The following is a 72089-nucleotide window of genomic DNA, read 5'->3' on the forward strand; positions in this document are numbered from 1 at the left end:
AGATGATGAATTTTAAATTGGATCACAGCTATAGGTACAGAATTTCTAATTCAAAGAGACAAAATTAATTGGTACCTTAATTTTCTTATATATAATTTCAATACAGATTGCAATGATGAGTTTACCGAAATAAGTACACAACATGAATATAAATATACTCGTGTGCACAGATATTTCTTCATCAGTGTACACATAATTTCATTACCCATATAGAGAATTTGGGTGGAAATTCACTGCATTTTTCTTTGCATTAATCTATATAGGCTGCTTAGACACCCAAGAATCCATCTACATAATCACAGGGCTTAAAAGTTTCTTGACCATCATGTAATCTTGATTACATGATGGCTCACACATGTAATCCCAGCACTTTGGGAGGCCGAGGTGGGCAGATCACCAGAAGTCAGGAGTTTGAGACCAGCCTGGCCATTATGGTGAAACCCTGTCTCTACTAAAAATACAAAAATTAGCCTGGTGTAGTGGCGGGCACCTGTAATTCCAGTCACTTGGGAGGCTGAGGATGGAGAATTGCTTGAACCTGGGAGGCAGAGGTTGAAGTGAGCTGAGATTGTGCCACTCCACTCCAGCCTAGGCAACAGAGTAAGACTCCACAGCACAAAAACAAAAAAAAAGTTTATTGATGCAAATGATTTAAAACCATATTGAGAGTAAGAGAGAGAAATATTTTTGTGCCAGGCCTCTGAAGACAGCATGAAATCCCCAGATTCATGCTGACTGTGCTCAACACGATACTGCAGGGCTTTCAGGATTCTCTTTGACTTCTTATTTGAGGTATTTTGAAAAGTTACCACATAATATCTTCAATAAGGTATTCATTTTAGGTAATGCTCCTTAAATCATTCCTTAACTCTAATTAGCATTCTTATCTTAGAAGAGAACAGAGTTGAAAAAAAAATTAACAGCCGACTACATAAAAAGGCTTTTTTTTTAAGTTTATGAAAAGCATAATCATTCTAAAGCACTAAGTAGGAAGGACCACTTACATAGGCCCATGCTATAGTCTTGTTTTGTGTGTGGGTGGGTGAGGTGAGTAGGGGGTGGAGAGCAGAGAATCAAGGGCCCCAGAATTTGAGTGACAACATTGTGTCCAGAAGGCAAACACCAGGAATTTTTGATTCTGCCTTGAGATCGCAAGATCACAAGTCAGGGGCCAACTTCAAGTATCATAGGTTCTACTTTTGGTGTTCTCACATTCCTAAGAGAGTAAGCCCCGACAACAGAAAGAGACAAGGATTGAAAAGGGCTCCTTTTCCCATTGGTTCTCAGATTTCAAATAAATTTCGGAGAGCAGGGTAAAATTACTGGTTTGCATTAGGGCTTTGGAATATGCTTAATTGTAATTGCTCATCATCTCTTCTGGAAAATCACAGATTAGTTGAAACCACAGAGTATAGCGCAAAGAGCCTTCTTTGCCCTGGGATCTAGAAGGCTGGGCCCTCCATACAAGTCATAACACCTCCACATCTCCTATTTTAACTTGGAAAATTCAAGCGTATGTTGAATTCTGTGATGATTCTTTTATAGCTTCCTCGATTCATATGTCAAAAACTTACTCTTATCCAAAAAGAGTAATTCAGCTTAAGGAGAATTTGCACTAAAATACTGTGTGCGCCTGTAATCCCAGTACTTTGGGAGGCCAAGGCAGGCGGATTACGAGGTCAGGAGATCGAGACCATCCTGGCTAACACAGTGAAACATTGTCTCTACAAAAAATTAGCCGGTTATGGTAGTAGGCACCTGCAGTCCCAGCTACTTGGGAAGCTGAGGCAGGAGAATGGTGTGAACTCGGGAGGTGGAGCTTACAGTGAGCAGAGATCGAGATGGTGCCATTGCACTCCAGCCTGGGCAACAGAGCAAGACTCCACCTAAAAAAAAAAAAAAAAAAAAAAAAAAAAAAGTGTACTAATATTTGGAAGAACAAAAAGTTAAAAGTTATTAACTTTTGGGCGAGGAACCGTGGCTCAGCACATTGGCAGTGTGAGGCAGGAGGAGATCGCTTGAGCCCAGCAGTTTGAGACCAGCCTGGGCAATACAGGGAGACCTGGTCTGTACAAAAAATTAAAAGAAAAGTAAATTAGCCAGACATGGTGCCATGTACCTGCGTCCCAGCTATTCAGGAGACTGAGATGAGAGAGCTGCTTGAGCCTGGCCTGGGAGGTTGAGGCTGCAGTGAGGCATGACTAGACCACTGCACTCCAGCCTGGGTGACAGAGCAAGACCCTGTCTCTTAAAAAAAAAAAAAAAAAGAAAAGTCATTGCCTTATCTATGTAAGTATATAACGTATGAATATCAGAAAGAGAAATAGAAAACTGACCTCCCTCTTCCCCAGATTTCTTTTTAACTATGGCTGCCTAGTTGCTTCTGAACTGGATTTCTCAGTAGCCCCAAATAAAATGATAAATATAAGATACAGAATAACGATGTCTGACAAATAGTAGGCATTTAATAAACGGTAAATTTTCATTGCCATTATTAATATTTATTTTAAAAGTAATAACTAAAATAGTCATGTATATTAATTACCATGTCAATAAGAGATACACACAAAAATTCAACCCGTAGCAAAGCTTCAAGAAGTAGAAGAGTAGATACCTTTGCACTAAACTTTACTTACTATATGCTACTCAGAATCATAAAATCCTAAAGGTTGAATTAGCCGATAATATTTAACCCACCTTTCTTATGCCTAAAAGGCAGCTGCCTAACATATAATTGAATATCTACTGTGACAGGGAAATTACTTTGTTGCAAGTCATCCAAACAGATAACTTGGACGGTTTGCAAAACCTTCTTTACATTGTTCCAATTTCTGATCCCCTGTAACGTTCACCCACTGATGCAAATTCCAGGGAGTCATATAAATCCCACTTCCCTTTTCCCCAGAACGGACTTTCAGAGAAATGAAGGTGGTATAGTGTGGATATTTGTCCCTCCAAATCTCATGATAGGAGGTGTTTGGGTCACGGGGGTGGAACTCTCATGAGTAACCTGGCACTGTCCATGCCATAGTGAGTGAGTTCTCATGAGATCTGGTTGTTTAAAAGTGTGTGGCATCTCCTGCCTCACTCTCTTACTCAAGAATTCTCATGCAATATGTTGGCTCCCCGTTGCTTTCCACCATGATTGTAAGCTTCCTGAAACCTCAGCAGAAGCAGATGCTAGCACAAATGCTGCTTATACAGCCTGCAGAACCGTTAACCAATTAAACCATTTTTTTTCATAAATTGCCTAGCCTCGGATATTCCTTCAGAGTAACGCAAATGGACTAAAACAGAAGGCCATGCCCAAATCCAAGCAGCTCATAACAGTAATGACCATCGTTGAGTTTACTACCTACCAGGTAGTCTTCTAAGCATGTTACCTGCAATAAATCCATGATTTCTCATAAAAAACATACATGCAGGTATTATTTTATCACCATTTTTTTGTGGAAGTTTGGGCATAATAAAACCAGGCATTTTTTTAATATCAAACCCATGACTTTTCTACTTCATACTTTAATAGACAAAACAGCAAACATATGTAACTATATCTGTTCACCGTTGGAATGAACCTTCTACCTGTTGAGCGGAACCTGTCTCAAGTAGTCCCCATTCTCCAGTTTTTCATTTATGTCAAAATTAACTGATTTGGGGAAAGTGTTACTTTAAAACTCATTGCTATATAGACGGCAGGAACTTAAAACTCAACAATGAGTTATCCTAGGTTACCTTCTAGGTTTCACTAATCTGTGCCTGGATATATAACACTATTTTGTGGTATCTTCTTTACAAAATAAAATATATTAAAATTCTGATTGGTGCATGAGCTATTTCATGTCTCTATTTTTCCATTTCTCAGATTCTTAAGTAGGCAATGACCTAACAAATAAGTTTTTCTTCTAGTAGTTACTCACCTATAACACATAACCAGTTTCATAGGGAACAACAACATGTATCTGCCTATTGCCTTTGATCAACACTTAGTTATTCAGCGAGAGCAACTAAGGAAGTATTTAGGTTGGATTAAAGTGATTAAGCATCAAGTGAAATTATTTCTATGCATCAGCAATTAGACAGGCTTGGACAGTTCTCATAAAGAATGCCTTGAATGTCACATGTTAGAAATTTGGACAAATTTGTATGGCACTTTCACATCCCATACGCTGTCATCTGTTACTATCATAGTTTGAGATTAAATTTCCTCTGCTGGGCATTATTGATCATGAAGCTTAATAATCACCATGTTCCTGGGAAAGCAGTTGACCATGTCCACCCACTGAGTTCATTCCCTTGGCATATTCAAATAAACATTACCATTAGAAGCAAATCGTGTGTCCATGACATTTGGAGAGCTAATGCTGATCTCCATTCTTTATCAACCACCCATTAAATATGCCATAAATGATTCTAAAGTAACACTTTCTCATTGGCAATTAGCAAACTGCTTTGCCAATTCTTCGTAAGGAATTTGCTTACAGGATTTGCTCAAGAAAACATATGAATTTCAAAATCCCCATCAAGACATATGAAAAAGTAAGGCCAAGGAAGGACAAGTGAATTAAGTCACCCAAAGTACATGCTTCCTCCTCAAATTTGGTGGACAGAAGTGTTAGGGGAAAAGGAGCACAGGAGACCCAGGGTGCCATCATTTTAAAAGTAACTCCATCTTAAAACTAGCAAGGGACATTCCTCACCTGTTGTAGCCCATGGTCATAAGATCTTTATGGCTAAGGAAGCAGTTTAGTCATGCCTGCAAGGACAAACTCCTGTGACAGCAGAATGTCCAGATGTAGCAATATGGATGGCAGCAGTGAACCATCTGCCATCACGCTGGCCACTGCAGGGAGGGCACGGGAGGAGGCAGACGGCACCCTCTCCCTAGCAGTCTCTGCCCTGGGGCCACTGAGATGGGGCCAAGTCAGGTCATGTGCCTGGTGACGGGGAGCTTTCCAGGTGCAACTGCAGCCACCCAAGTCAGAGCTGCAACCCCAGCACCCCTATGCTCTTGGGAGCCAGGAGTACACAGGAACCTTATCCCCCACCCTGCATAGGTGCAGCCACCCAAACCAAGGCTGCAGACCCAGGCATCCCTGCACTCTTACCCCTGCAGGCTTGGAGGTGCCTGCTCCTGCTGCCTACCCTCTCCTTGGCACCCACTTCAATTTCAGAGCAGAGCTGGGGCCAAACCTGGGTGCTGCCACAGCCTGGCTGGGTATGCACATGCTTGGGGAAGTATTGACACACCAGCCTCCTGCCATCTTGACCCCTCCAGACTTTGGGTGCTGATCAGTTGAGGACATGAGAGGGGAAGCTGAGGGGAACTGAGGGCAGCTAGGTGCTGCCCCACACATGCCCCTTGGTGCAATGGATGGCTGTGGGAGGCAGACAGGCTCCTGGGTGGAGGTGGGTAGGTCCCCAGAGAAGCCCCACCTTCAGGCTGGGGCAGGCCTGAAGCCTGGGGACTGGGCTGCCAATGCTGCCGAAGGGAGGGGGAACTCATGGTGCTTTTTCCTAGGCCCACCCATGTCGGCCCATGGACCAATCAGCATGCACTTCCCCCCTCTGGTGCCCATAAAAGCCCCAGGCTCAGCCAGAGCAGAGCAGAGGACAAGAGGACCAGCTGCAGCGATGAGTTACCCTCTCCAGGGCCTCCTCTCTTCTGATAGCTGCAGAGCAAACAGGACAACCTACCTGCAGAGAGGAGCCGCCCACTCCAGGGCCTCCTTCCTGCTGAGAGCTGAACACTGAACAAGATGACCTGCCTACAGACAGGAGCTGTCCCCTGCATGTATCCTCTGAGCTGTTCTAGCACTCAATAAAGCTTCTCTTGGTCTTGCTCACCCTCCACTTGTAGGCATACCTCATTCCTCCTGTACACAAGATAACAATTCAGGCAAAGGTGCCATCAGCCACAGAGGTTTCTGGCCAGAAAAGTGATACACTAAAGATCCTATAACTTTAAAGATAAAGTTATGTGATACACTATCACACAACAGTGTGTGCTTTTATGATAGCTATCGTCATGGTTTGATCTACTTACTCACTAAAATGCAGAGGAAAACTTTAAGTCAGCAAAGTATTAATGTTGTCATGCTCTCAGTCCACCTGCACATAGACATAATTTACGGTTACATAGATAAGACCCCTATATAAGGAAAGTTTAAAACAAAGATGGCATATCCCTCCTCTTGCTTTCTGAGGATGCCCTACTCTGTTACTGAGCAGCTTACAATAAACTCTGTCTTCTCGCTGCACTCAAGGACTTGCCTTTAATTCCTTCCTGCATGAGATCCAAGGACCCCCTCTTGGGGTCTGGATCGGAACCCCTTTTTCTGGCAACAAATGTAAACAAGATCTTTCTGGGGAGAAATGAAATATTTGTCAAAGAATGAGAATAGTTAATAACATTAAAGACATGTACCTTGCCCACATTAACAGCCTATAACTCCATGTGTTATCAGAAAATTAAAACATATATATTCACTGCCAAGCTAATATATATTTCAGTGCTTGGCATGCCATATCATGATATCATTCAAGATGCTGTCAAGGAACAACAATGTCCACATTCCATCAGTACAATATCCCTACCCCTCTTGCTGTCCATGACAGCAGAGCCACTAACTGGAATGCTCTCTCTCCACACAGACCCCCAAACTCCAGCCTGTTGTTACAAAGGATGGGTCTAAAATGTCACATTTAGAACCACTGAAAACTTTAAACTTTTCCCCATTTCCATCCCTCTTAGTGCCATTAATCAAACAGAGCCTCTTTCATATTATTTACTTGGTTGTTCCTCAAATCTCTGCAGACAACCAAAACAATCTAGAAAGTACAGTGTAGCTTTTAAGAACACAGATTTTGATGTCCAATTAGATGTTGGTTCAAGTTCCAGTTTTAAACTTCCTAGTGGACTTAGCATGTTAGGGGCCAGTCAAGAGGAGGAGGAGAAGGAGGAGGAGGAGGAGAAAGAACATTCTAAGAGTTCCAAAGAGAATGGAATGTAATACAAGGAGATATACCACAAGTTAAGGGAAAGGGGAGAAACAAATTCAACTCTAGTCAGTGTGGGCTGACATAACAAAATATAGACACAGTGACTTAAATGACAGAAAGGTCTGGGTGATAGCAGTCAGGTTCTGGTGAGGGCTGTCTCCCTGGCTTGCAGAGGGCCACCTTTTCATCATGTCCTCATATGGCAGAGCAAGAGTGAGCTCTCCAATGTCTCTTTTTATAAAGACACTAATCCAATCAGATCAGGGTCCTACTGTTAAAGCTCATTTAGGCTTAATTACTTCCTTAAAGGCCCTGTATCCAAATACAGTCACGTTGGGATCTTAGGGCTTCAACATACGTATTCGGGATGGGGGAGAGGGAACAGTTCCGTTTATCGCAGGGGACAATGGGGCAACCCAGAAATTAGCAATGGAAAAAAACCATTATCACCCCTGGGGTTGCAACACACAAGAAGTAGATGTTGCTACCAGAGCCCAGAACACAGGACCACCCAAAGGGAGCTAGAATATGGCAGCAGGGGCAGCCTGGTGAGAACTGAGATCATGGAGGGGAGAGGTGTCCAAGGGAAGCCATACTCAAGAATGCAAGTGGGAAAAGGAGACACAACCTCTGCTGGACGTGGGGAGGCAATGGTGGCAGGTATTCTCTAATTTGTCCCTCCTCCCTTTTCTATCCTTTCTCTGGTTCCTGCCATGAGCCAGTAGCATCTGAAATTTAGTCAAGAAGGGAGCCTGAACTATGCAGTTGCTGTGATAAAGAGTAGAGCAGGGTCAGTGTGAGAAACTGAGCTGAGAACGAGCATTGACAGATGACTGGCACACTCACCATGTGACCTTAGGCAACTCATCCTAAGAGAAAAGGGATTCTTCACATCCCTTTTCTCATCTGAAACATGGGGCAAATAAAAGATAATCTGATCACTGTTAAATCAAGTTTAGCCTAAAGCTGCCTCTTGGCATATTTTAAGTTTGGTCTGTGGAAAGAAAATAAATCTTGGAGCCCCAAAAATCACTAAGCTAAAGGGAAAAGTCAAGCTGGGAACTGCTTAGGGCAAACCTGCCTCCCATTCTATTCTGCTTACTGAGACAAAAGCATATCTGATTGCCTCCTTTGGAGAGGCTAATCAGAAACTCAAAAGAGGCTGGGTGCAGTGGCTCACGCCTGTAATCCCAACACTTTGGGAGGCTGAGGCTGGTGGATCATTTGAGGTCAGGAGTCCAAGACAAGCCTGGCCAGTGTGGTGAAACCCCATCTCTACTAAAAATACCAAAATTAGCCTGATGTGGTGGCACGTGCCTGTAATCCCAGCTACTTGGGAGGCTGAGACATGAGAATCACTTGAACCTTGGAGGCGGAGGTTGCAGTGAGCCAAGATTGCACCACTGCACTCCAGTCTGGGCAACACAGTGAGACTCCATCTCAAGAAAAGGAAGAAGAAGAAAGAAGAAAGAAGAAGGAAGAAGGAAGAAAAAGGAAGAAGAAGGAGGAAGAAGGAGGAAGAAGGAGGAAGAAGGAGGAAGAAGAGGAAGAAGAAGAAGAAGAAGAAGAAGAAGAAGAAGAAGAAGAAGAAGAAGAAGAAGAAGAAGAAGAAGAGGAGGAGGAGGAGGAGGAGGAGGAGGAGGAGGAGGAGGAGGAGGAGGAGGAAGAAGAAGAAAAGGAGGAGGAGGAAGAGGAAGAAGAAGAAGAAAGAAGAAGAGAAGAAGAAGGAGGAGGGGGGAGGGGAAGGAGGAGGTGGAGGAGGAAGGGGGAGGAGGAAGGAGGAGGGGAAGGAGAAGAAAAAGAAACTCAAAAGAATGCAACCATTTGTTCTTTTCTACCTGCGACCTGTAAGCCCCCTCCCTGCTTTGAGTTGTCCTGCCTTTCCAGACCAAACCAGTGTTCATCTTACATATGCTGATTGATCTCTCATGTTTCCCTAAAGTGTATAAAACCAACCTGTGCTCTGACCACCTTAGGAACATGTTGTCAGGACTTCCTGAGGCTGCGTCACAGGTATGCATCCTCAACCTTGGCAAAACAAACTTTCTAAATTAACCCAGACCTGTTTCAGATATTCAGGGTTCACAGGCCTAAAGGTCTATGTCTGTTTATACCTCCACTTGTTAGAGTTCTGTACATGATGAACTATAACAAGTGGAGGTATAAGCAGACTGTAGCCTACACTTGTGCCAACCACCAAGTTAGGCCAGTGAAATGTAACCCACTGTTCAAACCATGTTCAAATAAGGCAAATGTTGAGCTGTAACCAGTCCGGCTGTTTCTGCACCACACTTCTGTATTCTGTACATCACTTTCCTTTTTCTGTCCATAAATCTTCTCCTACCACCTGGGTGCACTGGAGTCTCTGGGCCTATTCTGGCTCAAGAGACTGCCCAATTCATGAATCGTTCATTGCTCAATAAACTGCTTTAAATTTAATTCAGGTCAGGTTTTTCTTTTATCAGCATTAGGAATAAAATTATTTGGAAGCTCTTAGCGCAGTGTAAGTTCTGTAGTATATGGTAGGCACTAAATAAATGCTGCTTATTATTAGTTAGGGAACTTTTATTTTAGCTAGTTTCAGGAAAATCCAAATATTGGTTTGAATCAAACTATCTAGCTGTTTATAAAGGGAAGCTTCTGGGAAGGTTAAAACAACTTCTGAGTGTCCATTCATGCTTCCTTTCTGCTCTCTACTTCTTGTCCCTTGTTACCTCCTTCCATTTGAGCCTCATTTTTTCCTCTCATCCACAAGTCCCTTCTTGTGCAAAAGTTCCAAGACTGTGTACATGTGTGCCTGTGTATGATAATCAAGATGGTTAATCAATGGATTGATAATTAATGGATTTTTAATCCATTTAGACATTTTCCCCAGCTGCATCCTTAGACCCAGGGAATGCATAGGCACTCTATGTAGATATCTTCTTTATGGAATGGCTCACCTTGCTCAGGACTGAAGGTCTTAGCAGATGTCCCTTGATGACAAAAGACAAATAATGGACACTAGAAGACCCTCAGCTTATGCCCCCTCCACATGAATTGCTCTGACAAAAGGAAGGTCGTATTATTCTACCAAGGTCATATCCTTCCCTACAAGGAAGAGACAGTGCGGCAAAGATGGCAAATGTGAATGGATCTCAACCACTCTGCTTCTCACTTTCTAGAAAAATTGCACATAGCGGACAAAAAGAGGCTAAGAGTTGTGATCTCCAGGAGGATGCTAGGGCTATTCCCTGCTTTAATCAAGGCAAGAGCATCTGCCCAGCTTGTAGAACAAGAACAGTGATGGGCATCAGATACAAGTACAGTGAGTAATCAATTAGGATACAGCTGAGTGACCACGAACAGGAAACCCAGAGTAAACTGATTCAAAATCGTTTTTAGCCACTCAAGGAAAGTCTCAGTAAGGAATTGTTTCAGGACAAATGTGCCAGGAAAGACAGAATCTTGTTGGAATTAGTAGTAGTTTTTTTATTCCAGGCCTCTCTCCTGAAGAGTTGAACATGAGCACATCAAACATGTTTGCCCAATGAGACCTGACTGTGTGCAAAAAAAAAAAAAAAAGAAGGTTAGAAGGTATGAGAGTTGTATATCCATATGGCAATATAACATCCATCTCCACAGCAATGCCAATAACTAAAACACCTAAAACTCATATATTTTTCTCCAGTTTAGAAAGTAACTTCAGATACATTGATATGGTGTGGCTGTGTACCCACCCAAATCTCATCTTGAATTGTAACTGCCAGAATTTCCACATGTTGTGGAAGGAACCCAGTGGGAGGCAATTGAATTATGGGGGCGGATCTTTCCCCATAACATGCACTGTTCTCATGATAGTGAATCTCACCAGATCTGATGGTTTTAAAAATGGGAATTTCCCTGCACAAGCTCTCTCTTTGCCTGCTGCCATCCACGTTAAGACGTGACTTGCTCCTCCTTGTCTTCTGCCATGATTGTGAGGCCTCCGCAGCCATGTGGAACTGTAAGTCCATTTAACCTCTTTCTTTTGTAAACTGCCCAGTCTCATGTATGTCTGTATCAGCAGTGTGAAAACAGACCAATACATACATCATCCTGTTTACACCTTAGAGTATGTCAAACGGATATTGTGCTCTCTCTTTTCAATCTGCAGATACAGAAGCTGAGAGAAGTGATTTACTTCTATCAGAAGAAAGTCACCAGCAGGACCTACCATATGCATTATTAGGACATTTTTTACTTTTTAATTTCTAAGCATAACAAATATTCACTGTAGAATAATGGCATTGTATTTGCCCATATTCCTGCCACCTTAGATAACTGTTATATTTCAGCATATTTCTTTCTGATATTTCCATATGCCCAAATTTGATATGGCTATGATCATTTCTGATAATTTCATTTAGTAACTCATTTGAAGACCATGTTACCAGTGCATAATTAACAGATATTTATTGAGCATCCAGTTTCTGCAGGAGAAATACCAGCTATAGGAGTGAGGGAGCTGGTATTTGACTCATCCCACTTAAATCGGAGTCAGCATGAGCAATCTGTGGTGGGAATTTTTAGGGGTTCACAAATTTCATTAGACAAAATCAATATCAGAGGCAAAGGTCAAGAAGTAAGCAAGATAATGATAGAGTTGGGATATTCATCCCCCCCAAATCTCATGTTGAAATGTAATTCCCAATGTCAGAGGTGGGGCCTGGTGGGAGGTGTTTGAGTCATGGAGGTGGATCTCTCATGGTTTGGTACTGTTCTCATGATAGTGAGTGAGTTCTCATGAGATATAGTTGTTAAAACATGTGGCATCTCCCCACCACCACCTTCTGTCTTTTGTTCCCACTCCGGCCATGTGAAACACCTGCTCCCCCTTCATCTTCCACCATGATTGAAAGCTTCCTTAGGCCTCACCAGAAACGGTTGCTGACACTATGCTTCCTCTACAGCCTGCAGAACCATGAGCCAAATAAACTTATTTTCTTACAAGTTGACCAGTCTCAAGTATTTCTTTATAGCACCACAAGAATGGCCTAATACAGATAGGTTTGAGAAAAAAGCTTCAAGATAAAGAGCAATTTTAAAGACCAAGGGAGGATCAGGAGAGTCAGGAATCTTAAAAGAATTAAAGAAGGAAGCCTAAAGGAAAAGAACTAATAATTTATTTGGCAGGAAAAACATATCCCAACAAATAACCAAAAAGTCCATTCACATCCTGGGTAGCCTTGGGCCCATCCTTTCACAGACCCTCAGAATCCAGAGGCTGGAAGAGACATGATTGCGCTTGGCCCTTTCTTGAAGACCACGCTACCAACGCATGATCAACAGTTTACTGAGCATCCAGAGTATGCAGGAGACATACCAGCTATAGGAGTGAGATAGGAGTAAGTGTACAGTTAATGTTTGCCACACTATTTATTAAGTAAGTGTCAGGAACTAGGCTAAACATTGTACATGTGTTCTCTGGTTTGTATTTTTTTTTGTATTTATTTGTTGTTTAATTTTATCATCATAACCACACTATGAAATAGAAAGCATAAAATCCCTTCCAACAAAGAAACTGAGATTAGGAGAGGTAAATAAATTATCCAACGTCACAGGAGTATCAGATAAAAAACTCAAATCACTTATCTCTGACACACGCTCTCACCTCCCCTCCCGGCCCCCGCCCCGCCACCATGCTGCTGTCCTTTTAAAGGACATCTAACTTAGTCCAACCCTTCAGATCATTAGGTTCATTTTATAACATAGAATAAATATTGGAAAACCCCAAGTGTCTACTATCATCCAAGGAGGCCCATTCCGTCTTTGGACGGCTCTGAATTCATCAACTTATTCATTTAACAAGTATTGGTAAGCACAAAAATTGTATGAGAGAGGCATAGCTCAAAGCTCTGGCAATGCAGCAGTGAAAAAATTAAGTCCCTGCCTTTGCAGAATTTCTATTCCTGTAGAAGGAAGTAGGAAAAAAGCAAAAGAAAAATATAAAGGATTCAGATGGTGACAATTGTTTTGGATAAAAAAGATAAAAAGATTAGGAAGGGTTGAACAGGGAGAAAAGGGTTGGTCTTTCATATAGGAGAGTTAAGACCTCTCTAATAAATATATAGGTTATGAGCCATATATATGCAGATGTCTATGAAAGATACATGGATATATATGAGAGAATCTATTCCAGTCAGAAAGAGTAAGTACAAAAGCCCTAAGGCAAAAATTATATTGGTGAGTTATAGAATAACATCTAGGCCACATTTGTAGGAGGGGAATGGATAAGAGGGAAGCCAGGCCAGCGATAAGAGGGGCTCAATCATGGAGAACCTGATAGGCCACAGTACATACAAGGCTTTGGAGGGTTATTATCAAAAAAGTGATACCAGTAAATTTGGGAAGAAGCACTCTAGTTACTCTGTTGAGTGTCTACTAGGGGACAGGAAGAGTTGAGGATGATAGGGTTAGTTATGAAGCTATGGCAATAATCTAGGTAAGAGATTTTGGTGTCTAGGACCAACTATTGGCGATTAAGAGAACTACTAGGCAGCATTTTGAGCATATCTTGAAAGTGACGGCCATGAGATTTGCTGGTGATGTGTAGTGAGTAAGAGAAAAGAGAGACCAAACAAAGGTGAGCCCAGAATGTGTGTTCTGGAGAAGAAAAAGGATGGAGTTCCCATGATATGAAAATGAGTGAGATGTCTTTAGAAGTGGACAGGGTTAAGGAAGAGGAAGGGAAACCCAGACAGTGGCTTTGCTGTGAGAAGTTGACTGCCCATGCGACATTAAAGTGGAGATGGCATCTCAAGAGAGACCAGTTGCCATCGGCCCTGTTCTTCTTATTCCACCTGCAAAATGTGTGGAACACGTATCCTCCCGATTCTCTGCATTGTGGGAAAGGATGAGAGTGCTTCCAAAAGCAAAATACACCATCAAACCTAAACCTGATGATGGTGATAATTTTTATTATCACTGAAATTAAAATCTCAACTGTGAAGAACAAAAGCAATGGACAGATGGGGAATTGGGCCCCATATGGATAGTAGGTTGGGACAGAGGAGAAAACAAGCTTGATCCCACAGATGTAAAACGAATGTGTTGGTTTTAACAGTGTAATGTGACTTTGGAGATGATGTATTGGGCTGCTGGCCCATGTGATTTTTGACTCTTTCAAAGTAATTTTCTTGTTTTGATGTTTCACAATCAGATTGTTCCTAGTCCGAAAAATCTGTTTTTATTCCTTAGGAATTATGACTAGCAATTTGATTGCTCAAGGAAGAAACAGTTGGCTTTATTTCATGGTGCTTTAGCCTCATTCAGTGACATGCCCCACATGTGTGTCTTGAGGGAAGGGAACTCTTACAACAGGCAGAGCTCCAAGCTTGGTGTCACTGGAGTGACAGCTCCATCCTTTCCAAGATCACCAGTGCATGGACTCCACTCATCCTCCTCACTCTCCATCCCAGAATGTCAGGATTCTTCTGCAGGGAACAGCACAAAATGAATCCCAATGTGTGAAGTCCAATGTATTTAACCAGTTGATTGAATTGAAAACCAATTAGTTAAATTCAGATCGACTATTTCCAAAGCAAGCATCCACTAAAAATAAGAAAATTTCAAGTGACTTCTTGAACTGAGCATTTTGTTGTTGTTTTTGTTGAGACGGAGTTTCACTCTTGTTGCCCAGGCTGGAGTGCCATGGCACAATCTCAGCTCACTGCAACCTCCACCTCCCAGGTTCAAGCGATTCTCCTGCCTCAGCATCCCAAGTACTGGCATTACAGGCATGTACCACCACGCCTCGCTAATTTCGTATTTTCAGCAGAGACAAGATTTCACCATGTTGGTCAGGCTGGTTTCAAACTCCTGACCTCAAGTGGTCCACCTGTTTCAGCCCCTGCAAAGTGCTACGATTACAGGTGTGACCCACTGCACCCAGCCTGAGCATTTCTTTCACATGAACAATTTATTGTTGATCTGAAGAGCAAAAATACAAAAAGATGAGTCTCACAATTGATACAGTTTGGCTGTGTTCCCCCCAAAAATCTCATCTTGAACTGTAGTTCCCATAATCCCCACATGTCATGGGTGGGACCCACTGAGAAGTAATTGAATAATGGGGGCAGTTACCCCCATGCTGCAGTTCTCATGATAGTGAGTGAGTTCTCATGAGATCTGATGGTTTTAAAAGGGGCTTTTCCCACTTTTTCTCAGCACATCTCCTGGCTGCCACCATGGGAAGAAGGGCATGTTTGCTTCGCCTTGCACCATGATTGTAAGTTTATTGAGGCCTCCCCAGCCCTGAGGAACTGTGAGTCAATTAAACCTATTTCCTTTATAAATTACCCTGTCTCAGGTATGTCTTTATTAGCAGCTTGAGAACAGACTAATACAGCAATACTCAGAATTTTTCTGATTTGTACACTTACTTCCAAGTCAATAAGTGACCCTTGATGGAATTATTTCATGGAGTAGCTACCAAATTATCAGTAATAAGCCTAAAATTCAAGAAAGAAATAAAGAACACAGAAAGATAGGATACAAAGAAAGAAAGAAAAAGAAAGAAGAAAAAGAGAGGGAGGCAGGGAAGGAGGGAAGGAAGGAAAGAAGGAAGGAAGGAAGGAAGGAAGGAAGGAAGGAAGGAAGGAAGGAAGGAAGGAAGGAAGGAAGGAAGGAAGGAAGGGAAGGAAAAAAAGAAAGAGAAAGAAAGAGAAGGAGAGATAGAGAGGGAGGGAGGGAGAGAGGGAGGAACGGAGGGAGGGAAAAGAAAAGAGAGAGAGAAAGAGATAGAGGGAAGGGGGAGAGAGAGAGAGAGAGAGAGAGAGATAGGGAAGGAAGGCAGAAGGGAGGGAGGGAAAGTTCCATGTTAAATGGTAGAGACCACCCATTGCTATACCAGTGTTGTTGTAACTGAACAGGACTATCTTTCACTCCACAGTCTACTTGATCTTGGCCACCAAAGAAAGAGCAGGAATAATAATAACATCATTTCTTGGGAGGCAGTGCTGTCTAGTGCAGGGAAAATGCACTGAGTTTTGAAATCTAATCCCAGCTCCGTTATTACCAATTACATCATATTTGGCAAGTCACTTTATGCTCCCCCTGCCCTGAATCTCAATGTCCTCATATGTAAAATAAAAAAATATTTCTTAAGTAGCTTCTATAATTTTGGAATTCTCTAATTCTATGGCACTATGCATTCATGGAGAACTTTCTTATAAGGGCTTAGAGTGCTGAGGGAGAGAACTTTAAAACACTATTGAGATTTCTATCTCCTGCCATACATCTGCCTCAAATGTAACACGGACAAAATCTGACCTTCGATGTCCCTCCCCCCACAACTCTGCAACTCCCACAACCTGTTACATCCTCTGTTTTCCCATTGTGTTACATGGAAACTTCATTCTCTCAGTTTCTCAGATCAAAAACTCTGTAGTCATCCTTGACTCTGCTCATTTTCCCATATCCAATCTTCTGGCAAATTCCAGTGGCTTTGCCTTCAAAATACATGCAGAGTCCTACAATAACCCACCTTCCCCACCACAATTACCCAAGAACAAATCACCATTATTTCTCACTTCCACTTAAGTCAGTAGCCTTGTAATTGGCCTTCCAGCCTCCACAGCCTATCCTCAACACAGCAGCTCGAGTGATCTTTTTAAAATATAAGTCACTTCTTGCCACAGCATTGCTGGAAACCCTCCCAGGGCTTCCCATGGTGTTCGGTCTCCCACATAGTAAAATCCAAAGCCCTTGCCAAGCTTGTAAGGCCCCACCTGATCTACTCACTTCCTCCCTGTCCTCATCTCCCCTCACTTCTCACTATGTCTATTTTGTTCTGGCCACACCAGCCTCTTCATTCTTATTCCAACACATTAAGCATGCTCCTACCTCAGAGTCCCTGGACTGGACTTAACCCATTGTCTGCACAGCTTTCCTCCTCCCTTCTTCCAGGTCTCTGTCCAAATGTCAACACAGAAAGCTTCCCTGACCAACCAATGCATAATTGCACCTTCCTGCCAACTCCATCCCATTTACCCAACTTCAGTTTTCATGATAGCCCATAGCCCATATCATCTACCATAGCGTGCGTGCGCATGTGTGTGTATGTGTGTATTTGAGACAGGGTCTCACTCTGCTACCTAGACTGGAGTGCAGTGGTGCAATCACAGCTCACTGCAACCTCGACCTCCCAAGGTCCAGTGATCCTCCCACCTCAACCTCTTGAGTAGTTGGAACCACACAGGCAAGCGATAGCACACCTAGCTAAATTTTTGAATTTTTTGTAGAGACAGGGTCTCATTATGTTGCCAGCATATATTTTTTAAAAAATCATCTGCCACTGTGAAAACAGAAAATTAGTAATGTAAACACTGCATCTCCAGGGCCTAAAGATGGTATCTGGCCCATAATAGTTACTCAGAAACTATCTGATGAATGAATGAATGAATGAATCAATGAATCAATGAATGAATGAATGAATTATAAAATAAAAATAAAATCCAACTCCCCCCACCTTCAGCAGATTACCTCTCAGCCAAGGAGATCCCAGAAAACCTTTAAGTTTCCCAGCCATGACAAGACAGGAAGTTGGTCATGCCTCACTATGCAATCTTTCTTACTAATCTTTACCAGATTATTTCCTAACAGTTAAACAGGAACTGGCCCTGGAGAAACAAAGAATGGAAGCTTTGCTCCATCCCTGACTTCAGCCAATTGCCAGATAGATACCATAGCCTAACTCCCCTCCCTTCTTGTGGTTTTGACACAGCAGGTAACTGGTTTCACCACACATTCCTTTCAGACAAAATTCTCCTTTCTATGGACTGCTTTACAGATGCTGTGCACAAGACACTCTGTGTCCTTTGCTTCACCTTTTGACTATAGAGCCTAATGTTAGCACATTTAAATGTTGTCTCCACTTCAAAGTGAACATGGGACATACACAACATGCATGTTTGCTTACAACATATGTTCACGATCCTCTATTCATGAATAATTATAGCTCCTCCTGTAACCTGATGAATACTATATTATATTCAGCCCATTTAGCATAAAACTCCTGTCCCACCCTTGCTCTGACAGAGAGTGATTTTAGTCTGCGCAGAAGACTCCGCTTTCCAGCCCACAAGTTGCAACTTTTTTTAAGAAATAAAACTCTGCTTTGCAAATGTATGGATTTGTGATTTTTAAGTCTACAGAAAGGATATTATAAGTTTACTGGCATCCTTACTGGCTGATATAGCCTACGGTAAGCCTCCAAACCTGGCTGAAAATTCAGCTCCAGAGAAAGCGTTCATGTTAAAGGTGATAAAAACTGACCAGCTCGTGAGCTCTCAGGCCCTGAGCTCTCTTTCACATCTTTTCTTCTTCCTAGACTTGCGCCTTCCAAGCACCAGGTCTGCTTGACCCTGGGACCAGGCTAATGCTCTCCCTGGAATAGATACAGGGTCCAGAGAAATATCTGGGGCATGTTTCCCAACTATCACCACCCCAACCTGGGGGGAAGGCAGAGTTGATACTATACAGGTGAAAGTTGCTTGAAGAGATGAGTGAGGCCTGTCTTATGGAAGTAACTGGCAAGGAGCTTTAGAGATGGCAACATGAAGCCAGATAGAATTTGCACCTGGGGAGTGGGGAAAACATTGCCCTGCCCATGAATGTATATTTTCACTTGGGTTCTGTCCTACCCCACCCCTTGCCCCCATAAGTTTACACTTCTCCCACACCGGGGCTTGGACCATCTCAGCAAGTCAGGGGGCTGAGGGTCCTGGAACATCACATAAGGAAGTGCCCAATGGCCTGACTTCAGCAGGCCTCCAAATGGAAGCCGAGTGCTGACCCTCAAGGGTCTACAAAAGCTCCTTTACCAAGCTCTGTCCAGGATAGTGAGGGGATGTTTAGGAGACTGGCAGGAATGAGCTCTTCCCTTGGCCAGGCCTTCCCCTTGCTTATTAATTATTATTATTATTAATATAGGATCCTGCTCTGTTGCCCTAGAGTACAATGGCTCTGTTACAGCTCTCTGCAGTCTCAACCTCCTGGGCTCTATGAATCCTTCTGCCTTGGCCTCCCAAGTAGCTGGAACTACAGGCGCCACTACACCCAGCTAATTTTTATTTTTTTGTAGAGACTGGGTCTGCTATGTTGCTCAGGGTGCTCTGGAGCTCCTGGGCTTAACCCACCCTCCCTCCTTCGCCTCCCAACGCTCTGGGATTATATGTGTTAACCACCACGCCAGCCCTGCCCTTAGCTTATAAGGCAAAGGGAGAAACTGCTCCTCTTCTCGCCTTTCTTCTGTTATGAAAAGCAGCCTGCTATCTCCTCTGCCTCTCCTCTCCACACCCCTGTGTAAGAGTGAGCTGCAGATAAGCGTTATATGTTTACCAGGGCATCTCACAATGTGCACAGGAATCGCCTGGGTGTCGGGTTAAAATGCAGATTCTGGTTGGGTGGGAGCCCTGGCAGGGAAAGAGGGGGGCCAAGACTGCATTTCCAACCAGCCCCTGAAGGATGCAAAGGCTGCCAGTCCACACTCCACCCAGGAATCCGTTGGAGGCCCCACCCCGGCTGCCGGCTGCCGGTGCCTGGTGCCTGGCCACCCTCCCCTCCTCCTTCCTCTCTCACCTCCTTCCTCCTCCTCCTTACCCCTCCTCCCTCCTCCTCCTCCCTCCTTTCTGCCCACCTTCCTCCCCTTCTCCTTCCCCTCTCTTCCCCACCCCCACCGCAGCCTCCCTGCACCTCTGAGTCCAGCTTCTTCACATTAAACTCAGATTCCAGAACGGCTGGGACTTGGCTTTCCTGGTCAGGCCTCGATGAGGAGGGTCACTGTCCAGAATGACTGTGGATGCCCCTTCCCAACCTCATGTTGGAGTCTGGGGTCCCAGAACAGGCCCGACTCTGGAGGAGACACCTCTGGGCTTCCCGTGTAGGGCAGGCGGCAGAAGTTCCCTACGAGGAACCCCGCCACACCACGATGCCCACACCCCGCCTCCCCGCGCTGCCCATTCAGTCCTCTGGCCAGTGGGTTTCTGGCCGCGGATCTCGCTGCCGCCTCCTCTGAGCGCGGCCATCTGGAGAAAGATCCAGCAAAACCCTGATTCCCGGCGCCTGCTCCTTCCCTCGCCCCGCTCCATCTCCAATGGAGGAGCTTTCTGCAAAGGCGCGTGGCTCTACCAGCTCTAAAGTATTTCAAAAGTCTTGGAACTTGTTCTTTTGCAGGATGGGGGTCTTAATAGTTAAGGAATTGGAAGCTGCAGCGTTTTGCACCTTAGGAGGAGGGGCGGGATCTCTTACTGCAGGGGCTGCGGGGGTTGCACCCCGCACAGGTTTTGCCCCCAGGAGGCATCCTGGGGTCGTGCCCACCCACTAAGGAGACAAGAGCCCCTTTTTTTTTTTTTTTTTTTTTTTTTGAGATGGAGTCTCGCTGTGTCGCCCAGACTACAGTGCAGTGTCATGATCTCGGCTGGCTGCAAGCTCCGCCTCTCGGGTTCACGCCGTTCTACGGCCTCCCGAGTGGCTGGGACTACAGACGCCCGCCACCATGCCCGGCCAATTTTTTGTATTTTTAGTGGAGACGGGGTTTCACTGTGTTAGCCAGGATGGTCTCGATTTCCTGACCTCATGATCTGCCCGCCTCCGCCTCCCAAAGTGCTGGGATTACAGGCGTGAGCTACCACGCCTCTTAAGCTCTGTCTCAGCTCCGGTCGTCAGTCTCCAGCCCCCCGCTCCTCCTTCCCCGACCACACGTGCATCCAGTCTGTACACGTGCATCCAGTCTGTCCTTGCAGGGCGGAAAGAAACAAAGAGAGCAGCTGTGACCAGTGGCGATGCGAGCGTGGGTGGCGTCCGGGCAGAGCTGCAGGTGCAGGAGCCCAAGGGGGCGGCTCCAGGCAACAGCAGTAAGAGCGGCAGTGAAACCAGAAAAAGTGATATCTGGCCATTTTGATTTTTCAAAGCCTTTTATCTCAGCTTATTAGATTTTCACGGGTTTAGGGAGGTGTGTTTAGGTTACTTTTAAAAAATACATTCGAATGATCCATATGTTCGGTGTAACCCTAAACACGATCTGATGTGCTCCGCCCTGTCCAGGAGCACAACCCAGCCCCTCTAGAGGGACCCCCAGAGCTGGCAGTCACGAGGCCCCAGGAAAATAGAAATAGGGGCTGGGCCGGGCGCAGTGGCTCACGCCTGTAATCCCAACACTTTGGGAGGCTGAGGCAGGAGGATTATTTGAGGTCAGGAGTTCGAAACCAGCCTGACCAACACAATGAAACCCCGTCTCTACTAAAAATACAAAAAAAAAATTAACCGAGCGTGGTGGCAGGCGCTTGTAATCCCAGCTACTTGGGAGGCTGAGGAAGGAGACTCACTTGAACCCGGGAGGCAGAGGTTGCGGGGAGCCGAGATGGAGCCATTGCACTCCAGCCTGGGCAACAGAGCAAGACTCTGTCTCAAAAAAGGAAAACGAAAAGAAGAAAAAAAGAAAAGAAAGGAAAAGAAAAAAGGAGAAAAGAAAAGAAAAAAGAAATAGGGGCTGAAGTCCTACGACCCTTCCTCTTTCTCCACACTGATTTGGGGGAGGTGGGGAGCAGTAGGCAGGGGAGGGTAGCCTGCCCTTACGGGTCTGCCCTGGGAAGGCAGGAAAGATTTCTTAATCCACAAACAGGCTTTCATCACCTCGGGAAACCTGCTGCCACTGGTGCAAGAAAGTTTTTTGGGTGTTGTTGTTGTTGTTGAGATGGAGTCTCTCTCTGTCACCCAGGATGGAGTGCAGTGGTGCCATCTCGCCTCACTGCAACCTCCGCCTCCCAGGTTCAAGTGATTCTCCTGCCTCAGCCTCCCAAGTACCGCCACCACGCCTGGCTTTTTTTTTTTTTTTTTGTATTTTTAGTAGAGACTGGGTTTCGCCATGTTAGCCAGACTGGTCTCCAACTCCTGTGATCCGCCGGCCTCAGACTCCCAAAGTGCTGGGATTACAGGCGTGAGCCACCGCGCCCGGCCTAAAAGGAAGTATTTTTCTACTCATTTTGCTTAAATTATGCATAAACTTGAACAAAGTGTTGTTTCCTAAGCCGGCTGGAGAGAGCCGCTGGGCTCTAAAAGCGCCTGGGCTTCTACTCCCTGAGCAATAAGATGCCTGTCTGGCCCTCTTATACAAAAACAAGCGAAGGGTATGGTGTCTAAACAACACACACTCACCGGCGCACACCCCCAACACGTCAGGTTGCTTGCTTTGGCTGAGGAGGGGGTCACTTGTTTCACGGCTGTATGCCACCCCAGGAAAACGGCACCCGTGCTGTAAGTGCTGAAAACAATTTCCACTCACTCCTGTCTGGAGGCTTCAGCTGACTTCTCAGAAGTCACACTTGTCTTTTCTAGTTTTCACTGCTCAGGTGGGACTAGGAGGACCTGAGGGCAGGTGTCAGTGTTCACAAGGGAAATTGAGAACACGCGCTAAGTCCCAGGTGCTCCTAATAAGTCACTAAAGTGGCCCTTTGGGAACTTGGTTCACACTCAGAAGTCACTTCCACAGACACATTCAAGGGGAAGCCACTCTCTGGTTAAGTGTCCCGTAACGGGAGTCCTGGGTTCACTCTGGGATCCTGCTGACCATAGGGGCCAATTAACAAACCCACTGGGGAAGGCATTGCATTTTACTTTCGCCCTTGGGGCGGTTGAGGTGGCTCACACCTATAATCCCAGCAGTATAGAAGGCCAAGGGAGGAGGATCACATGAGCCCAGGCATTCCAACCAGCTTGGGTAATATAGGGAGGCCCCTGTCCTCACAAAAAATACAAAAATTAGCCAGGCATTGTGGTGTGGGCTGAGGTCAAAGGATTGCTTGAGCCCGGGAGGTTGAGGCTGCAGTGAATCATGATCGCACCACTGCACTCCAGCCTGGGTAACCAGACCCTGTTTCAGATAGATAGATAGATAGATAACAATCCTTAGTTTCACATGTCTGACACCAATTTTTCTGCCTTAAACTCTGTGAATGATTTGTGGCTTCCAGGTGAGATTCTCTCACACATATTCTCCTTTGCCTGCCTCTAGGATGGGGAGGAGGAGAAAGAGAGAAAGCCAGCCTATCTCTCTGTCTCTCTGTCTCTCTGTCTCTCTCTCTCTCTCTCTCTCCGTCTCTGTATGTGTGTGTGTGTGTGTGAGTGTGTGTGTGTGTGTTAAAAAGATGGAGTTCTCCAGCGAATAAATGATTCCAAACAAACAAACAAATCAGAACAAGCAGATCATTCCTTCCTCACAGCTAAAGATGATTAGGTAAAACATAGAGTTTGTAACGTAGGGTTTCTGTCTTTGCTAGTAGGGGAGATACACAGCAAAAGGGAGCGTTAATTTTGCTGCATCAAAGCATCCTGCTAGTTGCTATTTGTCTGTTTTCTAATGATCATGTCAGGAAACAACCCATACCCCACATTAGCATGTAAGGATGTGGGGTGGTTATAAATTGAAAGGACATTTACCTAACAGTAAAAGGATTAGTGACCACCAATATACAAATGAGAGTGTCTTTAATAGCTATGAGAAGCCTGAACCTCATCTGCAGAATCTCACATTTTTTGTTTTATCATTTTATATTAAGACTACTTCTAATTAACAAAAATTATTGTTTATTAAAAATCTCCTATTTAAAATCATGTGCAAATGTAAAGTATTTTTAAAAATTAATTGTTTAAGCTTCTCGAGTAGCTAGGACTACAGACATGTGCCACCATGCCCAACTAATCATTTTTTTAAAAAATATTTTTTGTACAGACAAGGTCTTGCTGTGTTGTCCAGGCTGATCTCAAATTTTTGGCTTCAGGCAACCTTCTTGCCTCAGTCTCCCGAAGTGCTGGAGTTACAGGCATGAGCCATCATGGCAGGCCCTAAAAATAAATTTAAGATGTCAACTGGGATGCGTTTGATCTCCCAACAAAACAATAAACAGTTTTATTTTTCTGTCACAATTTACCTTGTCACATATTAGCCGCCATCATATTTATTCCAATTAACTAGAGTAATATACCTTTCATTTAAAGTGAATGAGGGGAGGGATAGCATTAGGAGATATACCTAATGTAAATGACGAGTTAACGGGTGCAACACATCAACATAGCACATGTATACATATGTAACAAACCTGCACGTTGTGCACATGTACCATAGGACTTAAAGTATAACAAAAAAAAGAAAAGAAAAAGATATTTTGAAAATGAAAATAAAATAAAATGAATGAATGCCGGAAGTAAAGCTCTTAAAATATAGTTATCACCTTTTATAGAATGGAAATATGGGATTACACATCAGGTGCTATGAAAATGTACATGATATCTCTTGAATACACAAACCCACTGAGGGAATTATTAAAGAAACACTTCACTAGAAGAGTAAATGTGAAGACATACATTGAATATTTATTGCCATGCTATCTAGAATTTTTATGAATATGTTTTTAAACTTAAATTGGGACACACAAATGGATAAGAATGAGTATACTGGTTAAATTAGAGGGGAAGAATATTTAAAACTGGAATTATTTCAGAATCTGTGAAATGTACACCTGTTGTTCATAAAAGAAATATCCACATGCCCAGCTATCTGTGGTAGCCTCTAATGATCTTCCCTTCTTGCTACTTGTCCTTGGTGTGTGCCCTCGTGTAGATCTCTCCCACACTGAATCAGGCAGACTAGTCTCTGTGACCAATAGTATACAGTGTTAGTGATGGTGTGTGACTTTCAAGCCTTGGTCATAGGAGACATTGCAACTTCTGCCTTGGTTTCTTGGAGGCCTTGCTCTTGGGAGGTCCAGCTACCATATAGTAAGGATACTCAAGCAGCTCCTTGGAGAGGCCCACATGGAGAAGAAATTGACAGCCAAGTTGATAAGCCACTTTGCAAGGGATCCTGCATTCCTAATCAAGGCCTTCAGTTAATAATACCCTCAGTCAACATCTGACTGCAAGTCCGTCAGCAGCCAAGAGTCAGAAAATCCCAACGAGGCCACTCCCAGATTCCTGACCTGCAGAAACTAAGGAAGAATAGGTAACTGAGGTGTTCAAAGTCACAGAACTTTGGAATGATTTGTTATGCAGCAACAAATAACTGATACATACTATATATTAATGTGTTGAAATATTATGTTATCAAAAGATACTGTTTACAATTTTCCTTTTTCATTCATTTATTCTGTCAGTAAGAAATACCTTAAGAATTCCTTGACTCATACCATGTAGTGCCATGTCTAATGCCACTGCCTATTCTTATCTGGACTAAAACAGTCTCTCAGTCTCTTTACTTTGATTCTTGTTTTTCTAGAGTCTATTCTCCACACAAGAGCCTGAGTGGTGTTTATAAAGCATAAATGAGATAATATCACCCTTCCCCTGAGTAACCTCTTCAAAAGTGTCTAATTGCCCAAGGAATAAAATCTAAATTCTTTGGCCTACAAGCCCATGCATAACTTGGCCTTTGCCTGCCTTTCTCAGTCCCATCTTCTACTCTCATTTATAATCTCATTTGTATCTCATTGGTAAGACTGAGCAATGAGCTTAATGCAGGTTTCTGGGTTCAAAGAAGCCAAGCTTGCTGTACTTCCAGTTCCCGCCACCTGGAGCACTCATACCCCATACCCTTATATGCCTGGCTCTGATCAAAGATTGCCTGCTTGTTAACCTGCTTACTTGTTCACTGTCTGTTTACACACACACACACATATGTAAATACACACCATTATTAAGTCCCTGAAAGCAGGGACATTTTCTGCTTTATTCCTTGTACCTTGAACAGCATCTGGCACTTAATGAATGACTAATTTTGTGGAATGAATGGATGATCGGTGTCAAAATATACATAACTAGAAGCAAGAACTAAAACAGAACAGATGAATGAAAATAACTGGGTTTAAATGGAGGAAATGTGTTTTCTTCTCAAACTTGTTTTTAATATCATTGTTATATTATTTTTTAAATCCTCATATGCAAAAAATTACCTATGTTGAAGTAGAGTTAAAAGATTGGTTAAAAATACTATTTATAGTTACTTTCTAGGGCTGCTAAGGATTTTTTTTTTCTTCTCATGCTGCCTTATCTTTTGATGCTCCAGTTATTTAAGACTCTTCACTGGGAATTTTCTAGAAGACCTTAAACTGGAAATAGTCCTCACTGCCTAGCTTGTATAACTCACTGAACATTTTGTATAACTCTACTGGACATTTTCCTAAGATATAAGTATTCTGAATTCTCCACTGGGAGCCCCTTGCAAATGAATCACGGCTGAACCAATTCTGACATCTCACACTGTTCCCAAAAGAGAAAGAAGAAATTCTCTATGCTGTTCATGTTTATGGAAACTTCTCACAAGTATTAAACCATTGCCGTTCCGGAAATGTATGCCCACTCAACCCAAGATGCTTTCTTGGGTGTTGTGAATAGAAACAAAGACATTTATTTATTCAGTCAATCTTTATTCCTCTCTCCTCCCAAAATGATTTGAAATTGCTTGCAGTAAGAAGACTTGCAAGAAGGAAGAGGAAAAGGAAGAAGAAGAGAAAAAAAAAAAAAAGAAGAAGAGCAAAGAGTGAAGGGAGGAAAAGAAGGAGAAGAAAAACTTGAGGACGACTAAAATGTCAACAGAACTAGAAAATTGTGGCCAGGTAGAAGAAGAATAACATCATGAGAACCAGCATCACCAGAATGTTGGTGATCCTTGAAGATAAATGTCAAACTCATCTCTGTTTATAAGACCTGACTCCTGCCTTCTGAAAGCTTCTATTAGCAGGGGAATTAAGATATGGACATAAATCATCAAAGGGGTGAAAGAAAACATTGATCCTAACTACAATGGAACATTGTGAGTGTATATGTGGCTCTTGAATGATACAGGACTGCCTTGTAAGGATTCTGACTATTGTGTGAACTCCCGAACCACTGTCACAAAACACACCTGTGGAAACATACGCTGATGCCACAAGTGTACTTTATAAGCTGGACCACAAAGGAGAGGCAGTGAGGTGGGTGAGTCTGAGTCTCAGCCCTGCCACCAACCAGCTACATGACCTTCGTCGAGTCACTTAACCTTAGTTTCTTATCTGTAAAATGGGGATTATAGGCTGGCAGTGGCTCACACCTGCAATCCCAGCACTTTGGGAGGCCAAGGTAGGCAGATCGCTTGAACCCAGGAGTTCAAGACCAACCTGGGCAATGTATGAGACTCTGTCACTACTTTTAAAAAATACAAATAATTTTTAAAACAATAAAATGGGGATGATAATCATACTGGACTCAGAACGTTATTGTATATAAGGAAGAAATGAGTTAATACAGAAAATGTACTTAGAACAGCATCATGGGACACAGTAACCCCTCCAACAGCACTGGAATCTCCATATGGCTAAAAAAGTGACCAAGTTAATTGCTTACCAATTTGAGCAATTAAATTGCTAGTAATGAAACTTCACGCTAAGTTTAGCAATTTCCTGTAGGGGATGGATTTTTAGTGAGGACATGAGTGTCATATGTGTGTTTTCCATTCAGCATTTAGCCTGGACTTCTAAAATAGAGCAGTGAGGGTATTTCAGAAGACTTTGAATTATGAATCTAGAATGGATCTGAGATGTCCACCACTCAACCCTTGTGTAGATAAACAAATTGAGTTTGGGCAGGGATGGCCAATGTTCCATAATAGTGCAAAGTGAGGACCCAAGATGGATGCTTGATTCTTGGTTCTTTGCTCTTTCCACAAAAAGGTATGGACTAGACTGGGACTTATTATTGAACTCCTGACTTGCCAATCATTTTGAAGGCATTTTAATCAATGGGGAAAGTCATTTATTAAATACATATCCATTGTGCTTCTACTATGGCAGGAACTATGCTGGATACTGGCAGTAAATTAATGAGCAACAGAGATCTGATTCTAATACTTATAAAGATCCAACTGTAATGGGGGAGGCAGACATTCATCAACCGATCACACAAATAGATGCCAATGGCAAGAATTAAAAAGTCTACAAAGTCTTATGCACATATTTCAAGAATTTGACTCACTAGAAGAGGTCAAGGGAGGCTTCCTTTAGGGAATGACACTTAGGCCTAAATCTGAAGGCTCAGTAGGAACTGACAGGTCAAGGCTGAGGGAAGGAGAGAAAATATGAGTGCTCCAGAAAGAGGAATCGCCAAAGATCCTGGGACAGATGGGAGAACAGAATACCGGGGTGACTGGAGTACTGGAAGTGGAGGGAAAGGGGTGTACAATAGGATGAGTTAGAGAAGCAGGCAGGGGTCAGCGCCAGGCAGGCCTTGAAGATGACATTTGAGATTTTGGTTTTCATATTAAAAGTAGGAAGCTATTACAGGTTTTATTCAGGGGGATGCCATGATCAAAATTTGCTTTTTAAAAGATTAGCCTGCTATAGGATGCTAATTGAAGGAGACCAAGAGTAGGCCCTGGGAGGAGAGTTAGAGTGGTGGCAGCATCAACTGAAAGTTGTGGAAGGATTTAAGACATGGAGGTGTTGTCACTGTAACTCGGTGATAGGTTAGTCTAGAGGGGTAGAGGAGAGGTAATGGGAGGTAGGATGTTATTCAAGGAGTCTGTTTAACGGAATCAGATGATTATAGAGAGGGGGCCATTCATTAGGAGAGAGAATACTGAAAGAGAACTGCAGGTTCGGGGGAGGAGAGAGAAAAGTGGCACTGACCACAGTACCAAATTTGGGGAAATGTTAAAAAAGACTTTAAACTCAATTTAGGTTTTTTACTATTTTATTATGGCACACAGGATAGAGTATGGTACAGTTTCCTTACTTCAACCAAGTAATTCTCAAAGTATCCAGTTATTTCCATTTGGCTAAAGTTACTTTTTGCATGTAGCTTGCATCTGTTTGAGACTTGCCATGTACACCATCCCAGGTCTAGTAAGCAGAAATGTGGAAAGCTTTGTTTCTGAGGAGACATCTCATCTTTACAGAAGCCAATACACTGAGAGCCTTCATAGTTTCAATCCATACCATCATGGAAAAGCAGCACTTTGCCTATTTGCACAGCAACCTATATTTAACTAGAAATAGGTAGTACAAAGGGATTAAGTAACTTTAATGGAGACCACTTTGGTTTCAGTTTAAATTCATAACTTATAAAGATCGTCTAAAAAACAAATATTGAATGAAATTAGCTGACAAAGCAATTGTTTTAGAACAAAGGCAGAATAGCAGATACTCAGTAATATCATCTATATTTATTCCACATCAAATGCAAGTGCAAGAGCGTTCATAACTTTACAATGGACAGAGAGGACAGATGGGGTGTGTATTTGATGCAATGTCCAACCAGTCAAGCTATCATTGAAATCCAAATATTTCCCAATAGAGACATGCAGAGCAATGTCAATGTAACAAACAAGCATATTACCTCCCCCCTTAAGTGACTCGTAATTTCATTACTTGTGTCTGTAGCTTTTACAGGTTTAAAAATGTGTGGCATCAAATGCTATTTACTTGAGGCAACAGAATTACGCTTAACAAACACTAAATCATGAGCTCAGGATTGCAGGCAACATGTTTGTAGTGGAGTGGCAAATAACCTTTGGTAGTTTTAATCCCTTCTCCTGAAATTATATGTAGATAAAAAATTATTCCTTCTTATTGTACCATGTTCTCAGGTTTTAACCTCTGCCCATGACATTTAGACTATATTTTAAAATGAAGTTATAGGGATGAATGTATGGGATTCATATTCTATCCATATTGCATTATGACATATCAGTTTGAAATGACCTATTTGTCCTGGTTCCATAGTGTAATGGTTAGCACTCTAGACTCTGAAATGACCTATTTACCATAAAGAGTATATCTGTCAAATAATTTCAGAATTGCTCCCTAGAAAGCCATTCCAAAACCTGACACAGCCCGTGTTATGAGGCAAAGTCTATTGTTATTTATAGACTTTCTCATTTACTCATGTTTATTATCAGTAACATTTTTGTGGGGAGAGATTTCACGAGTAATCACGACATAACTGTATCCCTCAGAATTTCCAAAGAAGGAATTAAAAAAAAGCATTGGTAATTGTTAAAATTTTGACTTTTTAAAAAATTGGAGGTCAATAGTCCACTGGTATATACTTTATATTGGTGCCATCTTTAAGGTATTTTAATTAATAACCACAGCAAAAAAATACATCATTCGGTATAACTTTATTTACTATTTATTGCACATAACTCAGGGTCTTTAATTGCTAACCACCAAAGGTTCAAAAGACTATTTTTCCATGAAGTTTAACATTAACATTAGCGAATTCATTTACTCATGTGGTGTTTTTTTATTGTAAACATCTGAATGATTCACATTGCCGTAGATCCTGAACTCATAAGCGTGGACCATGCACAGGCTGGCAGCAAGCCAGAAAGCCACTCTGCAAGCAAACAGATACTCTGCATAAAGAGGAAATTCATAGCACAACATTGAATGTCCAACCTAAGTCATCTCAGAATTATACATATATTGACTTTTTAATTCACATAGGATCTGGAACTCAACTGGTTGGTTGGTTGGTGATGGGGTTGACCTGATTTCGGGAGAATTATTCCTGAAATAATTAAGGAAATGGGGGTTCAATCTTTCTTCTTCGCTGCTTGTTCCTCCCCAGCACCTTCAACTTTCTTCTCCTCCTCTTCAGCTTCTTTGGTTTCCTCTCCTTCTTCACCTTCACCTCCTTCTTCTTCTTCTTTTGCTTCTTCAGACTCTTCCTTGGCAGCTTTAACATAAAAAGAAAATGTACAAAATCCAAATCCAGGGTAAGTCCAGTCAAAACATGTCTGCAAAGGTTTTATCTGCAAACACAACTGTCAGAATGCTCACCAAAACCTCCCAGCTCCAACAGCACATGTTAACAGACAATGCTTGCCATGAATAATTTGCCACTGAACACATATTTAAATTGAATGAGATCACTCCTAGGGATGGGAAACTCTGCTCCTCTCTAAGACTGAACCTCAATATTTCTTTCATTATGTGTCTGGTATCTATTTTTGTTCTTTAGGACACCAACCTGCTATGTTAAATGATTATATTAAAAAATGAAATTTTTGACCAATAACCTCATTCAGAGTAAGTGCCTTAGGAAAGGTTTGCTGAACAAACAGAAAAATTATTTATGATTCTAATGTCATATATGGCAAGGCTTCGTTTGTCTTATCTACCTCCTAACAAATCTCCACACCCAATTTGCACTTGAAGTTGCAGGGGTTTGTTTCTTATCATACCTTCTTCCTCTTCAGCTGCCTCCTCTTCCTCGGCCTCTTCCTTGTCCTTCTCCTCCTCCTCAGCTTCTCCTTCAGAGGGGGGCTCATCCTTGGCTTCCTCAGCCTTGGCAGCCTCAATGGTTTCCTCCACTTCAATCTGCTCCTCTTGGACATGGCTGGTGTAGTAGGACGGGAAGGAGCGAGTGGACATCAGATAGGAGCTGGTCTGTAAACCACCGTAGGCAGATCGGCCAAAGACCTGGGAGCTCTGGGAGTAGCCACTGGTTATGCTTCCCACGCTGGTGAAACTGAGTCGGGTCTCCTCACCTTCCAAGAGTTTCCTGGGGATGCAGACAGAAGGTGAGGTTAAAAAAACACCTGTGTTTCACGACTTGCTCTGAGCACCCTAAAAACAAAGGCAAGCAGGAGCAGGGTTGGGATTTATCAAAACTTAATGCCTGGGGATTTTTTGATGGAGACCAGAAAAAAAAATTAAATCATCCTATTAGATTTAAAATGTAATGAGAAGCTAAAAACAGGACTCCTAATTACAGGGTTAAATTCTTACATATCTAAATACCTTCTTGGAAGAAGCCAAAAACTAACACTTCATTATTTCAATAGGACTATTCTTGAAGGTTTCTGATCCAACATAACTTTAAATGGGATCTGATTTTCTTCCTAAGGTTTAATGGCTGCTATCTTTGCCCCTCTGTTTTCACCTGTAAGCTGCAATCTCAATATCCAAAGCCATCTTCACGTTGAGGAGGTCTTGATATTCTTTTAGGTATCGTGCCATTTCACTCTTTGTGGTCCTCAATTCATTTTCTAATTTGTTGATCGTGTCCTGTTTGAAGACAAAAATTAAAAAAAAAAAAATCCAAGCATAAATCCCTTCTATTTTACTGTAGTGTAGTTGCAAAGGCCTAGTTTCGATTAAAATCAAGGTGCACACAAGGTGATAAAACCTCCCCTAGAATAACTTCCTGTATCTTTTTAAAAACCTTCTTGCCTAAAATACCCAAGTTCATGAAGCCTGAGATGAAAAAAAAGATAGAAGAAAATTCTGTTCTTCTATTTCTTTACTTAATACTGTTTAATGATCATCATAAAATGCCTGCAAAGAAACTAAGTTGATAGAAAAACTGCGTTTCTCATTCACTGATTAACTATTCTTTAGCTGGGATACATGCCAGGAAACTAACGCCTTTCTTTACAGGAGAAGAAAATAGCCAGATGTTAAAAAAAAAAAAAAAAAAAAAAAAACCTAAAATATTTCCTATGTATCTAAATTATTTTTTCTACTCCCAGAAAAAGAAAAAAATTTCTACTCCCAAAAGAAGAAAAAAATGTCTACTCCCCAGAAGATGGAGATCTTTCAAAATGGACATCTTTTTAAAAATTTATTTTTTCTACTCTCCAGAAGATGGAGATGTTTAAACAGAAATGTTGTAGAAGATTTTACACATTAAAAAAAAAAGTTAAAAAGAAATGCTTTACTATGAATATCACTAGTTAACTACCTAAAACAATGTTGACTATTTTCCTGTCTACTTACTAAATAAAGGAAGGGAGTGGTTGGTAAAACTGGTCATAAAGCATGCTGGTCACAGTAATCTTTCAGAATTAATTGAGAGTTGTTCACTCTACTATTTATTAACCAGATGATCCCATAGTTGCTGCAAAGTAACCTGTAGTTAATGCAGGTCAGTAGACAGCAGATCTCACTGCAGGCCAGAGGCAACGCCCAATTCCCATGTCTTCCCCTCCCCCACCCAACAGGGGCTGGGCAGCTTTAATGCGGAACGCCGGTGTAGCAGCACCGAGCACACACCCAGACTACAGTCGCGCCCTCACTGACACCCTCCAAGTGACCCACCCCTCCCACACAGTGGCCAAGGAGCCAAGCCCTATCCCTAAGAGCTGCATGCAGCCGCACCACCCCTAGTCTCCACTTTCTGGGCGCACCAACTCTCCCCCTTGCTCGAGTCCCCCGCCCCCTTGTGTTTCGGGCGGGTGCCTCACCTGCATAGCGCTGATGTCGGCGTTCTGCTTGTCCTCCAGCTCCTGCAGCTGCTTCTCCAGCGCTTCGTTCATGCCCCGGCATGCTTCGATCTCCAGGGTCTTGGCCTTGAGCAGACGACGGCTCTCGGACACCTCGTCCTTGGCTGCGCGCACGGCGTCAGTGTTCTTGGCGGCGCTCTCGGTCAGCACGGTGAAGCGGCTCTTGAACCACTCCTCAGCATTCTGCATGTTCTTGGCGGCCAGCTTCTCGTACTGCGCGCGGATGTCCTTGAGCGCAGCGGAGAGGTCGGGCTTGGACACGTCCATCTCCACGGAGATCTGCGCGTACTGGATCTGCGCCTGCAGCTCGGCGATCTCCTCTTCGTGCACTTTCTTCAGAAAAGCGATTTCGTCCATCAAGCTGTCGATGCGCTTTTCGAGCTCGGCGCGAGCGAGTGCCGCCTCGTCGGCGCCTTTGCGCGCTTCCATCAGCCGGCCCTCGGCGTCCTCGCGGCTCAGCACCTCCTCTTCATAGCGTGCCTGCAGGTTGCGCAGGGTCTCTTCCAGCCCTTCGCGCTCGCCCTGGAGCGCCTGCTTCTCGTTGGTAGCATCTTCCGCCGCCAGGCGCAGGTCGCGGATCTCCTGCTCGTACAGCGCCCGGAAGCGGGATGGCTCGGAGTGCTTCTGGCGCAGCACCAGCAGCTCGGCTTCCAGGACCTTGTTCTGCTGCTCCAGCTCGTGTACGCGCTCGATGAAGCTGGCGAAGCGGTCATTGAGGTCCTGGAGCTGCGCCTTCTCCTGCGTGCGGATCGACTTGAGGTCGTTGCTGATGGCGGCTACCTGGCTCAGGTCGAGGTTCTCCAGGCTGGGCATCAACGATCCAGAGCTGGACGAGTAGCTGCGGCGCACGGACAGCGAGGAAGACACCGGCGCCGAGTAGCTGGAGTAAGCAGAGCGCGCGGTGCTGTAACCGCTGCGCACGCTGGAGATGTGCACCCGGGGCGTCTCCACGTAGCGCCGCTTGTAGGAGGTCGAGTAGTACGGCTCGTAGCTGAAGGAACTCATGGTGGCGGCCGGTGGCTCCCCGGCCCGCGGCGGCGGTGGGAGCCCGGAGAGAGAGGACAGGGGAGAGAGGGAAGTGGGAGGATGGATGGCTGTGTGCGGCTAGGCGCCGTCCTGCCACCCCTATTTATACGCCGGGAGGCTCCTGACGCAGCCTGCGATCGATCACGGCGCGCCGGGCAGTGGGGGCAGCGCGCTGCTGCAACCAAGGCGAGGATTCTGCGCAAAAGGGAAGGCGGGGGCGAGCTACGGCCAGGGTAGCTGCGGCGCTCGTCCTTTCCACTTTGCTCAGAGGCCCCTGATTTTCTCAGAGATCCCATGCCCCCTTACTCATTTCCCTTCTGTGCCCACCCACGCAGCCCCTCCCGTCCTACATCGCCCAGACCCGGTGACACTTGGATCCTTAAGTGTCCCCAAAACAGTTTCTTGCTCCCTTTTGACACCCGAGTTTTCGGTATCCCGGCACCTCGCACACACCCTGTCCCCCCAACTCTCCCTTTTCCCACCAGGGACCTCCTTAATTATTCCCCTTGGTGTATATGGTGATAGTGCCTCTAGGGGATTTTACATACAAATAAATAGGCTAGGTTGTGTGTATGCAGTGTGTATGGAGAAGTTTTAATTTCTTTCCAGTTTTCTGGCACTTTCTGCAATTCATTTTCTTTCTCCTGATTATTTTTCTTTTTCTTTAATGCGCTGCTTCTCAGCACATAGGGAATGTGCGCGCGAGTGCGCGCGGGCGCGCACACACACACACTCGTGAAACTGCGGCACTACTGCAGGTGTTGGTTTAGCATTTCTAAACCTTTAGAGCAGTTAATCCGCTTGTTGGTGTTTCTAGATTTTCACATTTCTTAACTGGGAATGAAGCCGCGGATGCTTTTAACGTGTTGCAGTGTGTGGGTGGCGGAGGGCAGAGAAAGAGTTGGAAGCTAACGCTGAGACTGACTTGCTGAGGCAGCCGCGCGCTCCGTGGCGGGGAGCTTCAAGGTGCCTGGATCCTCACCAAGCTAAATTCCTGCTTGCTTCCACCAACCGCAGCACGTTTAAAGTCCGCTTCCGTCTTTTTACACATGTGTAGCTCACAACCTGATGATTTCGACAAGCCTTGCAGGTGGCTGATTTTCAGGGAAGCCGCTGCGGCCAGCCCTGAGCGCCGGGCGTGGTCTCAGGGGAGGAGAGCTCCGCACCCAGGCTTCTTCAGGAACAGATAGAAAATAGCTATAGCCGCGTGATTCTTCCCCCGATACACTGTAATAACCCGAAAACAGATGCAGTCAGGATTGCATGGATTTCCTTCAGGAAGCACCCAGATACCTGAAACTGGTGCACGCTGTAGCGCACGTGGATACAGCCATGCGGTTTGCAGGGCATTTTCACATGCGTGATGTTAGGAGTCCCCCGGGTTTCATGAAGGGATTGCAGAGATTTACGGGAAACACCTAAGATTTATCTAAGCAAGCATTTAGTTTTTGTTTTATTTGTATATCGCAGCATTTGATGTGCAACTTATGTTTTTTTAAAGAGGCAAACTGAGGGGAAATATGGTAACTGTTTTCAAATAGAGAAGCCGGAATGGCTTCTCCTGTGATACTCGGAGGGTGAAGTACTTGCAGCGGTGCAGTTGCTTCTGGAGACATTTCACTCCTCTCCCGAGGAAAGGATGGGGGGGGGGAGGCCCTTTCTGACACCCCCCCAAAAAAAAACCTTTGATTGTGATAGCCCACCGTCCTCATGATAGACTGCAGCAGATAACTTTCCTTGGGTTTCTAAACAATGTCTGTTGTCGCAAATAATGCAAATTCAGAAATATTGAGATTAGTAGTTTAAATCTATCAAGACTAAGTGATCTCAGAGGACCATCCATGTCCAAATATTCTAGACTTCAAGCCTAAGGTCATGAGGCTGTCCTGAATATTGTTTGTCCCTGGCAGACTTGGTAGGTTACTTACTCTGTTGACTTTTCATAGCCTACCTATCCTTGGTCTTTTCACTCATCAAATTCAAGAGTGGAATAGGCTTCTGTGGGGCCGGGGGGTGCAGCAAGGACCTAGATAAGCCATAGAGTCTCCTCCCAATTACCCATATGTAGATGAAGCCTGGCAGAATGGATTGTTTTGTTAACCTGCTCCCTGCAAACCACCTTGTTTCACACTCAGTGTGTGTGAGTCTGCATAAAACACACTCTCAGGTATTTATGAATGCATTTACTTTGTGCCAGCTCTCTTTCCCGGGAGTTTCAGGTCACTCTCAGACCTTAAGTCCATCAGCGTTTTTTTTTTTTTTTCTTTTCTTTTCTCTTTCTTTCTTTTGTTTTCTTTTTTCCGCGGCTGCTCCCTGAAGCCTTTGACTGCAGAGTAGGCTGCCCAGAAAGGAGAGGGGCGGCGGGTGCTGCAGGGGGATGCTTCGGAGAGAAGAAACCATTGGGGCACCTGCTGCCTGCCGTCCCCTGGATAGCTGGAAAAAAGGAATACAGGAGCCAAGGGTGAGAATGGGACCCTTTCCTGTGCTGAACCTGGCCCACAGAGTGGGGGAAGGGGCAGATCCACCGCGTTTAGGCTTATCAATCTCTGGTCTTTTTTAATAGCTCCTGGCCTGGCCACCTCATACTCCATGACAGCCTTGCTTTGCCGGACTCCTGAACCCAGCCTGGGTCTGGGTTTTGGTTACCCTACCTTCAGCCTTCCTCTGCCAGGTGCCTGCCTCTTCTTTAATATTCTGTCCAGTCATCCTCCTTTTTGAATCCTCTTCCCAGCGTTTTGCTCTAAAAGCCCACATGGCATTGCTTTGTGTGGCAAAGCAAAGTGAGCAACTTTAGAAAACCTATTTAGGAAGAATACATATATTGACTTTTCCTTTCCCTTGCCATAAGTGTTTCTGATTAGTGCTGTTTATAGTAGAGTTGCAGTCTCTTTAGAAGGAGGCTTTTGAGTCTTGTCACACCCTTATGCATTTATTCCCCTTTAAACTTATTCTCTGCAAACCTGAACTTGGTTGAGGGCTGTCAACAAAACGTGCTCCTGGGAGATTAAAAATGTAGAAGTATGTTGATGACCCCTTTAACAGAATTCCTACCACTCTGGTTATCCCTAATACTTCTGTAACCCTCTAAAGAACTGTCCCAACTCATTTAGTTAAAAAGTAAATGTCTTCACATTAATAATAATAAAAAAAAAACCCATAAGGCATAACTCTTTTAGAAACACTGAAAACACTTGGCTTCTTCTCCAGTGCCAGCAGAGTCTGAAAGCTTCAGATAGATGGGACCTGGCAACTGATGACTTTTCATTTTATTATTCTAAAGCTGTTTGGGAAAACAGGAAGTTCTATATTGGCATGTGTTTTTGTAAAGGTCAGCTATAGAGTAGGGCCCATGAAAAGCCTCAGTCCAGGGTTCAAAAGAGCCAAGTTCTCCTACCACCAATAAGCTCTGGCAGAAGTCCTAGGATAGAACAGCAGATGAGTCGGCCAGGCGCGGTGGCTCATGCCTGTAATCCCAGCACTTTGGGAGGTGGAGGCGGGTGGATCGCAAGGTCAGGAGTTTGAGACCAGCCTGGCCAATATGGTGAAATCCCATCTCTACTAGAAATACAAAAAAATTAGCCGGGCTTGGTGGCACATGCCTATAATCCCAGCTACTCGGGAGGTTGAGGCAGGAGAACTGCTTGAATCTGGGAGGCAGAGGTTGCAGTGAGCCGAGATCGCACCACTGCACTCCAGCCTGGGTGACAGAGTGAGACTCTGTCTCAAAAAAAAAAAAAAAAGAACAGCAGATGAGTCTCCATCCATCTCACCACCAGGTAGATACATTAGCGTCACCAAAGCTGGCATCAGCATGTGGATGCAAGGAAACCCAGTAAATAAACTCATGCAAGATACCTACTATATAACAGGCATTTGCTATCTTGTATTGAGTAATGACAAGATCACCTGGGGATGTTTACTATTATTCAGAGCAAACAGCTGAGGCCCAGAGAAGTAAGTAATTTGCCAACTCACACATCTCCTTCAAACCTAAGCTCTACCTGCTTTCCAGACTGAGGGTTCTACTCATTCCACAAACTGCAGCCATTGCCATTTACTGCTTCCTAATGTCTCTGTGGAATTTGATAAGTGAAGTCTGCCATCTGCAGAGTTTAGCGTGCATATAATAAACCTCTCCTGCTTTGGGGACACCAATTTGCACTCTTCTGCACCATAAGGAAACCCTTAATGAGCATGCTCCATTTGGGCAGCTAGTGGCAACAAAAAACTACATGATTGTTGTAGGTTTCTCAAATATCCCAATGTAAAATAAAATGGGTGCGGCCAGTGGAACATGACACATAACTGGCATTGTAACATTTTAGATACAATGCTAAACATCAATTTACAAAACACCCTTTCAGGAATTAATAAGCTGAAATGCAAATTAGCTGACCTAACTCTTTAAAATAACCACACCATGACTTCCACATTTTTTTTCCAATTACAGTATCTTCATTTTCCACACTTGTAAACGGGTTTTCTTTGGAAATGTGACCTTAAAAATTGCTCTAAGGAATAAAAGAAAAAAATGCTGGCACCGAACACCTCATTATTGGAGTTTATAATGCTTTCTGCAAGTCTTTAACTTTCTCAAAAGCAGCATGAATAAAGTCAATAGAAATATATAGCTTGTTGAAACCACAAAGATCTTTCATCTCTGTTTCTTGTAGCCGTTTATTTCTTTGTATATTTAGCTCACCGTAGGAATTATGCATGAATCTCCTTCATCTCTTGGGAAATATGTTTGTTTGAAAGAAAACTTTTCCCATTTTAATATCAAGTATGCCTATTTTACAGCACCACGTTTTGAAGTGATACATCATAAAGTGTGCTATGTGGCTATATAAAATTTAGATTGCAGCAGGAATGAGAATGTCGTTTGAATAGATTAAGGATGGAAAGCACGTTTATATTCAGAACACGTGCAGCATGAGAAATGATGGGAACTCACCACTGTCCAAGCAGAAATGATGGTGATAGGTTCAAACCCCTAAATGCTCGCTCCAGAAAACTAGCCGAGGTAATGTGTTTTCTTCCCAGAGGCCTGCTCTACTATGCCTTGTCCTTAATCATAGTCACCAGACTCAGAGGTAAGAGGGTTACACTGGGGATGGCCATTTCAGGCAGGTCACAGGGATATCAGTTAGAGCTGACAGTACTAACCCTGTTTGTTCAGTTATGCTTTCCCGACTGCAAGGAAATACATGCTGCTTCTACAATTCGGGCACTAATCAGCCACAAAAAAATATATATATATATATATATTTTCCATGCAGCACTTGAATTTCTTTGCTGACCTTTACAGTGGTTTAATAAATCAATGGGAGGAATGTGAGCTTTAATGTTTGCAAAGATAGAGGATAAGCATTTCTGTCTGCAAGAGACAAAGCCCCGAGGTTGGCTCTTTCACAGCCACGCTGGATGCTGTCCAGGGCAGGAGTTCAGTGTCTCGCCAGTACTTCACTGCTGCATGAATGCAGCAAAGGCTGCAGAATTGCATATGGGCGGATCCCTGGATTCCTACAGTAAAGGAGGCAGGCTTCTGAAGCCAGAATATGTAACGCCGGTGTATGGTAAGTTGAACATGAAAAAGACTGTCCGAATAAGAAAAGCAAAACTTGATCGTGTCTAAATGGCTTATTGATTGATTATATAACTCAAATGTTCATTCATCCATTGACTCACCAAATGTTGACTGAACACTTACAAGGTACAGGATCCTGTACAAGTGTCATGGGAGATGCAGGGAGTTTTAGCCCAGTCCCAGTCTTTGAAGGCCTTGAAAAATATCTGAATACAATAAAAAGAAACCAACTACTGCTACATACAACATGGATAAATTTCAAAAACAATGTACTGATACTGAGTGAAAGAAGGCTTAGATAAAGTATACATGTTGTATAATTACATTTATATAAAGTTCTAGGACAGGCAAACTAATGGTATGGTTGAAAAAATATCAGAACAGTGTTTTCTTCAGGGAGTGTGGAGTAGGGAATGACTGGGAGGAGGCACAAGGGAACTTTCTGGGGTGGTGGTATTTTTATGTGTCTTGAGAAGTTTGAATTGTGCAGATGTATCCATTTGTCAAGATGCATAGGATGTACCAAGATTTGTGCATTTTATTAAATGTAAATTTTACATCAAAAGAAAACGAAACCGAATGTGTATATACACATTTATAGATTACATATCATTATCAAAATAAATATAATTTTAAAATTTATAAATATAAATGTATAACAAATCATGTTAAAATAGCTAAGCAGAAAAAAATGCACATGGAATTTGAAAGAACTGTGCAAAAGTTAAATAATAAAAGAAATCTAGGAGATGTCAGAAGGAAGAAGAAAATAGTACAAGCAATAACTGCTATGATTTTAGAAAAGGGAGCAGCGACTGTGGGCTTGAATCAACATTTCTGCGTCTATGGCTGGTTACTATGCCAGATGCTTTGAAGGTATTGTATTTAATTCTCACAGCTGCTCTATGAAGTGGATGTTCTTATTTTTGCTCTAAAGATGAGTAGTTACCATATTAATATTTCTATTAGTTCATCTTCATCATGTATTAAAAATGTTTAGCAATCTTACATTGCTGCCTCATATTGAATTTGCATTGACTTTTATTAAACATTGAAAATGATTTATACTGTGGCTTTCTAAGAAATCTAAAATATAACTTTCCTTTATTCTCTTTAAATCTAATCTTTAATATAAATACTTCCAGTTCATTTTTCAAACCTGCTGAAATCATTTTAAATCTTTTGACTTTAGGTAAAGTTTGATAATGAATGAATATGCCAATTGCCAATTTTTTTTAACTTAACACATCAGCAATGTGCCTTATACGCTGTGTGTCATAGACTCTTGGGATCGCAAAGTGTTTAAATGTCTTCCAGTCAAGACCTTCACTTGCTTCTTTGTCATGCCTTAACCTTTGACGGCTTTGGCTATCCTTCTGTAAAGTGCATTATCTTCTTTCTGTACCCTGCACTACAGCCATTGGGCACGACTTCTGAACAGAGCAGAAATTTCTAGGGAAGCAGAGGCATTGATGTCCAGAAATGAGCTTTGGATTTTCACTTTCACTTTCACACTTAAATTTCTTTTCCATGTGGTTCCCATGGCATCCTCACATAACAGAGATGATGTCATGATATTTAAATGGGGAGTTGAGGTTTCCCAAGCATTCATGAGTTGTATCACTGGTTCCCTGTAGCAATCCTTTGAGGCTTCTGCAAATCTTGCAGATGTCACCATCCTCACAGGATGTATGAGTATGGTGAGAGGGCTGGAGAAGTAAGGGATGCACCCCAAACCATATCTCCTATAAGCAATGGAGCCACGACTATAATCCAGCTTTTGTGTCATCAAATTCACTGGGAATTTCCCCCTAAATCTTTCAGTTTTATAAGTACGTGTACAAAGTCAATCCTTTTTTTGGATCCTTTCATGGTACAATTCCAGAAAGACAGGGAAGTCCCAGTTGCTGCTCACTTTCTGATCGGATACTTGATGCGTAACTACCTAATCAGAGCTTCATCTCTTTACCTTCAATCATTGTTAATATGCCAACATCAGTGGAAAAGGTAAGGGCTAAAGCTGACATACCTAAGCTTTCTATCTAAGATTGACTAGGCTGATAATAGTTTTGAGAAAAAAAAAAGAGGGGAAATCTTGAGGACCTTGAGCAGTGAGCATGGGGCAACAAGGGAAAAAGGAGACTCAACACTTCCAGGATGAAGTGGACAGTCAGAGAAGAAGCCGGAATGGTGATGGGGCTGGAAGCAGAATATTCCTCATAGACTTCGAGTCTGCCGTACCTAAAGCAAAGGCCTCTACTTCCATCGTATGATTGACTAAGCTATAATTCATATGTCAGTCAATTAATCCTTGACATATTTAAATCAAGGGAGAACACTAAAACTTTATTTGGGGGTGTCTTTCCCCACCTGACGTTTGGCCAAAGAAATTCTGTACAAAAGCCAGGCATGGTGGCACTTGTGCCTTACTCCTATCTACTCTGAAGGTAGGAGGATTGCTTGAGCTCAGGAGTTTGAGGCTGCAGTGAGCTATGAATGTGCCACTGCACTCCATCCTGGGCAACAGAGCAAGACCCTGTATCTTGGGAAAAAATAATCTGTACATTGACAGGCATTCATTCAAGCTCGTTTTCAACTCTTACATACTCCAGCAAGGTGCTGGGCAGCCAGGAAAAGGCCATAGGGAGTAGGAAATAGAAAGAGTAGAAGCAAAATGGCAGAATAACCCACATATCAGGTAATTAAACCTAAGGAGGATTGATGGAAAATGAAATCATAATCCTGTAAGTTAAGAGGATAAGGGAAAGGGGAATTTGCATTCATTAAGCATAATTATGTGCAATAATATTAATAGTATCTTTATGTCAAGCACCGTGCAAAGTCATTTGCTTGGATAATTTCATTTAATCATTACAAAGTCCCAATGAATTGGGTATTAAAATCGTGTTCATTTCAAAGATATAATAATGAAGGTTTCAACTAACAGTATGCCAAAGGAACTCTGCCATATTATGTCATTAAGCCCTCACAGAACCCTACTAAGGTAAGCATTATTTTCACTTTACAATGAGGAAAGGGAAATTCAGAGAGTTAACGAATGTTGTTCAAAGTCACACAGCGAGGACAAGGTCCAGCTGAATTCTCAAACTTCCTGCTATGACCAAAGTACAAGATTCTTGAGATGTGACATGCAAATAAGATCTCTCACTCTTTTTTATTTCTCCTACAAAATTTAAATTTGAATATTAGTGCAAAAAAAAAACCCACTGCAATAATCAGAGTCAAGAACACTGAAATCACATCACTCATCCATATAATCGTCTTTTGGGCAGAGCAGCACAGACAGAAGCCCACACTCTGCTTTATTAGCAGCCTGCAAAAATAGACATCCATCACTAAAATAACTTACAAGAGCCAAACTGCATTAGAGCGTCTCTCTCCAGATACAAGTCCAATGCCTTATTGCTAACTGGCAATTCCTTTTGTTATTATATTATCTGGAAGAGAGAGAGAAAAAAAAAAACACTAACAAAGATTCCCTGCACCTTTCAGGATCACTTCATCCTACAAATCTAATAAACTGCACCACCAAATCACATTAGGAAAACAGATGTGCTTTTGAATCGGCCTTAGATATTTCAATTTGCAAAGTGTTTTTTTCTTTCTCAGGCCAAAACAGTTTTTGCCCATTACACTGATTAATACTTACTTTAGAAGCTATCCAAATTAAAATTGCCTTCCAAATTAGTTCCCAAAATGAAATTTAAAGATCACTTAAGTAAAGCCCATAGCTCTGTTTTAACACTCTCCAGTGTACAAATGGATGGAAGCTATAGGGAGAGAAGGCTCAGTTGCATGTAACTTTCAGAGCTGTCCAAAGGTGTAAGGAACTGCTCCAAGCACCAGGCAAGAGCCTTTTAGAAGGAAAAAAAAAAATAGTGCTTCACCTCTGAGCCGGCCTTGACCCTAGATGGCCCCTCTGGTCGTCTGCCAAGCTGAGAGTCTCTGATTCAAAAGGACTAAAAAGGTTTAAAGTACTGAACAAACTAGGGCCAAGGAGTATTCCTATCCTGCAGTGGTCATGAATGAGAGCTTAAAAGCATAGCATTTGTCCCCAAACCGAGACTTGCTAATATCTTAGTTTGGAGATGAGTCAAAAAGACAAATTATGAGCAAGAGCTAGCAGAATGAGATTTTTGAGGGAAGAAAGAGAGCTACTAACTGAAGCTTTGGAGAACATATATTTGCTTTTTGGATTGAACTCATCTTTCCTACAGAGTTAGGCTAAGTAATAAAGAGCTGAATATTAATCAGTTGAATTGGTTTCCATTCATGTAACACAACAATATTCACTTTCCTTCTTCCATTTTTTTTTCTTTTCATGGGTTCATTATGAATGAAAGGGGAGAAAAGCAGATGCTTCTCTTACTCTCGCTTTCAGATTAAGTATAGAAAGAGCATGTATTCAGATCCATTCACGTTTCTTATCTAAGACTCAAACCCAAGCATGAGGAATTGAATAGTCTCTCTCCCAATCCCTACTCTCTAAGTCTTTGGTTCTTTAACTCTTCCTAAAATGTGTGTGTTGCTGATTTCCCTTTGAAGAAAGTAACCTATAAATTGGTCCCCAAAGTCCAGGGAATAGCAGATGGTGGAGCCTGGGGTTTAGAGAGAGGACACGCCAACAATCTCTAGGTGTTACTATGGTGACACGTCCTAGAGGTTGAGTGATGAGCCTGCTCTTACTTCAAAAAAGAAAAAGTGTCACTGAAGCCAGCCAAATGCACAGCATCTTTACCTGACAACTAAATGTTATGGATGTCATGTTGCTCTGTGTATAATTGTGAAAGTCTATACAGTTTTGGGAATAGCATGGAGGGTAGAAATGGTACTGGATTTGACGTTGAGGTGTCCATTCTAGACCTAGTTCTGCCACTAACCAAGAGCAACTGTCTTTAAACTGGGCCATATGTTCCCCTGGGGAGACTGGAGGTCTTTCTAAGGGGTTCACAGGCGTAGATAGTACAAAGGGAATCTATTACTAGATCTCCCATCGCCACATGTAGTTTTTTTGTAAAATCAATCTGTTTTCAAACTTGCACATATTCTCCTTCCCACCTCTACCCTAAAGTGAATGAGGTAAATCTTCAACAGTAAGATTTTGACAAAAATGCATTTAAGTCACATAAGAAAATAATTTTGTAATATTGCATTGATAAAGATGCATTGAAATTATAAGTATTCTTATTCCAATTGTTTTAAGTCTAATGGGTTAAATAAAGTATCTTTATACCCTAGGTATAACTAAGGGTCACTTATAAGACTTGGTAAAGCCTCTTCTTGTGTATTTCTCAGAAATGGAGTAACTTACTTTAATCAGCCAGAGAGAAATTCCTATGCAAGCTAAGTGCTTCCCAATTCTCAGCTTTTAACAAATTCAAAGGAGTATTTAATCAATTAATCCTCTGATCATGAAAGTATTTCTACAGGACTGGGCATGGTGGCTCATGCCTGTAATCCCAGCACTTTGGGAGGCTTAGGCAGGTAAATCACTTGAGATCAGGAGTTTGTGACCAGCCTCGGCAATATAGCAAGACCCCATCTCTACAGCAAAAAAAAAATTAACAGCCTAATGTTGCGGTGTGCCTGTAGTCTCAGCTACTCAGTAAGCTGAGGGAAGAGAATGGATTGAGCCCAAGAGTTTGAAGCTGCAGTGAGCTATGATTGTGCGAACGTGTTGCAACCAGTAACACTCTGTCTCTAAAATAAATAAAAATAAATAAATAAATAAATAAATAAATAAATGCATTTTATAATAGGTCAACATGTGCTTTTTGGTTTAAAATTTGGAAACATTTCAAATATTGAGTGACATTGCTATAACTTAATATAAAACTTGCGTTCCTGTATACTTATATGTATTTATTTGTATACTTGTATGCTTACATACTTATTTTTGTAAACTATGTTTCTCAGTAATTTTATAGTATATGTGTATGCGGGCATATCTGGAAAAAAAGAAAAGTTTATTTTTATTTTAATAATTGCTTAATAAAATTTATAAGGTCCTGTTTTGCACAAAAGATTTGCAAACGTAAAATATGTTAAAGGTAAAACAATGTAGGGAAGAATAATAGAAATAAGAGTTCAAGGAGAAAAAGGAAGTATAAAATTGGTGAAGGCTGAAGAAGAGCTTATTCATGCATATGTCAATTGGATGATGATAGGTAAATGTTGGTATTATATTTAGGTTCCATTTGATATGTCAAAAAGAGTAATTTCCCATTTTTAGAGATGAAGTCTCACTCTGTCACCCAGGCTGAAATGCAGTAGCATGATCATAGTTCACTGTAACCGCAAACTCCTGGACTTAAGGGATCCTCCCACCTCAGCCTCCCAAGTAGCTGGGACTATAGGCATGCACCACCATGCCTGACTAAGATTTTTATTTTTTGTAGAGACAGGGGTCTCACTATATTGCCCAGGCTGGTCTCAAACTGCTAGCCTCAAACAATCCTACTGCCTTAGCCTCCCAGTGTTGGGATTATAGACATGAGCCACCACACCAAGCCTAATTTCACAATTTTATTTTAGAATACCTATACTTAAAATACACTGGAGCCAGGTATGGTGGCCCATGCCTGTAATGCCAGCACTTTGAGAGTCCAAGGCGAGCAGATCATTTGAGCCCAGGAACTTGAGACCAGCCTGGACAACATGGTGAAACCCCGCCTCCACCAACCAACAAATACAAAAATTAGCCAGGCATAGTGGTACATGCCCGTAGTCCCAGCTACTCGGGAGACTGAGGCAGGAGGATCACCTGAACTCAGGAGGTGGAGGTTGCAGTGAACCATGATCACATTGTTGCACTCCAGCCTGGGCAACAGAGCCAGACTCTGTCTCAAAATAAAATAAAATAATAAAATAAAATTGGAAATTACATCTTTTGCAACTATCTAAACTTAAATCAAGAAAAGAATCAAATGAATTTTTAATAGTTTGACAGTTTATAAAAATATTAAACATAGAGTTACCATGTGATCCAACAATTCCACTCCTAAGTGTCTACCCAAAAGAAATGAAACATATGAACACACAAAGACTGGTGTGTCAATGTTCATAGCAGCATTGACAACATAATAGTTGTACATATTTATGGGGCACATGATATTTTGATATATGCATACAATGTGTAATGATCAAATCAGAGTAATTAGGATATCCATCACCTCAAACATTTATCTTTCCTTTGTGTTGAAATCATTGCAATTCTTTTCTTCTAGCTATTTTGCAATATACAATAAATTATTGTTAACTATGATCACCCTACTGTGCTATTGAACACTAGAACTTATTCCTTCTATTTAACTGTATTTTTGTATCCACTAATCAAGTCCTCTTTACCTCCTCCTTCCCTCTACCCTTCCCAACCACTGATAAGCACCATTCTACTCTCTACCTCCATAATATCTGCTTTTTAAGCTCCCACATATGAGTGAGAACATTTGATATTTGTCTTCCTGTGCCTGGCTTATTTCGCTTAACATAATGACCTCCAGTTTCATCCATGTTGCTACAAATGACAGGATTTCATTCTTTACATGGCTGAATAATATTCTATTGTGTGTTATTACGTTTTCTTTATTCATTTATCCATTGATGGAGACTTAGATTAATTCCATATCTTCGCTATTGTGACTAGCACTGCAAAAAAACATGAGGGTGCACATATGTCTTTGATATACTGATTTCCTTTCTTTTGGATATATACTCAGCAATGGAATTTCTTGATCATATGGAAGCTCTATTTTCAGTTTTTTTGATGAGCCTCCATACTGTTCTCTTCAGTGGTTCTACTACTTAACATTGCCATGAATAGTGTCCAAATGTTCCCCATTTCTCCACATCCTTGCAAGCATCTGTTATTTTCTGTCTTTTTGATTAAAGACATTCTAACTGGGGTGAAGTGATATCTCATTGTGACTTTGATTTGCATTTCCCTGATGACTAGTGATGTCAAACATTTTTTCACATACCCGTTGACAATTTGTATGTCTTCTTTTGAGAAACATCTAATCAGGTCTTTTGCCCATTTTTAAATCAGATTATTTGGAGTTTTTTGCCTTTTAGTTGTTTGTGTTTCTTACATATGCTGGTTATTAATCCCTTCTCAGATGGATAGTATATTCGTTCAGTCTCCCACTGCTATAAAAAACTACCTGAGACTGAGTCACGTGTGAAGAAAAGAGGCTTAATTGACTAACAGTTCCACAGGCTTAACCAGAAACATGACTGAGAGGCCTCAGGAAACTTATGGTCATGGCAGAAGGGGAAGGGGAAGCAAGCACATCTTACCATGGCGAAGCAGGAGGGAGAGAAAGAAAGAGAGAAGGCGGAAGTGCTACACACTTTTAAACCATTGGATCTCTTGAGAACTCACTCACTACCACGAGAACAGCACGGGGAAAATCTGCCCTCGTGATCCAATCACCTCCCAACAGGCCCCTCCCCCAACACTGGGTATTATAATTCGAGATGAGATTTGGGTGGGGGAACAAAGTCTAACCATATCAGATATTATAGTTTGCAAATAATTTCTCCCATTCTGTAGGTTGTCTATTTGTTGATTGTTCAGCATTATTCTTACTATCCAAAATGGAGAAAGAAGTCAAATGTCCCTGAGCTGGTAATGGAAAAACAAAGTATGGTAAAACAATGGGAAACTATTCAACATTTTTTAAAAACAAAGTACTGATACATGGTACAACATGGATAAACGAAAACATTACACTAAGTAAAAGAAACTATCACAAAGGGCCACGTACTGTATGGTCTATATGAAATGTCCAGAATAAGCAAACCTATAAAGACAGAATGTGCAAAAATCACAAGCATTCTTATACACCAGTGACAGTCAAACAGAGAGCCAAATCAGGAATGAACTTCCATTCACAATTGCTTCAAAGAGAATAAAATACCTAGGAATCCAACTTACAAGGGATGTAAAGGACCTCTTCAAGGAGAACTACAAACCACTGCTCAGTGAAATCAAAGAGGACACAAACAAATGGAAGAACATACCATGCTCATGGATAGGAAGAATCAATATCGTGAAAATGGCCATACTGCCCAAGGTAATTTATAGATTCAATGCCATCCCCATCAAGCTACCAATGAGCTTCTTCACAGAATTGGAAAAAACTGCTTTAAAGTTCATATGGAACTAAAAAAGAGCCCGCATCTCCAAGACAATCCTAAGTCAAAAGAACAAAGCTGGAGGCATCACGCTACCTGACTTCAAACTATACTACAAGGCTACAGTAACCAAAACAGCATGGTACTGGTACCAAAACAGAGATATAGACCAATGGAACAGAACAGAGTCCTCAGAAATAATACCACACATCTACAGCCATCTGATCTTTGAGAAACCTGAGAGAAACAAGAAATGGGGAAAGGATTCCCTATTTAATAAATGGTGCTGGGAAAATTGGCTAGCCATAAGTAGAAAGCTGAAACTGGATCCTTTCCTTACTCCTTATACGAAAATTAATTCAAGATGGATTAGAGACTTAAATGTTAGACCTAATACCATAAAAATCCTAGAGGAAAACCTAGGTAGTACCATTCAGGACATAGGCATGGGCAAAGACTTCATGTCTAAAACACCAAAAGCAACGGCAGCAAAAGCCAAAATTGACAAATGGGATCTCATTAAACTAAAGAGCTTCTGCACAGCAAAAGAAACTACCATCAGAGTGAACAGGCAACCTACAGAATGGGAGAAAATTTTTGCAATCTACTCATCTGACAAAGGGCTAATATCCAGAACCTACAAAGAACTCAAACAAATTTACAAGAAAAAAACAAACAACCCCATCAAAAAGTGGGCAAAGGATATGAACAGACATTTCTCAAAAGAAGACATTCATACAGCCAACAGACACATGAAAAAATGCTCATCATCACTGGCCATCAGAGAAATGCAAATCAAAACCACAATGAGATACCATCTCACACCAGTTAGAATGGCGATCATTCAAAAGTCAGGAAACAACAGGTGCTGGAGAGGATGTGGAGAAATAGGAACACTTTTATACTGTTGGTGGGAGTGTAAACTAGTTCAACCATTATGGAAAACAGTATGGCGATTCCTCAAGGATCTAGAACTAGATGTACCATATGACCCAGCCATCCCATTACTGGGTATATACCCAAAGGATTATAAATTATGCTGCTATAAAGACACATGCACACGTATGTTTATTGCAGCACTATTCACAATAGCAAAGACTTGGAATCAACCCAAATGTCCATCAGTGACAGATTGGATTAAGAAAATGTGGCACATATACACCATGGAATACTATGCAGCCATAAAAAAGGATGAGTTTGTGTCCTTTGTAGGGACATGGATGCAGCTAGAAACCATCATTCTCAGCAAACTATCACAAGAACAGAAAACCAAACACCGCATGTTCTCACTCATAGGCGGGAACTGAACAATGAGATCACTTGGACTCGGGAAGGGGAACATCACACACCGGGGCCTATCATGGGGAGGGGGGAGGGGGGAGGGATTGCATTGGGAGTTATACCTGATGTAAATGACGAGTTGATGGGTGCAGCACACCAACATGGCACAAGTATACATATGTAGCAAACCTGCACGTTGTGCACATGTACCCTACAACTTGAAGTTTAATAATAATAAATAAATTTTAAAAAATAAAAAAATAAATAAAAAATAAAAAAAAAAGACAGAATGTAGATTAATGGTTGCCTAGGGCTGAAGCGTGGGAGGAGGAATGGGAGTGGCAGCTATTGGGTGTAAGGTTTCTTTTGGGGGTAAGGTTTCTTTTGGGGGTGATGAAAATGTTCTAGAATTAGATTATGTTGATGAGTACACAACTCTATAAAAATTCATAAATACTGGTTAAAAAGGATAAATGAATGTTCTTGCATTACTTTAACTTCTTTCGCTGGAGACAGAAAGAAGAGATCAGACTCTGATACAGCAAGGTGATGTTATTTATCCCTCCCTAGGCACCAGCAAGGTAGCCAGGACAGCCAGATGATCCTGCCTGAAGCCCAGCCCAAGACAGGACAGGGCAGGGCTGGCCAGAGGCCCCTACAGACCACTTAATTTGTTAATGCTTTATGGCCAGAGTCATGGATTTCATGCTTCAAACCAGTTATCTATTCTGTCACCAGAGCTGAAAGTAGCTAGTGGAAGCTCAATGTCATTTCCTTTTGCATAATTTCCTTCTGTTGCCCTCCATAAGTAGACAAGACTGATTTTCCTATCAGGTTATCAATAATAGAAGGAGAACTACCTGGTTTCTGTACACCTAGGAATGTGAGAGGGGAAATAAGCAATTAATGCTCCATCTTTCTAGCAGCAAAGATAGCTTCTTTTGTGTACATCTCAACTGAAAAGACTAAAGTCATAATTTCCAATTTAAGTTTAGAATGTATTGAATATTCTCTTTCTAAATATGTGCCTTTATAGTTGAATAGTGTAATGAAGTTGAAAAAGGGGTAATAAGCTTGTACATTGGAGTACTGTAGAATAGGCACAACATAATCTTTGGAAGGCTACATGCATATTCTAGCTCTTCTCTCATTGTTTGAAACTTGTTTATAGTTTTATAGCCAGTTTATAAGCCACACAAGGAAACCAGTTACCCTCATTTTATAGTCATCTCATGCCTTTCTTCCACTTTTATCTTTGACTTTATATGCTAGTTTGGGTTCTCAGTGACTTTGACTATTTTCAAAAATCAAAAGGTAAAAATGTGCCACTGATAATTTTCAAAATAAGGGGGTTTATTACATTCTACAGACATTTCACACAAAAATGTTTCTGGTCTGATTATATGAAATGTCCAGAATAAGCAAATCTATAAAGATAGTGCTACAGGGCAGCTGCACCCCAATGTCACAGGATTTCCTTTATTTTTACTGCTGGTTTTACCTATTCTTAGGTCACATATATTCCCTTTTCTCTAGTTGCAACCTTGTTTTTCTAAAACATATCCTCAAGTTATTTTGTAGGAATTAGGAAGTAAACTTTCTGAATCCATTCATGTCTAAAAATGCCTTTGTTTGCCCTCCCACTGCACTGATACTTTCCCTGGGTATAGAGATTTCATAAAACAATACATCTTACAGACACATACTCACTCACACACACACACACACAATTTCTAAGAGCTCTTTCTTGCTGTCTATTATCGTGGTATCTGGTTCTTGTTTACAGGGATGATATCTTAGTCCATTCCAGCTGTTATAACAAAATATCATGAACAGGGTAGCTTATAAACAACAGGAAATTATTTCTCAGAGTTCTAGAGGTTGGGAAGTCCAAGATCAAACTGCCAGCAAATTCAGTGTCTGGTGAGGGGCCTCTTCACAAATCTGTCTTCTTGCGGTGTCCTCACAGGGTGGAAGAAGTGAGGGAGGTCTCTGGGGCCTCTTTTTTAAGAACACTAATCCCATTAATGCGGGCTCTACCCTCATGACCTCATCACCTCCCAAAGAACCCACTTCCTAATACCATCACCTTGGGGTTAGGATTTTAGTGTACAAGGCAGACATAAATATTTAGTCCATTGCAGATAATATAGTCTCAAATTTGTCTTAATATAGTAATTAGGTTAAGAAAGAAGGTAGCTTCTCCCTATTGCATGATTATTCTCTCCAGAGTCAGATTTTCCATTTCCTTGGCTTGCTTGCTTTCTTTCTTTCTTTCTTTCTTTCTTTCTTTCTTTCTTTCTTTCTTTCTTTCTTTCTTTCTTTCTTTTTTTAAAGACAGAGTCTCACTCTGTTGCCCAGGCTGGAGTGCAGAGGTGTAATTTTGTCTCACCACAACCTCTGCCTCCTGGGTTCAAGCAATTCTCCTGCCTCAGCCTCCCGAGTAGTTGGGATGACAGGTGCACACCACCACGCCTGGCTAATTTTTACATTTTTAGTAGAGACGGGGTTTCACTATGTTGGCGAGGCTTGTCTCGAACTCCTGACCTCATGATCCACCTACCTTGGCTTCCCAAAGTGCTGGGATTACAGGCGTGAGCCACGGCACCCAGCCAACTTTCTTTTCTCTATCACAGGCTTTCTTCAAAGATCTGTTGCACTCTCTTGTTCCTTGTATTGTCCTGTAAGCCATAATAAGATTACATATTTTTAAAATTTATTCATCATCATTTCAGTGGTGTCTCAGCAACGAGGATGAATATGGTGGTTTCAAAACCTCAAATTAGATAGCTTTACTATTCTATTATTACATCTCATATGTATTATAGGAACAAAATGTCATACAGAGCATTTAAATCAATGACCTGCATTTTAGTGCCCAATGACTGGTATCAGATGAGTTGATAACCAAAACCAGTAAGCATCAAGGGCTTAAAAAATAGTAAAAAATACACCCACTTACCCAACCCACCCCCAACACATATATGTATGTAGATATATTTCACAGGTCACAGTTTGTGTTTATATTTTAAAGTCACACTGTTCACAGCTTTGTTTCCATTCAGGATCGTACAATGGTAATGTACCTTAAAAAAAAAAAATAACAAATTTTTTTGAAAAACTTTCAGGCAGGCATAACCAGGTTTTGGCAATTTTTTTAAATTACAGCATGCAGAAAAATATTAAAAAGTATTAGGACAAACGTTATGTATCTCTTGCTTGGTTGTCAATATCGACATTTCATCAGATTTACTTTGGATCTTAAAACAAAAAATTGTGGGTACAAAGACCTTTCCATAGCTTTCCCCAATCCCTTTCCTCTTCTGTCTTTCCCAGTAGTAACCAGCAGACTGAATTTAGTATGACTCATTCTCTTGCATGATTTAGAAATTCATATCTATACATAATATGGATATATATAATAATATAGACATGTCAGTCATAAATAAATATAATTGTATTGGTTCCTTTAATACCTTGAAACCTTATAAATCTTTTTCTCAACTTATTTACAGTTCCATACTCCACTGAACAAAATTAACAATAGCATGTTTCTTTATTTTTTTGCTGACTTCAAAGAAAATGTTTTTAATTTTTCTACATTAGATATGCTTGATACAGATTTGGCAAAATATTTTCCATTAGATTAAGAGACGAGTTAATGGATGCAGCACATCAACATGGCACATGTATACATATGTAACAAACCTGCACGTTGTGTACATGTACCCTAGAACTTAAAGTATAATTTTAAAAAAAGTTCTTCTATTTCTAGTTGGATAAGAAGTTTTATCATAAATGAATATTGGATTTTATGGAATAAATTTTATTTAATGTGATAATCATATGTGTATTTCCTTTATTCTGTAAATGTGATGAGTTTTTGTTTGTTTGTTTGTTTTGTTTTGTTTTGTTTTGTTTTTGAGATAGAGTCTCGCTCTGTTGCTCAGGCTGGAGTGCAGTGGCGGGATCTGGGCTCACTGCAAGCTCCACCTCCCAGGTTCACGCCATTCTCCCGCCTCAGTCTCCCGAGTAGCTGGGAGGACAGGCGCCCATCACCACGCCCTGCTAGTTTTGCTTTTGTATTTTTAGTAGAGACGGGGTTTCACCGTGTTAGCCAGGATGGTCTCAATCTCCTGACATTGTGATCCGCCCGCCTCAGCCTCCCAAAGTGCTGGGATTACGGATGAATTTTATTAATAGATTTTCTAATGTTAAATCACTTCATCCTGTGACTAGATAGATAGATAGATAGACCATAGACAGACACAGATATAGATGTACATTCATTCATTCTTGGATTCAGTTTGTCTATATTTATTTCAATGTGTTGCATATATATTCATAAAGTGAGGTTAATCTCTACTTTCCCCTACAGTTATCTGATCTTTGGATCAAGGTTCTACTAACCTCATTAACTGAGTTTAGTAGATTTCCCTCATGTTTTATTTTTTGGAAAAATTTGTATAATAGGTTATTTCTTGGATGTTTAATTAAACTTGCCTATAAAATAATCCAGGTATGGTGTTTTATTTTGTATAAATCTAAACTACTGAAAAAAATCATTACAGTTACAGAACTATTCAAGTTCTCTATTTCTTCTTGAGTAAATATTGGGATATATATTTTTATAGACAGATAATCATACATTGTAAGCTTTCCATTTTATTAACATAAAATCGTTGGTGTCGGTGATATTCCTTTATTATTTTCATGTTTGTGTTTTATTGGTAGTTATGCCTCCTTTTTCATTATTCATCTGTGTCTTTTACCTAAAAAAATTTAATTTTGGTAAAGTACACATAAAATTTACTGTATTAACCATTTTAAAGTATATAGTTCAGTAATGTTAAGTATATTCACCCCTTGTACTACAACCTATCTCTAGAACCTTTTCATCTTCCCAAACTGAAACTCTGTATTCATTGAACAACTTCCCATTTCCTCTTCCCCCATCTTCTCACAGCCACCATTCTACTTCGTATTTCTATGAATTTGACAATGGATATGATCTGGCTCTGTGTCCCCACCCAAGTATCATTTTGAATTATAATCTGAATCCTAATCCAAACATGTTGGGGGAAGAACCTCATGGGAGGTGATTAGATCATGGGGGAAGTTCCCCCATGCCATTATTATGATAGTGAGTGAGTTCTCACAAGATCTGATGGTTTCATAAGGGTTTTTCCCCTGCTTGCAACCATTCTCTCTCCTGCTACCCTGTGAAGAGGTACCTTCTGCCATGATTAGAAGTTTCCTGAGGCCTCCCCAGTCATGTGGAACTGTGAGTCAGTTAATCCTCTTTTCTTTATAAATTATCCAGTCTTAGGTATTTCTTCATAACAGCATTAGCATGGACTAATACAACAACTTTAAGTGCCTCATAGAAGTGGAAGCATACAGTATTTCTTGTTTTGTGACTGGCTTATTTCATTCAGCATAATGTTCTCAAGGTTCATCCATTGTAGCATGTGACATTGTAGCATGTACATCCCAGATTGTTGTAGCATGTGACAAAATTCTTCTTTTTAAGGGTTGAATAATATCCCACTATATATCACGTTTTGTTTATCCATTCATCCACTGGCAGACATTTAGGTTGCTTCCAACTCTTGGCTATTGTGAATAATGCTGCAATGAACATCGGTGTGCAAATATCTCTTAAGAAACCCTGGTTTCAGCCTGGATGGAATTGGAGGTCATTATTCTAAGTGAATTAATTCAGGAATGGAAAACCAAACATTGCCATGTTCTCACTCATAAGTGGAAGCTAAGCTATCAGGATGAAAAATACAATGGACTTTGGGGCCTTGGGGAAAAGGGTGGCAGGAGGAAGAGGGATAATACACATTAGATACAGTTACACTGCTCAGGTGATGGGTGCACCAAAATCTCAGAAATCGCCCCTAAAGAGCTAATTTATGTAATCAAACACCACCTCTTCCCCAAAAAATCCTATTGAAATAAACAAATAAAAAGAGAATAATAATTTTTAAAAATAAAAATGAAAAAAGTATAAACAATAAAATAAAATTGATTGAAATATCTTTTATTTAAAAAAAAAAAAAAAAAGGAGATCTTCCTTTCAATTCTTTTGGATACATACCCAGAAGTAGAATTGTTGGATCATATGGCAATTCTCTTCGTAATTTTTTGAGGAACCTCCCAACAGTTTTCTAGCGAGGCTACACCATTTTGCATCTCCACCAATAGTGCACGAGGGTTCCAATTTCCCCACATCCTCACCGACTTGTTCTATTTTCTGTTTCTTTGTTTTCTGATAATAACCTTCTTAAGGGGTGTGCAGTGCTATCTCATTGTGGTTTCAGTTTGCATTTCTTTAATGTTTAGTGATGTTGAGCCTCCTTTCATATGTTTGTTGGCCATGTGTCTCCCCCTTTTTTGGATTATTTTTACCAAAGTTTTATCTGCAATTAGATTCTTTTCAATGGACTGAATTTTCATTTTGTGATCTTTTCTATCTTCTTTCCTGGGTGTTTTAATTCATTAATCTCTGATTTTTATTATTTGATTTCCTCTATTGTGGGAAGTTTTACTTTAATTCTTTTTCTAACTTCTTGAAGTGAATTTTTAGCTTGTTAATTTTTCATATTTTTTAATATAAGAAATTATGGTTGTAAATTTCCTTTTAACTATATCCCTTTAGCTGTATTATTCAAAGTGACTTTTGTAGAATTATTATTATTATTCAGTTCAAATACATTCTAAGTGCCCTCTTATTTTATTCTTTGACTCAAAGATTATTTAGATGCATATCTTTACATTTCTGAACATACGGAGTTTTTTCATTTACACTTTGGTCATTGATTTTAGCTTGTTTATGTGGTAGTCAGAGAATATGGTCTGTATGGGTTTTTTTTAATCAATGGTGTTATATGTTAAAAATTGCCTTATGACATAGTATTTTGTCAATTTTATATACATACACACACACACACACACATATGTAAACACATTCTACGGGTTCTGAGAAGACTGGATATATTCTCTTTGGCAAGTACAGCACTCTGGACACGTTCATTAGACCAAACTTGACAACTGGATTTTTAAATCTAATCATAGCTAAGAGACAGGTGTTAAAGCTTGGGATTGTCAGCTTATTTTCAATTTTTCAACTTTTGCTAATGTATGTTTCAACATATTAATAATATATGTTTCAACTTATGTGGATATAAAATTGTTACATCTTTTTATTAAATGGTTGCTTTTAAAATTATGTGTTAATAATCTTTACTCTTTAGTAATTTCTCATAAATAGCATATGGCTAGATTTTTCTTTTTATCCATTCTGACAATGGCTTTTAACTGGTAAGGTAAGTCTATTCACATTTATTATCATTAGTAATACGCTATTTATTTCTACCGTCTTGTTTTACACCATTTACTCTGATTTTTCTATGCTTTATTTTCTCTTCTTCTACCTTCACTTGAAATTGGACAAGTTTCCTTTTTTTCTCTTTTCAGTGACTAAGACGTAACACAAAGTTAGAGTGACTGAAGCCAGAGTTAGTGTTGCCCATCGATGCCTTCCTTGTATCTGTCATTCAGGCAGCTGCAAGTGGCTGTGTGTTTCCAGTTACCTGATTCCCTCAATGCAAATCCCTACATGGTTAGCTGTAGTGTGGAGAAAGGACTCTGATTCAGAGTAAAAAGCTTTGCATTCACATCCCATTTCCACACTGTACTAGCTGGAGGGTCTCAAATAACTTTCCTGAGTTTTACTTTTCTCATCCGCACACAGAATCAAGCATGCCTGTCTCATAGATGTGCTGGGAGCATTAAATAAAGTATCACATGTAACTATGTATTACATTGCCTGAGTAACAATAGCCAATTAATATTTGGCAGTTTCCTTGTTGCTTTCTTTTATTTGAAAGTCTTGATCCTGAGAACCAAAAGATTCGTGAAGTAGCAATGATTTCACGTTTTGATTCCTTCGTAGGTTAAGGGTATGTCGTTCATTTTGTGTACTGCTCATCGTTTTCTTTTTGTTTTTATTAGAAGGAACCAGAACTAGTTTCCAAGCTATCCACTTACCTCCCATCTTCTAATAAGAACTGAGATTTATGATCAATGTTCTCTTCTTCCAGACTTAACTACTAAAATTTTTCCAGCTTTCCTTCAGCTTACTAAGTTCTCCTCGCGCTAAACAGATGTGATTGTTCAGAAATTATCCTGATGGACTAAACAGTCAGGCCAACAAAGAATCAAGAGAAAGATCCTTTTTTTTTTTTTTAGACAGAGTCTCGCTCTGTGGCCCAGGCTGGAGCACAGTGGCGTGATCTCGGCTCACTGCAAGCTCCGCCTCCCGGGTTCAGGCCATTCTCCTGCCTCAACCTCCAGAGTAGCTGGGACTACAGGCGCCCCCCACCACGCCCGGCTAATTTTTTTTTTTTTTTTTTTTTTTTTTTTTTTTGTATTTTCAGTAGAGACGGGGTTTCACCGTGTTAGCCAGGATGGTGTTGCTCTCCTGACCTCGTGATCCACCCGCCTCGGCCTCCCAAAGTACTGGGATTACAGGCGTGAGCCACCGCACCCGGCCAAGACAGATCCATTTTAAGCTGACTTATTTTTCAGTTCAAGTTGGTTGCTGAAAGGAAACAGAAAAATTGAAAAGACAGGCTCATTAAATGAACTGATAACAATTTAATTCAAATAACTTAAGTACCAATTAGCTAATTGCAAGCCCTATGCTGATAAGGCAGAAGATCTTAGCTTCTGGGCAAACCTGTGAGACACAGTGAGATTTTGGGATCAGAGGCCCAGATTATGTGAAATTCATAATAGATCATCCAAGTAATTCATGTATAGGATTTGAAATGAAGAACTAAGTAAGCTTTAGGAAGCACTAGACAGAAACGCCTTGGCTTGAACCTGTTGGATTAACTTTTATACAGTTTTCTATCTGTTTATAATATGCTATTATTAAGAACTAGTTCGTTCCACATAAGAACTTGGTAGTTGGATCTTTTTATAAAGAAGTGTTCTATACCTTAAAAGGTACATTGATTTCTAAAGGACAACTTACTCCAAAGTTGTCAAAACGACAAGTCCGCCATCTATTGGTGAAATTAGTACACTGCAAGATGAATTCAGGCCTGTACAAATGTTAGCAATTTATGGACCTCTTCCTGGGTTTTGCTTTCAAAAAAACCAGGATTTCACTTGAGCCCTGGAGTTCGCGGTTACAGTGAGCTATGATTGCTCCAGTGCACTCCAGCCTAGGCAACAGAGGGAGACTGTCTCTAAAAAAAGACAAACAAAACAAGGATTCCTAGAGAGTCATCTCCAAAGATTAAATTGTTAGTAGTAGGATTCCAGGTATTTTGGCTGGTAAATAGGAGAGGTATTTGGCAAAAAGATAAGTGTGGTTTTTTAGTGTCACTTCATTTATATGATAAAAAGCAAATGATTATTCAGTTTATTTCTGAAAGATCTCCAGGGTGAATGTTACTATACCAAATTTTAGAGGAATTTTATATCTGTGTAGAAGATACAGTTTACATTTAATCTTTATCTTTTACTGATGGTACTAAATGCATCTGGATTATGATTTCTTTAAATAATTGTTAATGTATAGATTTGCTTCTAATGTGGGAGTTAATTTATATATTATTTTAAGAAACAGGCTGCGTTAGTAAATAAATCCATATCTCCTGAATCCATAAAATTCATTAGCAGCTCCTGTGCAGTGTGCTCCTCATAATTCACATCTTACGGTCATTATTCATCTGGTGCATGAAATTTTTCCATGGGGGCCAATGGAGGGTTAAGCATAGGACGATAACTCTGAGGCCATCTGAAGGACCTCAGCTGTGCCAACATGTTCCCAGCGATCCCTACATGCCTTCTCACTCTTCATACACTCTGGATTTCCAGAATCGTTCTCTGCTCAGCCACCAGTAACCCAATTTCCAGGCCCGTTCTCCCTTCTCCATAAATAGGCAGATAAACTGTCAGAGTTAGACTAGCATGTGACCCTCTGCCAGTCTGAGCAGACGCAAGATGATGACATGACAATTCTTAGCTTACAAAACACAAATGTAGACCTCAGACTCCAGCTTGCCAGCCTTAGTTGGTTTCCCATGAAGAAAGCATCCCTTCATCCAGTTAGAAAGCTCTGTCTGCCCATCCCTGGAATCAAGACTAAGAGCATCCACTAAATAATTTTCATTCTAGGCTTCTGTCCCGACGTTGGCTCTGACCTGAGCAGGTTGTGGAGGTTGACTTGCCTCAGCTGACTTTCTCATCTTCACAGGCATGAAAATTAGAAGCTCCTTAGTAAATAGTACAGGGGAGTGTTGAATGGTGGTTATTTAACAAGGCCTCTTCCATCTTCATTAAATGTGCTTTGTTCAGCCCATACATTGAGAGAGGAATAGGGTACATTTTGAACAAATGGCTCTTTTCCCCAGGCTGTTTTTCACTGGCATGGTATCTCTTGCTTCAGTTACTCAGGGGCTGAGGAGCTGTGACTTAGCCATCACATGGCTTTTCATCACTTCTCTAATCATTTTCTTAATTCAGACTTTGATGTTAACATTAGCAACGGAATGCAGGATGGTCCAATAGAAGAACCAGTGAGAGAGGTGAGGAACCTGGTTTCATGACTGAGGATGAACCACTTATGACCTCTTTAAAGAGATGATTCATCTAAAGGTCTCTCTGCCTCAGTCTCCCCTCGGCCTCAGTTCACACCATCCACTGCTGTCAAAGGTCCGCGTGGAGCCCAGATCTGCCAATGCCATCAGACCCTGCTCAGAAGAGTCCTTAGCTTCTCATTGCCTGCTGTCAACTCCTGTGACCCATCCCAGGCTCTACTGTGTCTCGCCGGAACTGAGCTAGAAGGTGCTCCTGGCTTTTTCTGCTCATTGCTATCCCAGACACTGTGTACTTTTCCTTTACTGTATTTCCTCACCTTTCAAGGCTGATTCAAATGTTTGCCCCTTTCTCTCCTCTGAATTGCTGTAACTTATCTCCCATAATGTTCCATGTGTCTTATGATAATTTCCTTATAGGTCTGATTTTCCTTTTAGTTGCTTGGAGCTTATACAGTTCTTTTTCTTTATCTTTGTCTTTTTTTTTTTTTTTTTTTTTTTTTTTTTGAGATGGAGTTTCACTCTTGTTGCCCAGGCTGGAGTGCAATGGTGTAATCTCAGCTCACCGCAACCTCCGCCTCCCAAGTTCAAGAGATTCTTCTGCCTCAGTCTTCCAAGTAGCTGGAATTACAGGCCTGTACCACCACACCCAAGCTAATTTTGTAATTTAGTAGAGACAGGGTTTCTCCATGTTGGTCCGGCTGGTCTCAAACTCCTGACCTCAGGTGATCCACCAACCTTGGCCTCCCAAAGTGCTGGGATTACAGGCGTGAGCCACTGCACCCAGCCCACAGTTCTTTTTCACTTCTGAACTCACCAACCAAGCCTGATTCTTACTGGCAATTGAATTTTACTTATTTTATTTATTTATTTATTTATTTATTTATTTTTATTATTATTATTATTATTATTTTACCGAGTCTCACTCTGTTACCCAGGCTAGAGTACAATGGCACTATCTCGGCTCACTGCAACCTCTGCCTCCCAGGTTCAAGTGACTCTCCTGCCCCAGCTTCCCGAGTAGCTGAGATTACAGGTGCCCATCACCACACCCAGCTAATTTTTGTATTTTTAGTAGAGACAGGTTTTTGTCATGTTGGCCAGGCTGGTCTCGAACTCCTGATCTCAGGTGATCCACTCACCTCAGCCTCCCAAAGTGCTGGGATTACAGATGTGAGCCATGGCCCCCAGCCTGAATATATGTTACTTTAATTAGCAAAACTTTTTTTTTTTTCCCTAAGTGCAGAGGTTCTTGTAATTGTTGGAGCCTCTTATAGCACATATGTCCATTTGGATGCCTTGGAGGCAGTGCAAAAGGAAAACAGAGTACTTCATCCTCTTCATTGGTGAAGGTACGTCTCATTCTCCTACATCCTTGACACGTTGATTCCCACCCTTCACTTCCTTTCCAAGTTAAACTGTGGTAATAAAAGCTGAACGTTAGACACATTGGAGAACCCGTCTGCGACTACCATAAATTAAATGGCTGGGAGGTGCAAAACAGCCAAGAGGCAGATGGAGGATGTCTCTTGCCTAGTGAACTCTGCAGCTCACTGAAGGTCGCTGGGAAGGAAGAGTGTGGAACGTGACCTGCGCTGTCCTTATCTTTCTTTGCAGCAAAGTGCCCCGTCATGTAGGTTTAGGGGACAGGACACCCTCTCATGGGCTTTGTCTTGCTTAATTGGATTGACTGTTTTGAGGATCATGATGCATCGTATTTTAATGAGGGAGCACAGTTTCGTCATCATAATTATGGTTGCCATGTGTTTAGCTTTTACTATGAGCCTGGTGCAGGAGTATGTGTGAAATAGACACTCTGCTTACCTGCATTTAAGGACCAGGAAATACATGTTTTAGACAAAGAGTCGAGGCACCCGCAAATAAGCTTAAACTCGTCACTAATGTACCATAGAAGGTCATTCCATTCTGTCCTCAGCTATAAAATGTTTTCTGCTGTAACTATCTCATGTGAGACTCAATTAAGTAAAAGGCAATGAAAGAAAGTACAAATTTTTATACCAAAGTTCTTTCCTTTTCTTTTCTTTTCTTTTCTTTTTTTTTTTTTTTTTTTTTTTTTTTTAAACGGAGTCTCACTCTGTCACCCAAGAGGCTGGAGTGCAATGGCACAATCTCAGCTCACTGCAACCTCTGCCTCCAGGGTTCAAGTGATTCTTTTGCCTCAGCCTTCTGAGTAGCGGGGATTACAGGCGTGAGCCACCACACCCGGCTAATTTTTGTATTTTTAGTAGAGACGAAGTTTCATCATGTTGGCCAGGCTGGTCTTAAACTCCTGACCTCAGGTGATTCACCCACCTTGCCCTCCCAAAGTGCTGGGATTACAGGCATGAGCCACCACACCCGGCCTAGTTCTTTCTTTTTTTCCCTTTTTCTTTTCTTTAATTTTTGAGGCAAGGTCTCACTCTGCTGCCCAGGCTAGAGTCCAGTGGCATAGTCATAGCTCACTGCAACCTCAAACTCCTGGGCTCAAGTGATCCTCCTGCCTTGGCCTCCTGAGTAGCTAAGACTATAGGCATGTGCCACCACACAAGGCTAACTTTTTAAATTTTGTAGAGATGGGATCTCACTTTGCTGCCCAGGCTAGTCTTGAACTCCTGGGCTCAAGTGATCCTCCCACCTCAGCTTCCCAAAGTGATTACGAGCATGAGCCACTGCAGCTGGCCTTCACAATTCTTTTATACCCATTCCTTTGTTTATTAAATGTTTGCTGTACATCAGGTACTGTACTGGACATTTAAAATGAAGAATTTAGATTCACAGTTCCTGTCCTTCAAGAGTTTACAGTCTAAAAAATGAGAAACACAAACTGACACTAACCAGTCAGTGTAGAAAGTGCTTCCCTAGACATAGCACAAGTTGCAATGGAGTCGTAGAAAGGGTGCAGTTACTCCAGCTTGAGAGTGGGAAAGGCAGTGGTAGGGAAGGCATTTTCCCCTAACAATCAGAGCCAATATTCACCAAGTGCTTAGCTGTCTGCTGTTAATTATGGTAAGATTCCCATGAATCATTTAATCCCAACAGCCTTTCTATATCATACTCCCATGTCACAGAGGGGAAAATGGAGGCTTCCTGAGGTTAGGGTCCTTGCTCAGGTCACAGAGGCAGGACTGTCAGTAAGGTCTGTCTAATACCTAAGTCAGTGCGTTTAGCCATTACACTGCCGCAGCTCTTCCTTTCTCCAAAATCCAGAAGCAACTTGAGTCTCGACGAATGCACACCAGGTGGTCAGGCCAACAAGGAAAGGCATTTCAGATAGAAGAAACTGCAGGTGCAAAAGCATGGGGGTGAAACTAGGGTGAGTTTGAGACTTGGAATGAGTCTGGGAGAGTATAGAGAAAGGCCAGGGTCGGGGAGTGGAGAGGAAGCAGACGCCTGACCATGAAAGCTGTCATACAGTACTCGCTAAAGCTATGAACTTTGACCTTTTAGAGTGCTCCTGGTTCTCCAAAAGAAATGAGATTAATCAGAAGACTCTAGTACATTTGTCCACAGACATTGCTTAAGAAAAGATGCTGGCAATAAAAAAACACATGGAATCAACCTAGGTGTTTGCCAGTGTAGATTGGATAAAGAAAATGTGGTACATATACACCCATGGAATACTAAGCAGCCATAAAAAGGAATGAAATCCTGTCCTTTGCAACAATGTGGATGGAGCTTGAAGCCATAACCCTAAGCAAATTAATGCAGGAGCAGAAAACCAAATCCCACATGTTCTCACTTAAAAGTGGGAGCTAAACATTGAGTACACATGGACAAAAATATGAGAGCAATAGACACTGAGACCTTCTGGAGCGTGGGAGGTTGGGTTTAAAAACTCTCTATCAAGTACTATGTTCACTACTGGGGTGATGAGATTTGTACAGCAAAGTTCAGCTTCATGCAAAATTCCCATGTAACAAATCTGCATGTGTATCTAGAATAAACACTTAAATTTACTTAAAAAGTAAATATAGAAACGATTTTTTTTATTTTTTTATTTTTTGAGACAGAGTCTCACTCTGTCTTCTAGGCTGGAGTGCAGTGGCACCATCTCGGCTCGCTGCAACCTCTGTCTCCTGGGTTCAAGTGATTCTCCTGCCTTAGCCTCCCGAGTAGCTGAGATTCCAGGCGCCCACCACCATGCCTGGCTAATTTTTTTGTATTTTTAGTAGAGATGGGACTTCACAATATTGGCTAGGCTAGTTTTGAACTCCTGATCTCAAGTAATCTGCCCGCCTCGGTCTTCCAAAGTGCTAGGAGTACAGGCATGAGCCACCGTGCCCAGCAGAAACAATTTTTTAAAGGTATTGGGATCCCTGAACAGAGGAGAATAAACAAGATTCTTGCCACCTTTTTCTCCTCGAGTGCCTTAAACTTTAATGTTTTAAAACTTAAAACATGAAAGCAGTCATCAGAATTAATTATGGCGTGAAAGATCAATTGGAGCCAAACACATAATTTCCAAAATTGCAGATGTAGAAATAAAACAAAATACTGGATCACTGAACCATTCATTTTGGAAACAGAACTTTGACAGGTTTCTCTGTTAATGCACTTTTCCACTCTTCTGCCAAGCTAGGAGATGCCAAAGCCCCCACCCTCAGTCCAGGGCTCTTCATCACAGAGTGTGTGGCCCCCTGTTGAGAAAGAAGGCTGGGCTCTGGGGCGCTCAGGTGACTCAGAATTCACCTCTCCCACTTACCTTTGTTATAACCTGGACCAAGGGAGGTCACCTAACTGCCATAAGCCCTTGTTTTCAGGTCCATAAGTTGGGCTAACTGTAATGGCTAACTCAGAGGGTGGCTGGGAGGGCAAAAGCACATGTAATGCCAGCACAGTGCCCAGCACATTGTAAGGTCCCAATCAATGACAAACATCAGTACAATCATCAGTCTATACAGCCTCAAGTACAATTCAGATTCCCAAACCCCACGGAACACATTTTGACTGTGTAATATTAGCTCCACATAGCAAGAGTCTTTAAAAAATGGTCATATCTGCAAACTTGCATTGCAAGACACTCTTCTCTGTGGATAAGGACAAGGGCAATATTATTGTCATACTCCACCTACCCCCAGCTATAATCAGTATGTTATATGCTGAGTTCAGTAGCTCAAAGAAGTGCTGTCGATCTGCACTGCAGCTACTTTCCACGGCTCCGGGAGTTCCATTTATGACTGTCTCAGGCATAGTTCCTTCACTATATCTCAGGTTCAGCTCTTACTATCTTTTTAAGCCAACGGTGGGATAGAAAGGCAGGAATCACTCATCAAGGACATAGAGAATGCCAACAATGTAAAATTATGTAGGATTCTGTTAAAAAAAAAAAATTACTTGCAGCCAAGGGTTTAAGTTGAACTTATACTCTACAAGTGACTCCAAAAGTGAGTCAGTGGAGCTCAGCATATTCTGATCAACATTCACTCAGCATCCTCAGTACCTACCATGTGCCTGGATGTCTGGAAAATCCAGAAATTATTGAGATAGCCATATCACCTTCCAGCAACCTTATCTGTAGAGGACTAATGGCATACAACATAAATTGTCTTAAGTCAAAATGGAAAGCAAAAGTAGAACCACCAAGTTGAAGTTCACAGAATTGAGGAAGAAATGATGTCTGGTTGGAAAATCTGAAAAGGTGTCATGAAAAGCCAGCATTTCTGTTAAGCCTTGGTGGAAGGAGGAAGACAGTATAGGAGAAGGGAACAGGGTGTGGGGGCAGAGAACTGGAACATCGAGAAGTGCAGTTCAGTTTGGAAGCTTAATAAAGAACAAGGGCTACTTCTGAGTAGGCATCCAAGGCAAACTCCAGGAGAGGCCTTTGCCACCAATGGACAGGTTGGATTGGGATCGGGAGAGGGGATGCTAAGGCAGAGAAACCACTGGGAAAATGATATGCCTCAAGGATCAGAGGACTGGGAGTGCCAGGGATTCCATAAGAGGTTGGTACTCATTCATGGAATTGGGTTCCTACCTCTGTTTTGGTTCTTTAGATGAACTGCCCAGAACTCTTCTGTTCATAAGAACATCAAAATCCAAGTAAGGAAATACAGTAAGAGGAGGTACAAAGAACTTCTCTGAAGACTCTCCAAGGTCACAGTCCTCTGCACTTGGCCAATTGAACAAAACAGGTCTCAATCAGTTAAATGACATACCACAAAATGAAGGAGACCATTTGTTTAACTGGCCGCATGTTTCATTGTTGAAGACAGCCATTTGTTTCATTCTTTAAAAAATGGGTTTGATATATTGGTGCATTTTAAAGACAGAAATGACACGACTAAACAACCCCCGTAATATTACTTAGCCCCACCCTTTAAGGACTCTGAAGCTCATTGTACACTGGCTATAGAGGGGAAGGCAGCCCGTAAAGTAATGTGGGAAACCACTGTGTTCAGAGCGCCGTGGGAGTTTTATGGAAACTACTTAAACCTGATATTTTTATGTCCTTAATTTTCTCTCTCTCTTTAATTGTGGTCTATATATACAATTTACCATTTTCACCATTTTTAAGTGTGCAGCTCAGTGGCATCAAGTATGTTAAGTGCAATCATCACTGCTATTCACCTCCAGAGCTTTTCATCTTCCCAAACTGAAACTCTGTACCCGTTAAACACTAACTCACTATTACCGACTCCCCACATCTTCTAGAAACCACTACTCTGCTTTCTATCTCCATGAATCTGCCTATTCTGGATATTTCAAATAAGCGAAATCATATAATATTTGTCTTTCTGTGACTGGCTTATTTCACTCAGCACAATATCTTCAAAGTTCATTCATGTAGTAACACATATTACAACTTTCTTCCTTTTTAAGGCTAATATTTCATTGTAGGTATATACCATGTCTCCATTCATCCATTCATCGATGGATATTTGGGTTATCCCCACCTTTTGGCCATTGTGACTAATGCCGCTGTGAACATTGGTATACACTGTGAATCCATTGACCCCACCATTTTCTTTCTCCAGTCTACCCTTATTCCTGTCTTGACTGTCTACTTTATTCAGAATAGATTCCACAACCTACCACACTCAATTATTTGCCCAATTCTCCCTCTGCTGCATGAACATGACAAAAATCCAGCCATGGATAAACCCAGATATCTGACTTTTCTGTCTCAAGCATCTATTCACTGGAATGTTACTGAAGACAACCGTACTACCCTTCATGATTACCTTTCTCAAATGGGCACTCGACGCTGCCCAGAAGTCCTAACACGATAAACTTAGTCTCACATTATCCATTGATTAAAATGTTCTAATTTTACTTTAAGTTTCAAACTTCCAACCTATATTCTATTCATTTCCCCTCACTTTTAGGTACTCTTCTGTATTGCATGAATTCATTTATTTAAAAAAAAAAAAAACTATTTATTAAGCACCTCCCAGGAGGTAGGTACTATGCAGTCACTGGAAATACTATAGTGAACAAAATTAAGTCCCATCTCTCATTGAGCTTCTTTTCTAGAATTTTAAGAGACCATAAGCAAATAAACACATAAATCTATAATAATGATAGATGATACCAACTACAGAAAAGAAAACTAAAGCAGAGTAGAGCATCAATCAAAAGACAGACTTTACACAAGGTATGCAGGGAAGACCTCTCCAATAAGACTATATTTGAGCAGAAACCTAAATGCAGGGAGGAAGCAAGCTATGTAAATGCCCTGCTCAAAATTGCTCATTACTTCTTCATGGCCCACTTCAGTCTATGTTCTGCATCTCTTATGAAATTGTCTCAAAATGTTCCTTATGCTTTAACCAAGCTCAATGTTGCACTCTGTTTTTTCTGTTCTGTATTTTCCCATACTACAGATGCTCCTCAACTTATGATGGAGCTATGTCCTGACAAACCCATAGAAAGTTGAAAATATCATAATTTGAAAATGCATTTAAAAACATCTAACCTATTGAACACCAGGCTTGGCTTAGCCTACCTTAAACGTGCTCAGAACACTTACCTTAGCCTACGTTTGGGCAAAATATTCTAGCACAAAGCCCATTTTATAAAACATGTTGAGTAGCTCATGTAATTTTTTCGAATAGTATACTGTAGAATATAATATCAATTGTTTACCGTCGTGATCATGTGCCTGACTGGGAGCTGCAGCTTGATCCCACTGCCCAGCATCACAAGAAGGTATACTGTGTATCACTAACCCAGAAAAATATTGAAATTCAAAGTATGGTTACTGCTGAATGTACATCACTTTTGCACCATCATAAAGTTGAAAAATCATAATCGAGCCATCATACTTGGAAACTGTCTATAGTCTCTTTCTCTGGAATACCCTTCCCATTCCTTCAATATGCAACTTCAACTCCTGTTCTTTTCATGATCCATTCATTTCTGGGCTTCCAACTTTGTGAAATTTCCTCTTCTCTTGGCTTTCACAACATACTACTCTCCTGATTTTCTTTCTTTCACTATTTTCTTTTCTTTTCTTTTCTTTTTCATCTACCTTGCTACACTTACTGATTGGTTCTAATAAACCTTCTTAGGTTGTTTGAGTTTTTCAGCTAGACAATCATATCATCTGTGAATACAGTTTTATTTCTTTCTTCTTGATATGCATATGTTTTATTTTTCTTGCCTTATTGCATTGGCTAGAACAGGCAATATAGTGTTAAATCAACGTGTGCAAGGTGGACATCTTTATCTTTTCCCTGATTTCAAGAAAAAAGTATTCTCTGACTTAGCACTAAATATTATATTCACTGGAAGTTTTTTCATAATAGCTGTTTATCAGGTTAATGAGATTCCTTTCCATGTATAGTTTGCTGAGAGGTTTTTTGTTTTTTTTTTTTTTTTTTTTTTTGCTAAGTAGTTTTATATGTATTATTTTAGTGTTCATAATAACCCTATGAAGTAAATACCATTATAATTTTCATTTTTTAAGCAAATGAACTTGCACACAGAAAACTTAAATAACTTTCCCCAAACCAGGTATATTTGCAGTCAGGATTTAAACCTAAGGAGGTTAATTCCAGAGCCTATGTTCTTTTTAAAAACATTTATTTTTATTTTTAAATTTATTTTTTAAAAATATATATTGATCATTACATGTTGCATTGACATGTGTATACATTGTGGAATGGCTAAATAGAGCTATTTAACCTATTGATTACCTCAGATACTTATTTTTTTTTTATGAGAATATCCAAAATCTACTTTCTTGGCAATTTTCAAGGACACAATACTTTGTTATTAACTACAGTCACCATGCCATACAATAGAGCTCTTAAACCCATTCCTCTTGACTAACTGAACTCCTGGTTTTCTTTCTACCTTTCAGGCAGTCCTGCTTCCTGTTTCTCCCCACATTGGCTCCCTGGGAAATCTCATCCACTCCATGGTTTAAAATATCATCTATGTGCAAGAAAGGCAAAATGTGTAGGCCCTGTCCAGATTCCTTTTCTGAGTGCAAGATCACTGTACATCTTTAATTGGATTGCCCCAAAACTCGTATCTCTACAGTTTAAGTCTTGAGTGGATTTTTTTTGTCTTTCTGTTTGCTTTCATTTATCATGAGTGCTGATTTTTGTCAAATGCCTTTTCTCTGTCTATTGAGATAATCATATGGTTTTTTTCCTTTATCCTATTAACATGTTTTAACTGATTGATTTTTATAAGTTAAAATAACTTTATATTCCTTGGATAAGTCCCACTTGGTTATGGCATAGTACTTTTTATATATTACTGGATTCAGTTTGTTAGTATTTTATTGAGGCTTTTTTGCAGCTATATTCACAAGAGATATTGGTCTGTAATTTCCCCCTCCCCCCAGCTTTATCGAGGTATAGTTGACAAATTAAAATTGTATGTATTCAAAGAATACAATGTAATGATTTGATACACATATATATTGTAAAATCATGGCCTCGATCAAATGAACTAACACGTTAATCACCACACATACCTACCATTTGTGTGTGTGTGTGTGTGTGTGTGTGTGTGTGTGTGTGTGTGTGGTGAGGACATACAGTTTGAGATTTTTTTTTTTTTTTAAGATACATAGTCTTGCTGTGTTGCCTTGGCTGAAGTGCAGGAGTGCTATCACAGTTCAACATAACCTCAAACTCCTGGGCTCAAGCAATTCTCCCACCTCAGCCTCCCAAGTAGTTGGGACTACAAGTATGCACCAAAATGCCTGGCTAATTTTTTATTTTTATTTTTAATAGAGATGGGGTCTTGCTATGTTGCCAGCCTGGTATCAAACTCTTGGCTTCAAGCAATCTTCCCACCTCAGCCTCCTAAAGCACTGGGATTACAGGCATGAGCCACTGCACCTGGCCCAGTTTAAGTCTTGACACCTCACTCTAGACCTCTTCTCACTCCTGTTTTCCCCACCGCGGTGACTGACATACCAGAGACCTTGGAAGCAGCTGTGTTTCTATCATATTTGGTATCCTTTCCCCACTCTTCACCGACCCAAGCAATTCTCAGCTTAAATTACACTTACTCAGAGAAGATTTCATTGATGACTGCTCAATCAATGGCAAGTTCTTCTTCACCCTCTTATTTTCTCTCATCATATCCTGTTTCCTGCATAGAGTTACTGAAATTTGCCATTATACACTTTGTTCATTTCCTTTTTTATTGTTGGTCTCTCCTAATGACTACATGCTTCATAACGACAGGGATCATGGTTATTTGTTCACCACAGATGCATATGGCCTGGCTTAGTGCCTGGCATCTAGTAGATATTTAAGAAATATTTGATGCATCATGAGACCAAAACATTAACATCTTAGGATTCATAGACTTTCAGTCCCACCTGGCAAATCATAATATTCAGGCTGTGCCTGCTTAACTTTCTTATTTGCTTTTGATCTCTGATAATAAAAAAAAACAAAACCAGAGTCAAAGCCTGAGAAATTCTATTTCGATTCTTTGTTATTTTCTATTTAGATCTTCATTTTGTCTCATTGATGTTGTGAACCCAGAACATTTGAGACAGGTCTCAGTTAATTTAGAAAGTGGTCAGAGCACAGTTTGGTTTTATACATTCTAGGGACACATGAGACATCAATCAACATATGCAACATGAATATTGGTTTCTGATTAGCTGCTCCATATTTGAGGCAATCAGATACACATTTATCTCAGTGAGCAGAGGGGTGACTTTAAATAG

General features: G+C 41.3%; 1 protein-coding gene across 1 annotated transcript; it reads right to left on the reverse strand.

The window, feature by feature from the left end:
* Positions 1 to 28716: 28716 nt before the first annotated feature.
* On the reverse strand, positions 28717 to 34790 carry NEFL (neurofilament light chain). The gene is made up of 4 exons (XM_007961954.3): positions 33236 to 34790; positions 31933 to 32057; positions 31232 to 31551; positions 28717 to 30723 (listed from the first exon to the last, which is right to left on the reverse strand). Exons 1-4 carry the CDS (start codon positions 34277 to 34279, stop codon positions 30581 to 30583), a joined length of 1632 nt encoding a protein of 543 aa, XP_007960145.2. The 5' UTR covers positions 34280 to 34790; the 3' UTR covers positions 28717 to 30580.
* Between the last annotated feature and the right edge of the window lie 37299 nt (positions 34791 to 72089).

The sequence above is a fragment of the Chlorocebus sabaeus genome, chromosome 8 (genome assembly GCF_047675955.1).
Source record: "Chlorocebus sabaeus isolate Y175 chromosome 8, mChlSab1.0.hap1, whole genome shotgun sequence".
NCBI classification, from domain to species: domain Eukaryota; kingdom Metazoa; phylum Chordata; class Mammalia; order Primates; family Cercopithecidae; genus Chlorocebus; species Chlorocebus sabaeus.

What these genes read in the sequence shown, in the direction of transcription:
- NEFL (XM_007961954.3), bottom strand. Translation starts at nt 34,279, where the DNA reads ATGAGTTCCTTCAGCTACGAGCCGTACTACTCGACCTCCTACAAGCGG. An exon ending in CCGACATCAGCGCTATGCAG is followed by an intron (nt 32,058 to 33,235) that starts GTGAGGCACCCG and finishes GTCTTCAAACAG; the next exon opens with GACACGATCAACAAATTAGA. An exon ending in GGCAGCTGAAGAGGAAGAAG is followed by an intron (nt 30,724 to 31,231) that starts GTATGATAAGAA and finishes TTTATGTTAAAG; the next exon opens with CTGCCAAGGAAGAGTCTGAA.